General features: G+C 37.6%; 1 protein-coding gene across 1 annotated transcript; it reads right to left on the reverse strand.

Annotated features, from left to right (window-relative positions):
* Positions 1–35,892: 35,892 nt before the first annotated feature.
* Positions 35,893–36,603, reverse strand: LOC139123671 (piggyBac transposable element-derived protein 4-like). The gene has a single exon (XM_070689846.1). It carries the CDS (start codon positions 36,601–36,603, stop codon positions 35,893–35,895), a length of 711 nt encoding a protein of 236 aa, XP_070545947.1.
* Positions 36,604–72,089: the final 35,486 nt, after the last annotated feature.

The raw sequence follows: 72,089 nt of genomic DNA on the forward strand, positions 1-72,089 counted from the left end.
TTTGTACAAGACAAACTCTAATTGAGTGATTTATGCAAGAAAAGCTCCAATTGAGCGATTAAAACAAGACAAATTCCAATTAAGTGATTTATACAAGACTAACTCAAATTCAGCAATTTTTACAAGACAAACTTTAACTGAGCGATTTGTACAAGACAAACTCTAATTGAGTGTTTTGTGCAAGAAAAACTCCAATTGAGCGATTTGTACAAGACAAACTCCAATTGAGTAATTTATGCAAGACTAACGCAAATTCAGCAGCTTCTACAAGACAAACACCAGTTGAGTGATTTATTCAAGACTAACTCAAGTTCATCAATTTTTATGATAAAAACTCCAATTGAGTGATTTTTGCAAGAAACACTCCGATTGAGTTATTAGTACAACAGAAACTCCTTTTGGGTGATTTGTACAAAACAGAATCTAAATGTATGGTTTTGTATCAAAACAAAAGCTGATCGAGTGATTTGTACAAAACAAACTCTGAGTAATTTAAGCAAGACTAAATGAAATTCAGCAATTTTTACAAGACAAACTCTAATTGAGTGATTTGTTCAAGACTGACTCCAATTGAGTGATTCGTGCAGGAAAAACACCAATTGAGCGATTTGTACAAGACAAATTCTAATTGAATGATTTATGCAAGAAAAACTCCAATAGAGCGATTTGTACAAGACAAACTTTAATTGAGTGATTTATGCAAGAAAAAATCCAATTGAGCAATTTGTACAAGACAAACTCTAATTGAGTGATTCGTCAAGGAAAAACTCCAATTGAGCGATTTGTACGAGACAAACTCCAATTGAGTGATTTATGCAAGACTAATTCAAATTCAGCATTTTTTACAAGACAAACTCAAATTGAGTGATTTGTACAATAAACACTCCAAATATATTTTTACGAGAAAAACTGCAAAGAGTGATTTCTGCAAGAGACACTCCGATTGAGTTATTTGTACAACAGAAACTCCGTTTGAGTGATTTGTACAATACAGAATCTAATTGAGTAATTTATGCAAGACTAAATGAAATTCAGCAATTTTTACAAGACAAACTCGAATTGAGTGATTTGTACAAGACTAACTCCAATAAAACGATTTGTGCAGCAAAAACTCCAATTGAGCGATTTGTACAAGACAAACTCCAATTGAGTGATTTATGCAAGACTAACTTAAATTCAGCAATTTTTACAAGACAAAGTCTAATTAAGTGATTTGTACAAAACAGAATCTTATTGCCTGAATTGTATCAAAACAAAAGCTGATTGAGCGATTTGTACAAAACAAACTCTAATTGAGTGATTTATGCAAAAAGAACTCGAATTGAGCGATTTGTACAACATAAACCCTAATTGAGCGATTTGTGCATGAAAAACTCCAATGAAAAACTGCAAAGAGTGATTTCTGCAAGAGACACTCCGATTGAGTTATTTGTACAACGGAAACTCCGTTTGAGTGATTTGTACATACAGAATCTAATTGAGTAATTTATACAAGACTAAATGAATTCAGCAATTTTTACAAGACAAACTCTAATTGAGTGATTTGTTCAAGACTAACTCCAATTGAGTGATTCGTGCAAGAAAAACTCCAATTGAGCGATTTGTACAAGACAAACTCATATTGAGTGATTTGTGCTAGAAAAACTCCAATTGAGCGATTTGTACAAGACAAACTCATATTGAGTGATTTGTGCTAGAAAAACTCCAATTGAGTGATTTATGCAAGACTAACTCAAATTCAGCAATTTTTACAAGACAAAGTCTAATTGAGTGATTTTTACAAAATAGAATCTATTTGACTTGTTTGTATCAAAAAAAAAGCTGATTGAGCGATTTGAACAAAACAAACTCTAATTGAGTGATTTATGCAAGAAGAACTTGAATTGATCGATTTGTGCAAGAAAAACTCCAATTAGCGATTTGTATAAGACAAACTCCAATTGAGTGATTTATGCAAGAATAAGTTATATTCAGTTATATTATACAAGACTAAATGAAATTCAGCAATTTTTACAAGACAAACTCTAATTGAGTGATTTGTTCAAGACTAACTCCAATTGAGTGATTCGTGCAAGAAAAACTCCAATTGAGCGATTTGTGCAAGACAAACTCATATTGAGTGATTTGTGCAAGAAAACTCCAATTGAGCGATTTGTACAAGACAAACTCATATTGAGTGATTTGTGCTAGAAAAACTCCAATTGAGTGATTTATGCAAGACTAACTCAAATTCAGCAATTTTTACAAGACAAAGTCTAATTGAGTGATTTTTACAAAATAGAATCTATTTGACTTGTTTGTATCAAAAAAAAAGCTGATTGAGCGATTTGAACAAAACAAACTCTAATTGAGTGATTTATGCAAGAAGAACTTGAATTGATCGATTTGTGCAAGAAAAACTCCAATTAGCGATTTGTATAAGACAAACTCCAATTGAGTGATTTATGCAAAATAAGTTATATTCAGTTATATTATACAAGACTAAATGAAATTCAGCAATTTTACAAGACAAACTCTAATTGAGTGATTTGTTAAAGACTAACTCCAATTGAGTGATTCGTGCAAGACAAACTCCAATTGAGTGATTCGTGCAAGAAAAACACTAATTGAGCGAATCGTTCAAGACAAACTCCAATTGAGTGATTTATGCAAGACTAACTCAAATTCAGCAATTTCTACAAGACAAAGTCTAATTGAGTGATTTTTACAAAATAAAATCTATTTGACTTGTTTGAATCAAAACATAAGCTGATCGAGCGATTTGTACAAAACAGACTCTAATTGAGTGATTTATGCAAGAAGAAATTGAATTGATCGATTTGTGCAAGAAAAACTCCAATGAGCGATTTGTATAAGACAAACTCCAATTGAGTGATTTATGCAAGAATAAGTTAAATTCAGCAATTTTTAAAAGATAAACTCCTGTTGACTAACTCAAATTCATCAATTTTTACGAAAAAAACTCCCATTGAGTGATTTTTGCAAGAGAATTATGATTGAGTACAACAGAAACTCCTTTTGGGTGATTTGCACAAAACAGAATCTAATTGAGTGGTTTGTATCAAAACAAAAGCTGATTTACTCCAATTGAATGATTAGTGCAAGAGACACTCCAATTGAGTTATTTGTACAACAGAAGCTCCTTTTGAGTGATTTGTACAAAACAGAATCTAATCGAGTGGTTTGTATCGAATCAAAGCTAATCGAGCGATTTGTACAAAACAAAATGTAATTGAGTGATTTGTGCAAGAAAAACTCCAATTGAGCGATTTGTACAAGACAAACTCTAATTGTGTGATTTATGCAAGACTAACTGAAATTCAGAAATTTTTTCGAGGCAAACTCTTATTGAGTGATTTTTGCAAGAGACATCCGATTGAATTATTTGTCCACTGCTTTCGTGCGATTGATTCAAAACATTGTCTAATTAAGTGGTGTGTACAAGACAAACTCCAATTGAGTTATTTTGTTCAAGGCACACTCTAATTGAGCATTTTCTACAAATCTAAATCCAATAAGTTGAATTGAAACTAAATTTGACTGGTTTGTGTAAAAAACTCCAATTGAGTGATTTGTTCGAGAGTAACTCCAATTGAGTGATTTGTGCAGGAAAAACTCCAAATTGATAGATTTGTACAAAACTAAGACAAATTGAGTGATTTGTACAAGACTAACTCTAATTGAGTGATTTGTGCATAAAAACTCAATGAAATTCAGGAATTTTTACAAGAAAAAATCTAAAATAGGAGATTTTTGCAAGAGACACTCCGATTGAGTTATTTATACAACAGAAACTCCTTTTTTAGTGATTTGTACAAAGGAGAATCTAATAGAGCGGTTTGTATCACAACAAAAGCTAATTGACCGATTTGTATAAAACAAACTCCAATTGAGTAATTTATGCAAGAAAAACTCCAATTGAGCGATTTGTACAAGACTTACTCCGATTGAGTGATTTATGCAACAGAAACTCCTTTTGAGTGATTTGTACAAAACAGAATCTAATTGAGTGGTTTGTATGAAAACAAAAGCTGATCGAGCTATTTGTACAAACAAACTGTAATTGAGTGATTTGTGCAAGAAAAACTCAAATTCATCAATTTTTACGAAAAAAACTCCAATTGAGTGATTTTTGCAAGAGACACTCCGATTGAGTACAACAGATATTCCTTTGGGTGATTTGTACAAAACAGGATCTAATTAAGTGGTTTGTACTAAAACATAAGATGTTTGAGCGACTTGTACTAACTAAGTGATTTGTGCAAGAAAAACTTAAATTGTGCGATTTGTACAAGACAAACTCCAATTGAGTGATTTGTGCAGGAAAAACTCCAAATTGATAGATTCGTACAAGACTAACTCCCATTGAGTGATTTATGCTAGACTAACGCTAATTCATCAATTTATACGAAAGAAACTCCAATTGAGTGATTTTTTCAAGAGACACTCCGATTTAGTTATTTGAACAATAAAAACTCCTTTTGGGTTTTTGTACAAAACAGAATCTAATTGAGTGGCTTGTATTGAAACAAAAGCTGATCGAGCGATTGGTAAAACAAACTCCAATTGAGTGATTTGTGCAGGAAAAACTCCAAATTGATAAATTCGTACAAGACTAACTCCAATTGAGTGATTTATGCAAGACTAACTCAAATGCAGCAATTTCTACACGACAAACCCTAATTGAGTGATTTGTACAAGACTTACTGTAATGGATTTGTGCATAAAAACTCCAATTGAGCGACTTGCAGAAGATAAACTCAAATTGAGTGAAATTGAGTGACTAACTCAAATTCATCAATTTTTACGATAAAAACTCCAATTGAGTGATTTTTACAATTTCTCTCTGATTGAGTTATTTTTATAAAGAGAAACTCCTTTTGAGTTATTTGTGGTTTGTATCAAAACAAAAGCCGATAGAGCTATTTGTACAAAACAAACTTAATTGTGTGATTTGTGCAAGAAAAACTCCAATTGAGCGATTTGTACAAGACAAACTCTTTGTGATTTATGCTAGACCAACGCAAATTCATCTATTTCTACGAAAAAAACTCCAATTGAGTGATTTTTTCAAAAGACACTCCGATTGATTATTTGAACAATAAAAACTCCTTTTGGGTTTTTTGTACAAAACAGAATCTAATTGAGTGGTTTGTATCAAAACAAAAGCTGATCGAGCGATTGCTACAAGACAAAGTCTTATTGAGCGATTTGTGCGAGACAAAGTCTAATTGAGTGATTTATGCAAGAAAAACCTCCAATTAAGCAATTTGTTCAAGACAAACTCAAATTGAATGATTTATGCAAGACTAACTCATATTCAACAATTTTTACAAGACAAACCCTAATTGAGTGATTTGTACGAGACAAACGCAAAACTAACTCAAATACATCAATTTTTACAAAAAACTTATCGAGTGATTTTTGCAAGAGACACTCCGATTGAGTTATTTGTACAACAGAAACTCCTTTTGAGTGATTTTTACAAAACAGAATCTAATCGAGTGGTTTGTATAAAAACAAAAGCTGATCGAGCTATTTGTACAAAACAAACTCCAATTGAGCGATTTGTACAAGACAAACTCTAATTAAGTGATTTGTTCAAGACTTACTCCGATTGAGTGATTTCTACAAAACAGAAACTAATTGAGTGATTTGTATCCAAACAAAAGCTGATCGAGCTATTTGTACAAAACAAACTGTAATTGAGTGATTTGTGCAAGAAAAACTCCAATTGAGCGATTTGTACAAGACAAACTCTTCGTTATTTATGCAAGACTAACTGAAATTCAGCAATTTTTACGAGGCAAACTCTTATTGCGTGATTTTTGCAAGAGACACTCCGATTGAGTTATTTGTACAACAGAAACTCCTAATGGGTGATTTGTACATGACAGAACCCCGTGGCGAGAGAGTGCAAGCGCACCGTACCAGCGGTATTTGCACGAGTGTTTGCGGGGGATCCGGCGGTCGTGCTTTCACGAGCGCAACGAGTGAAAGGACAGCCGGATTCACGCAAACACGAGTGCAAATACCCCAGGTACGGCAAGCTTGCTCGCTTGCCATGGGGTTCTGTTATTATTACATATGTTTCCCCCTGTTTATTTTATCGAGAAAACAAAGGAACTAAAACACAAGCGAACACATTTTAAATAGTTTACGCGACACACATTGAAAGACAAGGATCACGCGCTGTTCTATTTATTTGCATGCAGGTATGGAATAATGTTTTGGTATTTGCACTGCACGCGCGCGCTTCGATGCAAGTAAACTGTGGTACATATGTAATAAAAAACAGAATCTAATTGAGCGATTTTTATCAAAAAAAAAGCTAATTGACTGATTTGTAAAAAACAAATTCTAATTGAGTGATTGATGCAAGAAAAACTCCAATTGAGCGATTTGTACAATACAAACTCTTATTGAGTGATTTATGCCAGACTAACTCATATTCAGCAATTTCTAGAAAACTCTTATTGACTAACTTTGTACAAGACTAACTCCAATTGAATGATTTGTGCAAGAAAACTCCAATTGAGCGATTTTTACAAAACAAACTCCTATTGAGTGATTTATGCAAGACTAACTCAAATTCAGCAACTGTTACAAGACTAAGTCAAATTCAGCAATTTTGCAAGATTAACTCCAGTTCAGTGATTTATGCTAGTCTAACACTAATTCATCAATTTTTACGAAAGAAACTCCAATTGAGTGATTTTTTCAAGAGACACTCCGATTGAGTTACTTGTACAACAGAAACTCCTTTTGAGTGATTTGTACAAAACAGAATCTAATCGAGTGGTTTGTATCAAAACAAAAGCTGATCGAGCGATTTGTACAAAACAAACTCTAATATAGTGACTTGTACAAGACAAACTCAAATTGAGTGATTTGTGCAAAAAAACTCCAATTCAGCAATTTGTTCAAGATTAACTCCAGGTCAGTGATTTAGACTAGACTAACGCTAATACATCAACTTTTAAAAAAGAAAACTCCAATTGAGTGATTTTTGCAAGAGACACTCCGATTGAGTTATTTGTACAACAGAAACTCCTTTTGAGTGATTTGTACAAAACAGAATCTAATCGAGTGGTTTGTATCGAAACAAAAGCTAATTGAGCGATTTGTACAAAACAAACTCTAATTGAGTGATTTGTGCAAGAAAAACTCCAATTGAGCGATTTGTTCAACACAAACTCCTATTGACAAACTTTAATTTTGTGATTTATGCAAGACTAACTGAAATTCAGCAATTTTTACGAGGCAAACTCTTATTGAGTGATTTTTGCAAGAGACACTCCGATTGAGTTATTTGTACAACAGAAACTCCTTTTGGGTGATTTGTACAAAACAGAATCTAATTGAGCGGTTTGTATCAAAACAAAAGCTATTTGATTGATTTGTAAAAAACAAATTCTAATTGAGTGATTTATGCCAGACTAACTCATATTCAACAATTTTTACAAGACAAACTCTAATTGAGTGACTTGTACAGACTAACTCAAATGAGTGATTTATGCAAGAAAAACTCCAATTGAGCGATTTGTTCAAGACAAAGTCTAATTGAGTGATTTGTGCAAAAAAAACTCCAATTCAGCAATTTGTTCAAATTAACTCCAAGTCAGTGATTTATGCTAGACTAACGCTAATACATCAACTTTTACAAAAGAAACTCCAATTGAGTGATTTTTTCAAGAGACACTCCGATTGAGTTACTTGTACAACAGAAACTCCTTTTGAGTGATTTGTACAAAACAGAATCTAATCGAGTGGTTTGTATCAAAACAAAAGCTGATCGAGCGATTTGTACAAAACAAACTCTAATTGAGCGATTTGTACAAGACAAACTCTTCGTGATTTATGCAAGACTAACTGAAATTCAGCAATTTTTACGAGGCAAACTCTTATTGAGTGATTTTTGCAAGAGACACTCCGATTGAGTTATTTGTACAACAGAAACTCCTTTTGGGTGATTTGTACAAAACAGAATCTAATTGAGCGGTTTGTATCAAAACAAAAGCTAATTGACTGATTTGTAAAAAACAAATTCTAATTGAGTGATTGATGCAAGAAAAACTCCAATTGAGCGATTTGTACAATACAAATTCTAATTGAGTGATTTATGCCAGACTAACTCATATTCAGCAATTTTTACAAGACAAACTCTAATTGAGTGACTTGTACAAGACTAACTCAAATTGAATGATTTGTGCAGGAAAAACTCCAATTGAGCGATTATTACAAGACAAACTCCAATTGAGTGATTTATGCAAGACTAACTGAAATTCAGCAAGTGTTACAAGACTAAGTCAAATTCAGCAATTTTTGCAAGATTAACTCCAGTTCAGTGATTTATGCTAGACTAACGCAAATTCATCAATTTTTACGAAAGAAACTCCAATTGAGTGATTTTTTCAAGAGACACTCCGATTGAGTTATTTGTACAATAAAAACTCCTTTTGGGTTTTTGTTCAAACCAGAATCCAATTGAATGGTTTGTATCAAAACAAAAGCTGATCGAGCGATTGGTACAAGACAAACTCTAATTGAGTGATTTATGCAAGAAAAACTCCAATTGAGCGATTTGTTCAAGACAAAGTCTAATTGAGTGATTTGTGCAAGAAAAACTCCAATTCAGCAATTTGTTCAAGATCAACTCCAATTGAGTGATTTTTGCAAGACTAACTCAAATTCAGCACTTTTTACATGACAAACCCTAATTGAGTGATTTGCACAAGACTTACTCCAACTAAGTGATTTTTGCAGGAAAAACTCCAATTTAGCTATTTGTAGAAGATGCACTCTAATTGAGCGATGTCTACAAATCTAACTCTGAACAATTAGTTGAATTGTACAACATAAACTACATTTGAGTTGATTTGTACAAGACAGAATCTACTTGTAAGGTTATTGTACAATACAACCCTTTATTAAGTGATTTATACTAGGGAAACTGTGATTTAGCGATTTATACAAGATAGCATTTAGGGTTAAGAATTACAGTTAGGGTTAGCTTTTTTGTTAGGGTTAAGGACAGTTGGGTAGATAGGAACTATGTAGATGTTGGTTAGTTAGGTATGTGGTGACCGATAGAATTTAACGACAGTAGGGTTCTGTCTTCGAATAATTTAATTGTCGTTCAATATTTAGGAATGACCTCTAAAATCAACGGCGTTATCAAGCTTCGTTTGAACTTTTGAATGTTTGACATCCCACGGAATTGATCCTTGAAGCACAATCACTTGGAAGTCCGTTGAGGGCGTATGGAAAAAGATACGAGAGAAAGAAGTGGTCGAGGGGACTGTGAAACAGATTAACAGATGAATCCCATTTGTTGTTCACATTGATTATAGATTAGATTAGATACTTTTTTCGATCTTTAGGACTCTATCTTGTCCAATATTTAGAAAATTTAGAAGATGCTCCTTGCGCTCGTCTCTTCGACTGATTTTCCAGTCTATGACGAGGATTATTGCCTAACTTACCTAGATAAAGTTACTGTCGCTTTTTATGGATATCTCAAACCTAAATGCCTAACCTGTCATGGAGAGTGGTGACGACTAAATGCCTAACTTACCCGAGATAGGTATGAGCATTGGCGTCATGATCATAAGCATGGCGAAGACTGGTTAGGGTTAGGGTTAGGGTTAGGGGTAGAAAATTTTAAATATTGTCACTTTTAGTTTTAAAATGACTGTTTTATTCCATTTTTCCTTTAAATGAAGCAAATATTTGACTTTGAGAATAAAAAAGCAGATGACTGTGTGCAAAATCGGCTTTCTTGTTATAATGTTGTGGTTGTATTTGAGTAATCCGTTTACTCTCTTGTTAAATTTATGTTGCATCCACAGATCGCCCAGTTGTCGCTGACATTCTCTTATGTATAAATCACCAGTGCCAAGAACTGCTATTCCCCCCAAACCCTCTAGTAATATTCTGTTTTTTATTATTAGGGTTTCGAGACGAAAGTCTCGAAACCCTCTTCTTATCGTTATGTTTATTTTTATAAGGGTTTCGACACCATGGGTGCGAAACCCTCTTGTAATCGTTGTGTTTTTTTCACCTTTCAGCAATTTTGAATGTAAGCCATTTGAAAAAATGTCGTGTGAGCTAGATGACCTTCAATATACGTATATGTCCATAACTAAGTACCCACAAGTGCTACACCCTTCATCTTTGGTATGATTGGACACCTTATGACAACACATCCTGTTCCTCATTAATTATGGACATGTTTAATTCTTGGCAAGCCAAATGAGCTTGAGGTCTGATTTTTGGTATATAGGGACAACCAAGCAATACAATTTTTTACACAAAATGTCGCGTGACCTCGATGAACTTTCACCTTAAATATGAGTATATGTCCATAACAAAGTAACCACAAGTGCTACACCCTTCATATTTGGTATGATGGGAGACCTTATGACACCTATTCGTGTACCTCATTATTATGCGCATATCTAATTCTGAGCCAGCCAATGGAGGTAGAGGTCTGATTTTTGGTATATAGGCAGAACTTAGCAATACACTTTTTTGACAAAATGTCTTGTGACCTCAATGAACTTTGACCTTAAATATGAGTATATGTCCATAGCTATGTAACCACAAGTGCTACCCCCTTCATATTTAGTATGATGGGAGCCCTTATGACACAACACCCTGTACCTCATCAATTATGTGCATATCTAATTCTGAGCCAGCCAATAGAGCTAGAGGTCTTATTTTTGGTATATAGGGATAACTTAGCATCACAATTTTTTTGACAAAATGTCATGTGATCTCGATAACCTTAGACTTTGAAAATAGGTATATGTCCATAACTACATAACCACAAGTGCTACACCCTTCATATTTGGTATGATGGGAGACCTTATGACACAACATCCTGTACCTCACTAATTGTGTCACTAATTGAGCCAGCCAGTAGCGCTAGAGGCCTGATTTTTGTTTTATAGGGACAACTTAGCCTAACAATTTTATTGACAATATGTCATGTGACCTCGATTAGCTTTGACCTTGAATATACGTATAAGTCCATAACTAAGTAACCACAAGTGCTACACCCTTCATATTTGGTAGGATGGGAGACCTTATGACACCACATCATGAACCTCATTAATTATGCGCATATCTAATTCTGAGCCAGCCAATAGAGCTAGAGGTCTGATTTTTGGTATATAGGGATAACTTAGCATAACAATTTTTTTGACAAAATATCATGTGATCTCGATAACTTTAGACTTTGAAAATAGGTATATGTCCTTAACTACATAACCACAAGTGCTACACCGTTCATATTTAATATGATGGGAGACCTTATGACAAAATATCGTTTAGCTCATTAATTATGTGCATATCTAATTCTGAGCCAGCCAATAGAGCTAGAGGTCTGATTTTTGCTATAAAGGCATAACCTAGCAATACTTTTTTGACAAAATGTCATGTGAGCTCGATGACCTTGAATGTACGTATATGTCCATAACTAAGTAACCACAAGTGCTACACCCTTCATCTTTGGTATGATAGGACACCTTATGACGACACATCCTGTTCCTCATTAATTATGGACATATTTAATTCTTGGCAAGCCAAATGAGCTTGAGGTCTGATTTTGGTAAATAGGGACAACCAAGCAATACAATTTTTTACTCAAAATGTCGCGTGACCTCGATGACCTTTCACCTTAAATATGAGTATATGTCCATAACTAAGTAACCACAAGTGCTACACCCTTCATATTTGGTATGATGGGAGACCTTATGACACCACCTCATGTACCTCATTAATTATGCGCATATCTAATTCTGAGCCAGCCAATAGAGCTAGAGGTCTGATTTTTGGTATATAATCATAACTTAGCAATACACTTTTTTTGACAAAATGTCTTGTGACCTCAATGATCTTTGACCTTAAATATGAGTATATGTCCAAGTGCTACACCGTTCATATTTAATATGATGGGAGACCTTATGACAAAATATCGTTTAGCTCATTAATTATGCACATATCTAATTCTGAGCCAGCCAATAGAGCTAGAGGTCTGATTTTTGGTATATAGGCATAACTTAGTAATACATTTTTTTGACAAAATGTCATGTAACCTCGATGACCTTGAATATACTTATAACTAAGTATCCACAAGTGCTATACCCTTCATATTTGGTATAATGGGAGCCCTTATGACACAACACCCTGTACCTCATCAATAATGTGCATATCTAATTCTGAGCCCGCCAATAGAGCTAGTGGTCTGATTTTTGGTATATAAGGATAACTTAGCATAACAATTTTTTTGACAAAATGTCATGTGAACTCGATAACCTTAGAATTTGAAAATAGGTATATATCCATAACTACATAACCACAAGTGCTACACCCTTCATATTTGGTATGATGGGAGACCTTATGACACCACATCGTGTACCTCATTAATTATGCGCATATCTAATTCTGAGCCAGCTAATAAACCTAGAGGTCTTATTTTTGGTATATAGGGATAACCTAGCAATACACTTTTTTTGACAAAATGTCATGTGACCTCGATGAAGTTTGACCTTAAATATGAGTATATGTCCATAACTAAGTAACCACAAGTGCTACACCGTTCATATTCAATATGATGGGAGACCTTATGACAAAATATCGTTTAGCTCATTAATTATGCACATATCTAATTCTGAGCCAGTCAATAGAGCTAGAGGTCTGATTTTTGGTATATAGGCATAACTTAGTAATACAATTTTTTTGACAAAATGTCATGTGACCTCGATGACCTTGAATATACGTATATGTCCATAACTAAGTAACCACAAGTGCTACACCCTTCATATTAGTATGATGGGAGACCTTATGAAACCACATCCTGTACCTCATCAATAATGTGCATATCTAATTCTGAGCCAGCCAGTAGGTCTAGAGGTCTGATTTTTGGTATATAGGGATAACTTAGCATAACAATTTTTTTGACTAAATGTCATGTGACCTTGATGACTTTTGACCTTGAAAATACGTATATGTCCATAACTATGAAACCACAAGTGCTAAACCCTTAATATTTCTTATGATGGGAACCTTATGACACCATATCGTGTATCAGTAACCATAAGTGCAACATCCTTCATGTTTTGTATGATGGGACAGCTAATGACGACACATCTTGTATCTCATTAAATATGCACATATTCAATTCTTGGCAAGCAAATAGAGCTAAAGGTCTGATTTTTTTATATAGGGAGAGCTGAGGGATACAATTTTTTTGACAAGATGTCACGTGACCTTGATGACCTTTGACCCTCAAATATACATATTTGTCCGTTACTCATTAACCCCAAGTGCAATACCCTTAATATTTGGTGGAATGGGACACCATAGGACCACACTTCCTGAACGTCATTAATTATGCACATATCTAATTCTGGGCAAACAAATAGAGCTAGAGGTCTGATTATTGGTATATAAGGATAACTATGGGTTACATTTTTTTTGACAAAATGTCACATGACCTAGATGACCTTTGACCTCGTTTTAACAAATACTACCATAGCCTTCCGTCTTTTTGCCTATCCATTCCTCTATGCCCCTGTTGCACCGAGATGTCTCGAAACCCGGTCATTGCTGCTTTGCAGCTATATTAATTATTGTTCTGCCACCTTTTCATGCTTGCCATTTGAACACCGTTATACCAAATGACTTCCAATTTGGCACAAAGGTAAAACTCAAAAACCATATTTTTGTATTTGTTACCTTGGCAACAGGTCACATGACCTGCCGTCAATCTAAAATTTAAACTTTTAAATCCCTCTCATTTGCATAAATATTCATTAATCAAAATTCTGCGAGGTCCTTTTGTAGACCATATAACCATGCTCCTTCATGCCAAAAATCAAGGTCACAGGTCTTGCCGATTTTGAGGAGAAGATTTTTAAAGTATAATTTTTTTGATATTTCTATGACCTTTGACCTTCCCTATACCTATGCAGCTATGCTATAGCAAAGGCTTTTTCTGGCCTATGTAAGAGTCCTAACGGGCTATTGTCTATTGAACATTGACCAGTGGGGACAACATTTCACACCAAAATTTTGGGAATGCAAACTCTTCTTTTTTGACAAGATGTCACATGACCAACTATATTTTACCTTATTTATTATGTACATATCTAATTCTAAGCCAGCCAATAGAGCTGGATTTCTGATTTTTGGTATATAGGGATGACTATTGGATACACTTTTTTTGACAAAATGTCACATGACCTCGATGACCTTTGACCTCGAATATACATATATGTCCATAAGTCAGTAACGACAAGGACTACACCCTTCATCTTTGGTATGATGGGACACCTTATGACGACACATCCTGTTCCTCATTAATTATGGACATATTTAATTCTTTGCAAGCCAAATGAGCTTGAGGTCTGATTTTTGGTATATAGGGATAAGTATGGAATACTTTGTTTTTGACAAAATGTCACATGACCTCGATGACCTTTGACCTCAAATGTACATTGTTGTTAATACTTCAGTAACAACAAGGGCTACACCCTTCATATTTGGTATGGTGGGAGACCTCATGACGCCACAAAATGTTCCTCATTAATTATGCACATATCTAATTCTGGGCAAGCAAAGAGAGCTAGAGGTCTGATTTTTGTTATATATGGAAAACTATTGGATACAATGTTTTTTAACAAAATGTTAGATGACCTTTGACCTCAAAAATAAGTTTTACCAATAGATCATTAACCAAAAGAGATGAATTGTTTATACTTGGTAGGATAGAGACAATATGATGCCATATTCTGAACCTTATCAATTATGCACCTAATTATTTGCTTTACAATACAGGTTAATATATCATTCTTTATAATGTTATATATTGTAACCATATGCTCATTTTCTCGAAACCCTTCATCGCTGCATTGCAGCTATATTTATTATTCTTTTTCTTCTTCCGTCCTCTACATGCAACTGCCATGCGAACACTGTTGTACCTAGAGACTTCAAATTTGGCACATAGGTAAAACTCCTCACAAGTAATTTTTTGATTCTTTACCATAACAATTGGTCAGGTGACCTTGCAGCCATATTGAAAATAAACTTTCAAATAAACGTTCATGTGCATAAAAATTAAACAATTGAAATTTTTTCAACAACTTTTGTAGACCTTGGGCCTAGGCTCCTTCATGCCAAATATCAAAGTCATAGGCACTGCCAATTTTGAGAAGGAGATTTTTAAAGTATTATTTTTCCGATTTTTCATTGACCTTTGACCTCCCCTATACCTATGCAGCTAAGCTATGGTAATGGCTTATTCTGGCATATGTTAAAGTCCGAGAATGCCAGCGTCTATTCGACAATGACAAGTAGGCGACCAATTGCACTGCACAGTGTTTGGGATACCACTTGAACTTTGACCTTGGCATATTGGGTTTCCCACTGCAGCTATAGGTCTGATTTTTGGTACATACCGCGAACTATGGGAGCAAAGTTTTTCAACAAAATGTCACATGACCAGCCACTTCCTATACCTTATTAATTATGCATATATATCTAGTTCGTAGCATATAAATAAGGCTGGAGGTCTGATTTTTGGTATATAGGGATAACTATGAGATACAATTTCTTTAAAAAAATATCACATGATCTGGATGACCTCTGACCCTAAATATACATATATATCCATAACTTAGTTACCACAAGTACCACTCCCTTCATATTTGGTAGGGTGGGACGACTTATGACGTCATATCCTGTACCTCATTAATTATGCACATATCTAATATACGGATAGTTTTCAATCGGATTCGAACCACAACATACGGCATCAGTCTGAGCAAGCCAATAAAGCTAGAGGTCTGATTTTTGGTATATGGGTATAACTATGGGATACAATTTCTTTTTAAAAATGTCATGTGACCTCAATGACCTTTGACCTCAAATATACATATTTGTTCATAACTCAGTAACCACAAGTACTACACCTTTCATATTTGGTATGATGGGAGACCTTATGACGACACATCCTGTACCTCAATAATTATGCACACATTTAATTCTGAGCAAGCCGATAGAGCTAGACATCTGAGTTTTTATACATAGGGATAACAATTGGATATAATGTTTTTTACAAAATATCACGTGTCATCGACGACGTTTGACCTCAAATATACATATTTGTTCACAACTAAGTAACTACAAGTGCTACACCCTTCATATTTGGTATGATGGGAGACCTTATGACGACACATCCCTTACCTCATTAACTATGCACATATCCAATTCCAGGGCAAGCCATTGGAGCTATAGGGTCTGATTTTTGGTATATAGGGATAACCATGGAATATAATATTTTTGACAAAATATCATGTGAACTTGATGACCTTGGACCTCAAATATACATATGTCTATAACTCAGTAACCACAAGGGCTACCTCCTTTATATTTCGTATGATGGGACACCTTATGACAACATATCCTGTACTTGAATAATTATGCACATATCTAATTTTTTGCAAGCCAATGGAGCTTGAGGTCTGATTTTTGGTAGATAGGGATAACTATGACATTCAATTCTTTTAACAAAATGGCAAATCACTTCGGTGACCGGTGACCAAAAATTGGCAGTGCCTATGACTTTGATATTTGGCATGAAGGAGCCTAGGCCCAAGGTCTACAAAAGTTGTTGAAAAAATTTCAATTGTTTAATTTTTATGCACATGAACGTTTATTTGAAAGTTTATTTTCAATATGACTGCAAGGTCACCTGACCAATTGTTATGGTAAAGAATCAAAAAATTACTTGTGAGGAGTTTTACCTATGTGCCAAATTTGAAGTCTCTAGGTACAACAGTGTTCGCATGGCAGTTGCATGTAGAGGACGGAAGAAGAAAAAGAATAATAAATATAGCTGCAATGCAGCGATGAAGGGTTTCGAGAAAAAGAGCATATGGTTACAATATATAACATTATAAAGAATGATATATTAACCTGTATTGTAAAGCAAATAATTAGGTGCATAATTGATAAGGTTCAGAATATGGCATCATATTGTCTCTATCCTACCAAGTATAAACAATTCATCTCTTTTGGTTAATGATCTATTGGTAAAAACTTATTTTTGAGGTCAAAGGTCATCTAACATTTTGTCAAAAAAAATTGTATCCAATAGTTTTCCATATATAACAAAAATCAGACCTCTAGCTCTCTTTGCTTGCCCAGAATTAGATATGTGCATAATTAATGAGGAACATTTTGTGGCGTCATGAGGTCTCCCACCATACCAAATATGAAGGGTGTAGCCCTTGTTTTTACTGAAGTATTAACAACAATGTACATTTGAGGTCAAAGGTCATCGAGGTCATGTGACATTTTGTCAAAAACAAAGTATTCCATACTTATCCCTATATACCAAAAATCAGACCTCAAGCTCATTTGGCTTGCAAAGAATAAAATATGTCCATAATTAATGAGGAACAGGATGTGTCGTCATAAGGTGTCCCATCATACCAAAGATGAAGGGTGTATTCCTTGTCGTTACTGACTTATGGACATATATGTATATTCGAGGTCAAAGGTCATCGAGGTCATGTGACATTTTCTCAAAAAAAGTGTATCCAATAGTCATCCCTATATACCAAAAATCAGAAATCCAGCTCTATTGGCTGGCTTAGAATTAGATATGTACATAATAAATAAGGTCAAATATAGTTGGTCATGTGACATCTTGTCAAAAAAGAAGAGTTTGCATTCCCAAAATTTTGGTGTGAAATGTTGTCCCCACTGGTCAATGTTCAATAGACAATAGCCCGTTAGGACTCTTACATAGGCCAGAATAAGCCTTTGCTATAGCATAGCTGCATAGGTATAGGGAAGGTCAAAGGTCATAGAAATATCAAAAAAATTATACTTTAAAAATCTCCTCAAAATCGGCAAGACCTGTGACCTTGATTTTTGGCATGAAGGAGCATGGCTATATGGTCTACAAAAGGACCTCGCAGAATTTTGATTGATGAATATTTATGCAAATGAGAGGGATTTAAAAGTTTAAATTTTAGATTGACGGCAGGTCATGTGACCTGTTGCCAAGGTAACAAATACAAAAATATGGTTTTTGAGTTTTACCTTTGTGCCAAATTGGAAGTCATTTGGTATAACGGTGTTCAAATGGCAAGCATGAAAAGGTGGCAGAACAATAATTAATATAGCTGCAAAGCAGCAATGACCGGGTTTCGAGACATCTCGGTGAACAGGGGCATAGAGGAATGGATAGGCAAAAAGACGGAAGGCTATGGTAGTATTTGTTAAAACGAGGTCAAAGGTCATCTAGGTCATGTGACATTTTGTCAAAAAAATTGTAACCCATAGTTATCCTTATATACCAATAATCAGACCTCTAGCTCTATTTGTTTGCCCAGAATTAGATATGTGCATAATTAATGACGTTCAGGAAGTGTGGTCCTATGGTGTCCCATTCCACCAAATATTAAGTAATTTCAACGGTCCTGATTGGTAAGAAGGGCTGTTAACACCTGTTGATTTGAACGCCTTCACATTTATTGACGTACACGCCCGTTGAAAATCTACACCAAGATGCCGCTACAACGGAACCACGTCGTCTTAGTGATCTCCCAACTTCTTAGTTTACTAGCTACCTTGCAGATCATATCTTTGGCTACATGTATTCATCTTATCATTTATTCGGAAGGAGAATTTGATATGCTAACACACTTCTATGAAACAGAGGTATTACTGTCGCTTGTCACGATTCTTTTATCTCTTTGCCGGCCACCACTGGAACAACCACCGACATTTACAGACTGCTCTTCACCAACATTGACGATACACAAGGCGTTGACGTTTGGAGCTCATTGTTACGACGGCCACGCTACTTTTGGTTTTTGACGGGGGAGACATTTCCTTCCTTTGAAGCCATTATAAGGGATCTGGAACCGCAGCTCCGCAATCGAGGTGATGTAAACGGACCTTCTGGCGACCATTTTCTCTAGACCCACAAAATCGATTTTTTGTTGATTTGGATTTGGCTACGACACTATCCAACTTTGGATTCATTGGCAGCTTGATTTGGAGTCAGCAGAGGGACTGTAAACCGAGAGATATACCATCTTTTGCCTTTAATTTGGCATTATTTTCGTCGCTTGGTACGATGGCCAACGATGCATAGTTGTCATCAGTTACGTGGTCACTGGGATTTTTTCCCCGATGCCATCGGCACAATTGATGGAACACTGCATGAAATCTACCGGCCAGAAGCTGAAGGCCAACATCTGTTTTACAGCGGCTACGCAAGATATCACTGCATGAGCACACAAGTCATTGTTGACAACCGGGGCAACATCATTCATATCCAGTCTGGATTTCTTGGCCATGCTAACGATGCTACACAATTCCAGCTTCTGCCTACTATAGGCCCACAGGGAGAATTGCCGATTCCACCAGATACTTATTTGTTGGCTGATCAGGGTTATCCGAACAGATATCCGCTGCTTACGAGGTATTCAGCACGTCACCTTGTCGGCCCATTTCGCCTGGAGAGGCAAGTTTTTAACCGAGAGTTCAATCTTGCCCGTGTTAATGTCGAACACAGTATTAGATACATAAAGACGTATCAAGTAACTAGCGAACTGTATCGCCATCCCCGCTGGTTTATGCCAGTTATTATCGAAGTGTGCACATTCTTGGCGCAGAGACACATTAACTTATACGTAAGTTAAGGTAGTCTGCATGTGCACGGCAATTAGTATTCAGTTCATGAAATTGTTATGGTATTATTGGACATTCACGTCTGTTATTTTATACATTTCGAGGCATCACAAGGAAATAGCACGTAGTGTGATAAGTTAAGAATCATTTCATTTTTTCTGTTTTGAAGAGAGACGAAAATTTATTTATTGTTATTACAATTGTTACTTCGATGACAAAGTCAATTTTGTTAGTTGTACACGCTGTCCAGTAAAAGAGGATAATAACGATGAATTTCGAAATAATAAAATATACGAGTTCGAACTTTGGAGATTAGGTCAATTATTTACACACATATATGGTGATTTGATTTAATTTAAAAGGGAATTCGGATTTACTTATCATTTCAGTGTAATTGTAAATTCACCACGCACAAAATCCAGACAACTCCGATAACAAATAGGTGGAAACATTACCATGCTTGACAAACGACTGGCTGCAAATGTTGCGGTTTTCAAGCAGTGGACGAATAGCGTTTTATATTTGGAACGCTTTTTCACGACCGAAGTCAGGAAATATGATTATACACCGACAACAGTATAATTCGTCCATTTGATTTGAACCGACTCTTTATTCTTTCTGTTTGGCTTTCAAATTATTTAATAAAAAATAACATTGTAAATAGCCGAATGCTTACTGTAATATAAAACGACAAAGACAAGGTCAAATGATTTGCTGATAGTGTTTTTCGGATTCTCGCAAGTGAGCTCAACAGCCTTCATAAATTTCTAGACCATCAACTTTGAATTTTCCCAGAGTTAGCAAGCAAAATATTCTGACATGTTGATCCTTAGATCACATTTTATCGATATAATGATGTAGTTCATACTTCATACGACCATGCATGGAGGTAGTACCAAGACCCGCAAGCATCTGTGAGGATTGGCACAGTAGACTACTCAAATATGCTCCCACGGGCTCACAATTATCGATTTTTAGAACGTTGTAAGCGGCCTATTTAAGGTCAATTGTCACCGATTGTCTGTCATTCATATTCACAACCGGCCAAAGCACCTGCCAAAATCAAAATGCAAGAGCGAGAGCTTTTTACGAAATCCAAAATTGGGAAATGGCAAACTAACATGCCCGGCGCCCTGCAATGCATTCAAAGCTAGAGATAAATTGAAACAATGACGTCGTACCGCATGAAGGTTTGTCCGGCTTTTTTGTTGTAACTTTTGCTCCACCCGCGACCAGGTGCAGACATCCTGAATATCTTGTTACTACAATGGTATTCAGGAAGTGCGAGGGACACTGCATAATGAGGCAGTGAACACTAGAGGACCTCACTGGCACATTAGCCAATCAGGAAGCTATAAAACGAATAATACATAGTAATGAGACCTAACACATGAGGTCCAACCAATCACTGGCCGACAATTGGACCTTAAATTAACAGATGAACCAATCGCAAGGGTGGGTAATAATAATAATAATAATATTGGGTTCTTATATAGCGCACATATCCACAAGTTCATGTGCTCAAGGCGCTTTACAATTATTATTACCCCTGGTCACTGGACCTAATATAAACCACTCAACTCCCTGGGGAGCAAACTACAGCTCACATGTGCAGCCAATGCAGGGCTGTTGTAGAGGCCATAAAATGCTGGGATCACACGTACACAGACCTGTACGCAGGGCTACAGAGCATTGGGCATGAAATGAGGAACCAACACACAGTCATATAATGTAACAAACAACTTCTGTATATTACTATATTGTGTCAAATATCGGGGTCTACATATAAAATAGTAAAACCGTACTTCAAAACTATAAATATTACTCCATGGTAACAATAACCGTACTGATCGACCCCCCGACGGCAGGAGTCGAACACACTTTCAGAACAAAAACTCTGTTCAAACCCTTTCTAAATGCTTAACAATTTCTATGGAAAACTTAACGTTGCCGCAGAGGTACCTCAGACTTGACCACGCGGCTCGGAAACACAAATAGTTCACACGCGACTTCATGTTCGATGATGAGCACAATTGTGTATTTTCTATTTTGCCTGGGAGTTCTTGTGTGTTATCACTGTATACCTAGGGAGTCCAAGACGGGAACTTTCCAGAGAGTGTTTTTACGTTGCATGCTGCACTGGCACTGGAAGGTTTGAGTGTCAGCGTGTGCTTTTTAAGTCAGATATTTCTCTATTTTGAGTTTTACTCAAGTCGGCAGATATGTAAAGAAACCGGTGAGTGGCAGAGATCGAACTTTATGCGGATCGGACTTTTTATTCAAACCCTACGCCATCCTCTACTTTAGTCGATCGAACGAACATTGCTCACACAAGTGAAAGCCGTGCCGTATATTTGCAATACACACTGCACGCTGAGATGATAGTATCACCACAAGTTGAAAGCTGATCTTTCTGCAGCAAATTGTGTGTTAACTGCGAATTTTATTCCGTTTATGAGTTCAGTCAGATGTCTGAGATTGTCATGAGAACATTATTTATGATTGTTCCACTGAACTTTTGTCGATGCGCGGAGTTACCAGAGGAAGACTTCAGATCAGTTTGGCATGTCCCGACCGGAAGTAAACAAAGATCTAAGATGTCTGCTCCCGTGGTAGCTGAACTGGACGCTGCTTAGCAGTGAATTGCGTGTGTTGTCGCCGACTTTCATGTGCAGACATTACACCGGACTTACAATTGTGCTCATCATCGAACATGAGTTCAAGTCGCGTGTGAACTATTTGTGTTTCCGAGTGGCCTGGATCTGGACCGCACTGAAGACTAAACGGTCTTTTTGGCCAAAATTCTGCTCTATTGGGGCAAAATCCTTTCCCTGCCTACCTTTACCTCCTAACCAATCCCAGAAAAGATGCGATTGACTTCTTCTAACGTCCAAATTCGCTCATTTTCTGAAACATAACGTACTCGACAAGTTGTTTACCCATGGAGATCCCCATTTTGAATCTCGCTGCAGAGACCCCAGTTATCTCCACAGACCATTGCAGGGCTGTGGTGGAGGCCGTATAACGCCAGGAACACACAGACCTGTACTCAGGGCTACATGCTCTGTTGCTGCTCTAGAGAGGTTAACGCCAGTCTCGGACTTGTTGGCCCTGCTAGAGAGGTAGAAGACGTAGTCATGGACATAGGCGTTACCATCGACCTAAATTGGATACATCAGCTACCTACAATTGCCATGACAAATTTCATGAACTGCTTCTTTTATTACAGAAGCATTTTGGTCTCCATCACATTCGTACTTCATTATTTGCTGTTTCCATCAAAGACTTGAGAAGGTTGCATGTCTATGCATTGGGATTGTCTTTGACAGATCCGAACAAACAACCGTACAGACTGGTCAGTATTATTGCTGACATTGCACTATACAGACTATACAAGCCTGTTCGTGCTGAACCTATGACTGATGATCATCGTCATTTCATACATCTTCCATTTACTAACAAAGGAATTGATGCCATTAATATCAGCAATATACTTCACAACAAAAATGTTACATCAACTATACCTGTATACTTTAAGAACCAGTCTGTACCTATTCCGTCATATTAATACACCAAGACAATCTCCAATAAAATATTCAATTACAATAAGGCATTGCGGCACTTAAAAATTGATGAATTCCTTCAAACACCAGCATCATGTGACTGCTCTACATCTCCCTTCAAATATACTCCAGTTGGCCATGTCATCACTGGTGATCTGAACTTGGTTGAACATCACCACCTTCGTTAAGATATTATCTTGTGGACCCAAGTTCAGAGAACCTCGCAGGATCAACTGGAGCCATAATTTTAAGATCATTATGGACTCTGTTGAAGAATATGCCAGGAAATGGGCTAAAAGGGAGAATGTAGACCTGGACAAACTGTCAGAATGGGTCAAATCTGTGAGGAAAATAGTGCGTTGCCGTATTGGTCGACTAAGATCACATGTTTGCAGAAGACCCTATTCTGTATTTAAAGATCCTGATGCTGTTAAGTGTTTGAATGATATCCATGACAAATATGTTGTCGTCCCTGCTGATAAAGCTGCCAATAACATTGTATTTGTCTGTAAGAAGTATTATTTTGAATGTCTTATAGACGAACTTGGTGTAACTAAGACCTCCACCAACTCCACTTACAGACAATCAATGTTAAACAAATCTGAAATTTTGGCAAACCATAAGTCATTCATGGATAATTTTAATATTACAACAAAGGATGACCATAATAAGTTGCCTAGCTTATACTGGATACCAAAGCTCCACAAAACACCTTACAAAGCTAGGTTTATCACAGGATCTTCAAAGTTCAACAACAGAGTTATCGAAGTTACTGACTGCTGTTCTTTGTACTGTTAAACGGGGACTTCAAGCATACTGTGATGTTGTCTTTTCTCGGAGTGGTATAAATCAAATGTGGATATTAAAAAATTCGAAGGAACTCTTGGAAAATTTGAAATCAACATCTGTTTCAAGAATAACATCTATTAAAACTTTCGATTTTTCCACATTGTATACCACAATACCACATGATAAATTGAAAGAACGCTTGAAAAACATCATCAACCAAGCATTTTTCTACAAAAACGGTTCACGCCGTTACAAATATGTGGTATTGGGGTATAATTCTACATATTTTGTTAAAAATGTTACTAACGCTAAAGTGTTTTATACCGAGAAAGACATTATCAGTATGCTTGATTTCCTCATTGACAACATATTTGTTGAATTTGGAGGACACATTTGCCAACAGTGTATAGGAATTCCCATGGGCACTAACTGTGCTCCCTTACTTGCCAACTTATTTCTGTTCTCATACGAGGCAGAATTTATCCAGAACCTTCTCAAGCAGAAAAAGGTCTCTGTAGCTCGTACTCTCAACCTTACATTTAAATACATAGACGATGTTATTTCATTGAATAACTCTGAATTCAGTAAATATCTCAATATGATTTATCCTCCAGAATTGGAGATTAAAGAAAGTACTATCTGGACATTTTACTTGAATTTGACTCTAATGGTCACCTTTCTACTAGGCTATATGACAAGAGAGATGATTTCAACTTTAGTATAATCAATTTTCCACAACTCATCAGTAATATTCCACTATCACCTGCTTATGGGGTATACATTTCCCAGCTTATTCGATATGCAAGAGCATGCAGTTCATACGGTGATTTTGTAGAGAGACATGGCCATCTCTCTTACAAACTGTTAAATCAAGGTTACACCAGAGCAAGACTTGTCTCTACATTCAAACGCTTTTTTGGCAGGTATCGCAAGCTGGTAGATAAATACAATATCTCTCTTCGACAAATGATCACTGATGGCATCGGTGACATGGGGCCTTAGTTAGTGACCACTACCTATCTGACTTACAGATTGATATATGGCGGGTGCCACATGTGGGGCAGGATGAGCTTACTATTTTCGAAACACCTGACATCACTTCTTGGTCTTTTGGCCAGAAGTCCATATATCTTTCTTTCATGAATTTGACTTTGTTTGTGTACCGTCTATTTACTGTCTGTTCTGTGCTGTTTTGTATCTATGTTTACAACTATTGTCTTACAAATTTTGACCTAGTGTTATTGGATTATGGATTGGTATGATAGCGATTATTTTGCATCCACAGATCGCCCAGTTGTCGCTGACATTCTCTTCTGTATAAATCACCAGTGCCAAGAACTGCTGTTCCCCCAAAACCCTCTAGTAATAGTTCTGTTTTTCATTATTACGGTTTCGAGCCTTTCGTCTCGAAACCCTCTTGTAATCGTTATGTTTATTATTATTATGGTTTCGACACCATGGGTGCGAAACCCTCTTGTAATCGTTCTGTTTTTTATACTTCTTCTTCTTCTTCTTGTTCTTCTTCTTCTTCTACTTTCGCGCTTCTGCAACTACCACGCGAACACCGCTGCACCTACAGACTTCAAATTTGCCAGTCAGGTAAAACTGCTCGCAAGAAATTTTTTGATCAAATGACCATAATCTGGGGTCACGTCACCTTTCAACATTTTCAAAATAAACTTAAAAATAGAGCTCATTTGCATAATAAGTGATAATTCAAAATTCTGCTCAATTCACTTTTTAGACCATATAGCCTTGCTCCTTCATGCCAAATATCAAGGTGACAGGTCTTGCCAATTTTGGGAAGAATATTTTTAAAGTATTATTTTTCTGATTTTTCATTGACCTTTGACTTCCCCTATACCTATGCAGCAAAGCTATGGCAATGTCTTATTGAGGCCTATGTTAAAGTCCAAGACAGCCAGAGTCTATTCGACAATGGCCAGTAGGGCACCAAATTAGTCTACACAATTTTGGGGATTCCACTTGACCTTTGACCTTGGCATATTCCTGCAACTCATTTATTATGCGCACATCTAATTCTGAGCCAGCTTTATTGCATATAGGGACAACTTAAGCAATACACTTTTTTCGACTAAATATCATGTAACTGCAATGACCTTTGACCTTAAATATACGTATATGTCCATAACTAAGTAACCACAAGTGCTACACCCTTCATATTTGGTATGATGGGAGACCTTATGACAACACATCATGGACCTCATCAATTATGTGCATATCTTATTCTGAGCCAGCCAATAGAGCTAGAGGTCTGATTTTTGCTATAAAGGCATAACTTAGCAATACACTTTTTTTGCCAAATGTCATGTGACCTCGATGACCTTGAATATACGTATATGTCCATAAGTAAGTAACCACAAGTGCTACACCCTTCATATTTGTTATGATGAGAGACCTTCTGACACCACATCCTGTACCTCATAAATTATGCGCATATCTAATTCTGAGCTAGCCTATAGAACTAGAGGTCTGATTTTTGCTATAAAGGCATAAGTTAGCAATACACTTTTTTTGACAAAATGTCATTTGACCTCGATGACCTTTGACCTTGAATATACGTATATGTCCATATTTAAGTAACCACAAGTGCTACACCCTTCATATTTGGTATGATGGGACACCTTATGACACCACATCGTGTACCTCATTAATTATGTGCATATCTAATTTTGAGCCAGCCAAGAGCTAGAGGTATGATTTTTGGTATATAGGCATAACTTAGCAATACACTTTTTTGACAAAATGTCATGTGACCTCGATGACCTCGAATATACGTATATGTCCATAACTAAGTAACCACAAGTGCTACACCTTTCATATTTGGTATAATGGGAGACCTTATGACACCAGATCGTGTACCTCATTAAATATGCGCATAATTAATGCTGAGCCAGGCAATAGAGCTAGAGGTCTGATTTTCGGTATATAGCGATAACCAAGCAATACAATTGTTTTGACAAAATGTTGCGTGACCTCAATGACCTTTCACCTTAAATATGAGTATATGTCCATAACTAAGTAACCACAAGTGCTACACCCTTCATATTTGGTATGATAGGAGACCTTATGACACCACATCATGGACCTCATCAATTATGTGCATATCTTATTCTGAGCCAGCCAATAGAGCTAGAGTTCTGATTTTTGGTATATAGGCATAACTTAGCAATACACTTTTTTGACTAAATCTCATGTGACTTCGATGACCTTGAATATACGTAAATGTCCATAACTAAGTAACCACAAGTGCTACAGCCTTCATATTTGGTATGATGGAGACCTTATGACACCACATCCTGTACCTCATTAATTATGCGTATATCTATTTCAGAGCCAGCTAATAGAGCTAGAGGTCTAATTTTTGGTATATAGGGATAACCAAACAATACAATTTTTTTGACAAAATGTCATGTGACCTCGATGACCTTGAATATACGTATATGTCCATAACTAAGTAACCACAAGTGCTACAGCCTTCGTATTGGTATGATGGGAGACCTTATGACACCACATCCTGTACCTCATCAATTATGTACATATCTAATTTTGAGCAAGCCAATAGAGCTAGTGGTCTGATTTTTGGTATATAGGGATAACTTGGCATAACAATTTTGACCTGATGTCACGTAACCTTGATGACCTTTGACATCAAATATACATATTTGTCCGTTACTCATTAACCACAAGTGCAATACCCTTAATATTTGGTGGAATGGGACACCATAGGACGACACTTCCTGAACCTCATTAATTATGCACATATCTAATTCTCTGCAAACAAATAGAGCTAGAGGTCTGATTATTGGTATATAAGGATAACTATGGGTTACAATTTTTTTGACAAAATATCACATGACCTCGATGACCTCTGACCTCGTTTTAACAAATACTACCATAGCCTTCCGTCTTTTTTGCCTATCCATTCCTCTGTGCCCCTGTGCACCGAGATGTCTCGAAACCCGGTCATTGCTGCTTTGCAGCTATATTAACTATTGTTCTGCCACCTTTTCATGCTTGCCATTTGAACACCGTAATCACAAATGACTTCCAATTTGGCACATAGGTAAAACTCAAAAACCATATTTTGTATTTCGTTACCATGGCAACAGGTCACATGACCTGCCGTCAATCTAAAATTTAAACTTTTAAATCAATCTCATTTGCATAAATATTCATCTATCAAAATTCCGCGAGGTCATTTTGTAGACCATATAGCCATGCTCCTTCATGCCCAAAATCAAGGTCACAGGTCCTGCCGATTTTGAGGAGAAGATTTTTAAAGTATTATTTTTTCTCATTTTTCTATGACCTTTGACCTTCCCTATACCTATGCAGCTATGCTATAGCAAAGGCTTATTCTGGCCTATGTAAGAGTCCTAAGGGGCTATTGTCTATTGAACGTTGACCAGTTGGGACATCATTTCACACCAAAATTTTGGGGACGCAAACTCTTCTTTTTTGACAAGATGTCACATGACAAACTATATTTTGCCTTATTTATTATGCACAGATCTAATTCTAAGCAAGCCAATAGAGCTGGAGGTCTGATTTTTGGTATATAGGGATGACTATTGGATACACTTTTTTTGACAAAATGTCACATGACCTCGATGACCTATGACCTCGAATATACATATATGTCCATAACTCAGTAACGACAAGGGCTACACCCTTCATCTTTGGTATGATGGGACACCTTATGACGACACATCCTGTTCCTCATTAATTATGCACATATCTAATTCTAAGCAAGCCAATAGAGCTGGAGGTCTGATATTTGGTATATAGGGATGACTATTGGATACAATTTTTTTGACAAAATGTCACATGACGTCGATGACCTTTGACCTCAAATATACATTGTTGTTAATACTTCAGTAACCACAAGTGCTACATCCTTCATATTTGGTATGGTGGGAGACCTTATGACGCCACAAACTGTTCGTCATTAATTATTCCATATCTAATTCTGGGCAAGCAAAGAGACCTAGAGGTTTGATTTTTGTTATATATGGATAACTATTGGATACAATTTTTTTTACGAAATGTCACGTGACCTAGAAGACCTTTGACCTCAAAAATAAGTTTTTACCAATAGATCAGTAACCAAAAGAGATGCATTGTTTATACTTGGTAGGATAGAGACAATATGATGCCATATTCTGAACCTTATCAATTATGCACCTAATTATTTGCTTTACAATACAGGTAATATATCATTCTTTATAATGTTATATATTGTAACCATATGCTCATTTTCTTGAAACCCTTCATCGCTGCATTGGGATACCTTATGACGACACATCCTGTACATCAATAATTATGCACATATCTAATTCTGAGGAAGAGGATAGAGCTAGACGTCTGATTTTTTATACATAGGGTTAACATTTGCATACAATGTTTTTTACAAAATATCATGTGACATCGACGACCTTGGACCTCAAATATACATATATGTCCACAACTCAGTAACCACAAGTGCTACACCCTTCATATTTGGTATGATGGGAAACCTTATGACGACACATCCTTTACCTCATTAACTATGCACATATCTAATTGCAGGGCAAGCAAATGGAGCTTTAGGTCTTATTTTTGGTGTATAGGGATAACCATGGAATATAATTTTTTTGACAAAATATCACGTGACATCGACGACCCTTGACCTCAAATATACATATATGTCAACAACTCAGTAACCACAAGTGCTACATCCTTCATATTTCGTATGATGGGACACCTTATGATGACATAACCTGTACTTCATTAATTATGCATATATGTAATTTTTTGCAAGCCAATGGAGCTTGAGGTCTGATTTTTGGTAAATAGGGATAACTATGACATTCAATTTTTTTAACAAAATGGCAAATCACCTCGATGGCCTTATATTTCACAAATAATACCATAGCCCTCCCTCTTATTGCATATATATTTCACTATTGCCTCTGTTGACCAAAATGTCTCGAAACCCGGTCATTGCTGCTTTGCAGCAATATTTATTATTATTATTATTATTTATTGCTAATGTAGCCTTTCTTAGTTTTAACATTGTTCGCATTTCACATGACTTTTGGAAAGAAAATTTGTACATTTTTGTCTTTATTTATTTTCCTGACGGGAGATTGGTAGTATATCAGCGGCATACTTCAAAACGTGTAATTTGTAGCCCTTGAATGAGTGCATCTGTCGTCCAATCGCCGCCATCTGACATTCAAATAACATACTTGGGGTATGGAAGTTTGTAAATGTTTTACCGGACAATAAGCTATCCTGGTCCCACCGCTGACATCTTTATTCATGCTCATATCGACGGTAAATTGTCTATTCTTTATCGGATACACCTGTCACTGATTTCCCCCGTCCGACTTTCTTGTCAAAGACAATTTTAGTGGTCAGCATTGGCAAACCTTACCGAGCATATTGGTCGCCTAATTCCGGATACTCGACAACATAGGCCTACATCCGTTCTGTCATGACTTTGTTTGACCACTCAGGAGCAGTAGGAGACTTTATAAAGCTTCTATCAGCTCGGCCGTAAACTGTCTCGGGGAGAATATTAAAATCCCCGTAGAACCGTGCCACTCTAACACAGCACTACGCATTTCCCCAATTACATTTATGCTGACTCATTGAATGGTAAATTTTGTTTAAAAAAGGAAATCAATCTAAATTCATGTTTGCCAGGTATAGATTGTTCCATCTGCGGTAAATGTAGACGCAGAACAAAATTTGTACATTTTTGTCTTTATTTATTTTCCTGACGGGAGATTGGTAGTACTGCAGCGGCATACTTGATGGCTTCTGCCTGTATATGACCAATGAAATTGTCGTACTTTAGATACAGAAGATAGTCAGCTGTTTATTGGGCACTTTTCACAAGCTGCCCCCTTAGAGTCAGTCAATTTCATGAACCTTAGGTACGCTAAATTGTCAATCCTTTTTGCCGGTAAAACTTTCACTAACTGCCGGCTGACGGTCATTCCGAACAACATTATTTTGTATGGAAAATGACCACCCTTTTCCGGGCACACTTGTGGTCTACTGCGCGCCGACAGCGATTCCAATCAAGGCGCTTCTTTACGGGAAATTTTCAATCTCTTTCACGGCATACCTGTCTCCGGTAGCCGATTCAGTGCAATTACAATCGTCGCACTTTAAGTACGTGTAATTTGTGGCAATTGAATGATTGCACCTGTCGTTCAATCGCCGCCATCTGACATTCAAATAACCGTACTTGGGGTACTATGTGTGTGTTTTTACTGTGTCTGTGTGTCGTCTGCTCCATTCACACTGTGTTGCTCGGTCGCGCACAGGATTGTAACATCTAAGTCGGTTGCTGTGACCAACTATTTTGGGTTGGAAACGGTAGCCCACTGGTTTTTTGTGAGGCCTAGCAGCTAGGCGATGTTGCAGTGAGTGTGTGGAGGTTCGAATCCCGTTTCGGTTAAAGTAAAAATTATATTTCTTTAACCTGAGTGGACAGTTTCTGCTAGTGGATATTTACTTGACCCGAGTCTGTGTGATAGCTCAGTAAAAGCTTCGTGCTTTTCCGATTACTATATGTGTGTTTGTACTATGTCTGTGTGTCGTCTGCTCCATTCACATTGTGTTGCTCGGTCGCGCACAGGATTGTAACATCTAGGTCGGTTGGTATGACCAATTCTTTTGGGTTGGAAACGGTAACCGACTAGTTTTTTGTGAGGCCTAGCAGCTAGGCGATGTTGCCATGAGTGTGTGGGGGTTCGTATCGCCTATGGGTTATAATAAAAATATATTTTGTCAATGTTTCACAGCACAATAAGCTATCCTAGTCCCGACGCTGACATCTTTACTCACGCTCATATGAACGGTAAATTTTCGATTCTTTATCGGATACACCTGTCACCGATTCCCGCCGTCCGACTGTCTAGTCAACGCCAATATTAGTGGTCAGCATTGGCAAACCTTACCGAGTATATTGGTCACCTAATTCCTGATACTCGACAACATAGGCCTACATCCGTTCTGTCATTGAATTGAATTGAATTGAATTGAATTTATTTCACCAGATGAAAACATATATATACATGTCCAGTAAGTAAACTTATAAAAAATCTGGTGAGGTCACGGAAATAGTTCGATCAGAACTAGTCTAGTCCGTGACCCAGACAACTTAGTATATCACATACATTTATCACACATACTGATACATTCAGTATAAAAGCCGTACAATAGTGTATTTAATATATCTTCACATCACCACAATATCTTATAAACAGCAATCAAACCCATAATACAAGTAGTTGACACACAAATTCATTTTGGTTGTTCAAACTTGGATTGTTGAAATTTATATAAGTACAGTCTTTTGTCAAGTTTTTGCTCTTTTCTCTCAAATGAATCTTTCTCTGTATAATTCCTCATCTGATTGGTTTGAAACTTGATTTGTATATTCCTAGTGTGATATTAGCACTTAACATTGTCCTTGACACTATTTTTTTAAGTTACTTACAAATTACATACAAAAAACATACTGAAACTACCATGTTGTCCCTACCATACACACATTTCTAATACTACACACTACTTTATGATAAATGCAATTCAAGATCACTTTTCACACTCCAATGCTATAGCATTATATGTCTTATCACACATTTCCAATACAAAAAAGGCAACTAAGACAGTATTCATCACATTTAATGACAGTTACCCTCACAAAAATCAACAGCTTCTGACCTTAAATTTCTTACAAAAATTCATTCGAATTTATTTGTCACTTTCTTTGACTTTAATGTAACACACCTGTTCAAAAATCCCCCTTACGCTCAGCATCATTCTAGGAGAATTGCTAAAAATCAGCCACTGCCTTCTTAACACAGCAGTATTTACCAAGAAACATATAGCACTTATGATAAAAATATTTCTCAGGTTAACTTCAACAGCAAACACTGTCCTTCAGTTGATTTTCAACATTCCATAATCGCTATAATAATACAAAACTTTCTCTTCTTACCTGCAATATTTGATGACTGTACACATTTTAGATTTTAAATCTCTCAATTCACAAAAAAGGCCCACATACACATGCTTCTGCATACCACATCAATATACAGTCAACAGTAAACACATGACTTACTCAAGGTACTACATTTGTGATTAATCATAAAACAGTCCAATAGCTAACACTGCACCTAATCAGTTCTATACACAAGACCGCCAAACATAATACAAATACAAACTACCATACATTGAAAATCAAATTGCTCATCACCACAATCAAGAAAGCAACCTCAAATTCATCTCAATTTAACCTTCAAAAATACAGAACAGATTAAAACAGCAACCTCAAATTCACCTGACTTTACCCTTTAAAATCACAGCACAGCTCTGACAACACATCAGAAAACAATGAAATACCAAACAGTTTGATAAAGAAATGCAACAACACACCAATACACAATTGATTACATGATAAGAAAGCATCAAAAATCTCTTGTCAACCACTGATACAACACAAAGCTTGCAACAGAAAACTAACAACAGACAAAAAGCACAACCTCATGACACAAATATACAATATAAAAGCACATCTACAACGATATCTATTTTCAAAACTAGTAAACACAAGATGAACACCACCCGGAATACAGTGGCACAATATCTTGCATAATACACAATATTTTACCTGAATAACTCCCTGTGAAAACAACAGACACTCATATCAGTCAATGTTAGAAAACAATTTGCACTTTTTGAAATCAAGGTCAGAAATACAAAGTTGTAGGAAAAAATTTTTGAGAGTGCACGTCAGTTCGTATAGCAGCCATATAGATTTCTAAACTCCCTACCTTTCCGATGATTACAAACATTCCATATTCACTTTCAGACAGAACGTTATCTACTTACCCGAAATATGATAAACATAATTTTCAACATAACTTCATCAGCCGACACAATTACAATCACTCGAACCGCCCAAAAAACAACCCCACCGAATAAACGTGGCTCTTCGACACATTTAATACATCAACAAGGTCAACAATTCAAAGAATCACACATCACACGGTGAACTTGCAAATTTATTTCAGTCCACAATACCACAACGTTTATACCCAGCGTTTCATAACACTGACCTATCGATTACATACAGACTAGCTAACTGTGCAAATGCGACATTATCTCCCCACATCGACCTCGTTCTTGGCCATATTATATTATTAACACTGAGGCGACGGGTTCCCACAAGGCCGATCTCATGTTTCCATGTTTGTCGGTCGTCAGCTGTCAGTTTGAGCAGTTATGGTCTGAACTACCCTGAGCTGACATGTGATCTTTACTGTGTTGATGTATTCAAGGTTCGTACAGCCTAGGGAGCCTTATGTAAATGTCGAATACTATTTGCATAATAAAAAAAAAATTATTACGCATTGGGGAGATTACAGACCGGGAAATCATCTGTTAGCTACTCAGATGCTTTTTTCATCGCACACCGACTCGCTCTCTGCCAAAACAGGAACTGCTCTGGCTGAGACCTTGTCTTGCGATCGTCCGATGCAATCATCGTTGTAACTCGATCTTTACCCCAAACGCAAACGTGTTAGACTCAATCATTCACTTCACACAACCACACACAAAAGTACATCGTACTCATCGATAGTTTGCGAGTGAATGTTTTTTTATTTCCATGTCAACTGTGTAATAAAGGGTTGTAATACCGACAAATGTTCAGTCCGTGCATAGTCAAGTTCTGCGGTCCTCTGCAAACGGCATTCACACATTGTGCTCTCGCCAGCACGCTTGTCTGTACCGTGGGTGACACAGTGGTAACTGGCAGGTGAGGCAACAGTTGATTGTCTCATGAACACGATTGGGACGAGTTCCATGGCCTACTATCCGTCCTGCACGTCGACACATCACGCAACTACGTCTTCCGTCCGGATTGCGACCCATTCGATGACCAACTCTTTCAACATTGGTAGGAATGAGACGTGGTGCCGTCAGACTTGTTCTCTTGGGGGACGTTGCCGAGATGAGAAATTACCGATCAGCTGTTTTGCTACTTGGGCGCGAAACATGAGCTGACGTCTGTATCTCGATCCACTTTGACCGTATCCATGAACTGATGCCATGTTGTGGAAAGCGTTCATGAGTGCCTTGTTCAGCTCGTGGTAAAACACAGCTCTGTGCCACCGTGGCGATGATCGACCTGGCGTGTAGTAAGCCAGCTGTTGATCGGTCAAGTCAACACCTCTGAAGTACTGATTGTACATTACAGCAACGTTCGGGCATAGTACTTCAATTCGTTCAAAAGCACCGGTTCTTTTATCTTTACATCGGCGCCTCACTAGCGCTTGATTCGGTCTCCGTGCAGAGACTGCCGTCCTCATAAATTTCACCATTTTTGTGTCTTTCCAGGCACATACTGTCATTGCGCCGTCTTGAAATACCGAGAAACTACCACGTGGCCATCGCTCTTCGTCGTCAGCATCAGGCGTACGACTTGTGGATCATAGTTTTCGGCATTCTTTACTTCATCGGGTAAGCCTAAGGTGTACATTCTGCAGGTTCCCGTGGCAGCAATATTATGCACGTAGAGATGGTCAAACAACGGGCAGAAGTGTAATATGAGTCCATAATGACATGATGTCCTAACTCATAGTAAGGTCGAATCAGCCGGGAAACAACTTTCCCAGGTCTGTTTCCCCTGAAAACTCGGGGGTCGTCTGCAGCATCGGGATCAAGCGGGTGATGACAGTTATCAGCGACAGGTTGATGGACTTCGTCGTTGAAAACGTAACCCGTGGCGGACTCACTGAGAGTGTAAACTCTCATTCCATATTTGTGCGGTTTTGCTGGATTGTAGAGAACATTCTTTGTGCGGGCCCCGGTAGGGGATGACTCCTTCGTCGATTGCCAGTTCGCACATCGGGCTCTGGTGCATTCGGCTGTTTGCATTCACTCGATCAATGACATTTCGTACTTTCAACATCCTATCCCGTTTCTCACTTATTTTTTGGGCTGTATACATGGCTGTGTTACGAGCACAGTATGGCTGTGTGCTGTAGTATAAATATCGCATCAGTAGCTTGAAGCGATCACGGGAAAAAGTTCTCTTGACAAAATTATGACCGAAGCAAACATGGTCCGACCAATACAGCTGGATTTCAGGCTGCCAGCAAATTCCGAACAGCACCATCACTCCAATGAATGCTCTCATTTCGACAACTGTCGTCGGTGTCCAGGCCGATCTTTGACGTTCCCTCGCATTTGCCCTTCTCCTCTGTCTAGCGTAACGATTAGTGCATCGGGTAATGAATCTTATCAGATCCTCGTCGAATATTTGCAAAAACCATTCGACTTCTGAGCATCTGGCAGCGGGTTGATAAGCCCGGCTCTGGACCATGAACTCCGGTAAAAGATCGAAATTACCAGTTCGTAGGTCTGTGTATAGTCTGTTCACGGTACCACCGGCAATACTCGTTTCGTAGTATTCCTGTCTACGCTCTATTTCTTGTTGCATCGTGGTTTCTCACTGCCTGTAATATACAAGCGAGAGAAAGAGATGAGCTTTACAAACCAATGTTTGACGTCAGCGGCAACAGATGTGCCGTCTAAAATTTCTAATGTTTGCGTACAGTATAAACACTTTGAGGTCACACGAACGGACGCATGTTTCCCAGGCAGAGAAACAGTAAACACCGCCGATGACAAATAACATTCACTCGCACTTGATTTTTCATATGTAGTTCATGATTCTATTCAGATAATAAATTCATGAAATGCTTTTTTTCTTTGATATGTAAATAACGAACACCCAAGGTTTGCTACACATTGAGGTATTTTCTCACTTTGCCCAATATTTCATGGATCGTTCTCGAGAGAACCGATCGTCTGGTTATTGATAAAAACCAGATGTTCGCGCGATCCGACGGCTGAGCGAGGTCGTGCAAACCTTAGTAGAAAGGAAGCAGTCGCCGCAGTGTTAATGCACAGATTGCCCAGCAGCCACATGCCTATACCATTGACTACCTCCATGACTACACTACGCCGCCATATTGGAGATCGCAAACCCATCACCAAAATCTCTCTAGCCTCCTTTAAACCGATAGATTCCGCGCCAACAGAAAAGTCGAGTCTTAACAGGACCTCACACAACAAAGACACACGGTTTACAGTTAAGGTGTAACTTGCTAAATGTTTATATGTGGGATTAATTGGCATTACAAAGTACACGTGTAAGCATACGTACCTGAAGTCGAACATCAACTATAAGATGTAGACTCAGTTTCGGATATATGAGAAATGTCTTCACGCGATTTATTTCACCATACGATGTGAATTTTATACATATTTAGTGACAGTCAGGGGTAACACTTGTTTGATATGTTCAATTCTTTACTGTAACATGCTGTAAATGCCACTGACAGTAAACAATCGGGTTCAATTACCTGAAACAATATGCAAAGCCGATGCATTTTGATTCCAAATCAAGCTTTGGAATCACACTGCATTTTCGATTTCATTTCCATTCCGTCCTCTTCGTGGCGTCATCCCCTAGTTATTTTGAGCAATAGATTCCGGTTTATAAATTGACGCGAACAAAACTATGTGGGAACACTGCGCATACCTATTTCTGTTATTTCAAAAAGCGAGATGTGTCAAAACCCGGTCATCGCTGCTTGCAGCTATATTCATTATTCTTTTTCTTCTTCCGTCCTCTACATGCAACTGCCATGCGAACACTGTTGTACCTAGAGACTTCAAATTTGGCACATAGGTAAAACTCCTCACCAGTAATTTTTTGATTCTTTACCATAACAATTGGTCAGGTGACCTTGCAGCCATATTGAAAATAAACTTTCAAATAAACGTTCATGTGCATAAAAATTAAACAATTAAAATTCTTTCAACAACTTTTGTAGACCATAGGCCTAGGCTCCTTCATGCCAAATATCAAGGTCATAGGCACTGCCAATTTTGAGAAGAATATTTTTAAAGTATTATTTTTCTGATTTTTTATTGACCTTTGACCTCCCCTATACCTATGCAGCTAAGGTATGCCAATGGCTTATTCTGGCCTATGTTAAAGTCCACGAATGCCAGCGTCTATTCGACAATGACAAGTAGGGGACCAATTGCACTCCACAGTTTTTGGGATACCACTTGACCTTTGACCTTGGCATATTCCTGCAGCTCATTTATTAGGCACATATCTAATTCAGGGTTTCCCACTGAAGCTATGGGTCTGATTTTTGGTACATATCGCGAACTATGGGAGCAAAGTTTTCAACAAAATATCACTTTACCAGCCACTTCCTTTACCTTATTAATTATTCATATACCTAATTCTGGGCATAAAAATAGAGCTGGAGGTCTGATTTTTTTGTATATAGGGATAACTATGAGATACAATTTCTTTAAAAAAATATCAAATGACCTGGATGACCTCTGACCCCAAATATACATATATATCCATAACTTAGTAACCACAAGTGCCACTCCCTTCATATTTGGTATGATGGGACGACTTATGACGACACATCCTGTACCTCATTAATTATGCACATATCTAATTCTGAGCCAGACAATAAAGCTAGAGGTCTGATTTTTGGTATATAGGTATAACTATGGGATACAATTTCTTTTAAAAAATGTCACATTACCTCAATGACCTTTGACCTCAAATATACATATTTGTTCATAACTCAATAACCACAAGTACTACACCTTTCATATTGGGTATGATGGGAGACCTTATATCGATAGATCCTGTACCTCAATAATTATGCACACATCTAATTCTGAGAAAGCCGATAGAGCTAGACGTCTGATTTTTTATACATAGGGATAACAATTGGATACAATGTTTTTTACAAAATGTCACGTGTCATCGACGACCTTTGACCTCAAATATACATATATGTTCACAACTCAGTAACCACAAGTGCTACATCCTCCATATTTGGTATGATGGGAGACCTTATGACGACACATCCCTTAGCTCATTGACTATGCACATATCCAATTCCAGGGCAAGCCAATGGAGCTATAGGGTCTGATTTTTGGTATATAGGGATAACCATGGAAAATATTTTTGACAAAATATCACGTGACCTTGATGACCTTGGACCTCAAATATACATATATGTCTATAATTCGGATAGTTTTCAATCGCATAACCACAATGGCTACATCCTTCATATTTCGTATGATGGGACACCTTATGACGACATATCCTGTACTTGATTAATTATGCACATATCTAATTTTTTGCAAGCCAATGGAGCTTGAGGTCTGATTTTCGGTAGATAGTTATAACTATGACATTCAATTCTTTTAACAAAATGGCAAATCACCTCGATGACCTTCGACTTCGATTTCACAAATACTACCATAGCCCTTCCTCTTATTGCATATATATTTCTCTATTGACTGTTGACCATAATGTCTCGAAACCCGGTCATTGCTGCTTTGAAGCAATATTTATTATTATTATTATTATTTATTGCTAATGTTGCCTTTCTTAGTTTTTCTTGTCCCACATTTAACTTCCTTCGCATTTCAAATGACTTTTGGAAAGAAAATTTGTACATTTTTGTCTTTATTTACTTTTCTAACGGGAGATTGGTAGTACTGCAGCGGCATACCTGACGGCTTCTGCCTATATATGACCATTGAAATTGTCGTACTTTAGGTAGGGAAGATAGTCAGCTGTTTATTGGGCACTTGTCACACGCTGCCCCATAGAGTCAGTCAATTTCACGAACCTTAGGTACGGCAGATTGTCAATCCTTTTTGCGGGTAAAACTTTCACTAACTGTCCGCTGACGGTCAAATTTCGATCTACATTCTTTGGTATGGAAAATGACAACCCTTTTCTGGGCACACTTGTGGTCTGCTGCGCGTTGACATCGATTCCAATCATGGCGCTTCTTATGCGGGAAATTTTCAATATCTTTCACGGCATACCTGTCTCCGGCAGCAGATTCAGTGCAATTACAATCGTCGCACTTTAAGTACGTGTAATTTGTGGCATTTGAATGAGTGCATCTGTCGTCCAGTCGCCACCATCTGACATTCAAATAACCGTACTTGGGGTACCGAAGTTTGTCAGTGTTTTGCCGCACAATAAGCTACACTGGTCCCGACGCTGACATCTTTATTCACTCTCATCTGTACGGAAAATTGTCTATTCTTTATCGGATACAGCTGTCACTGATTCCGCCGTCCGACTTTGTAGTCCTCGCCACTTTAGTGGTCAGCATTGCCAAACCTTACCGAGCATAATGTCCCCTTATTCCTGATACTCGACAACATAGGCCTACATCCGTTGTGACATGACTTTGTTAGACCACTCAGGAGCAGTACGAGACTTTATAAAGCTTTTATCAGCTCGACCGTAAACTGCCTTGGGGAGAATATTAAAATCCCCGTATAACCGTGCCAATCCAACACATCACTACGCATTTATCCCATTACATTTATGCTGACTCATTGAAATGTAAATTTCGTTTAGAAAAAAATCAATCTAAATTCATGTTTGCCAGGTATAGATTATTCCATCTGCGGTAAATGTACACGCAGAACAAAATTTGTACATTTTTGTCTTCAGTTACTTTTCTAACGGGCGATTGGTAGTACTGCCGCGGCCTACTTGACGGTTTTGCCTGTATATGACCATTGAAATTGTCGTACTTTAGGTACGGAAGATAGTCAGTTGTTTATTGAGCACTTGTCACACGCTGCCCCCATAGAGTCAGTCAATTTCACGGCAGCAGATTGTCAATCCTTTTTGCGGGTAAAACTTTCACTAACTGTCCGCTGACAGCCATTCCGCTCTACATTCTTTGGTATGAAAAATGACCACCCTTTTCCGGGCACACTTGTGGTCTGCTGCAGGTTGACAGCGATTCCAATCAAGGCGCTTCTTATACGGGAAATTATCAATCTCTTTCACGGCATACCTGTCTCAGGCAGCCGTTTCAATGCAATTGCAATCGTTGCATTTTAAGTACGTGTAATGTGTTGCCCTTGATTTAGTGCAACTGTCGTCCAATCGCCGCCATCTGACATTCAAATAACCGTACTTGGGGTACCGAAGTTTGTCAGTGTTTGCCGCACAATATTAGTATCTTCCGTACCTAAAGTACGATGGTCATATACAGGCAGAAGCCATCAAGTATGCCGCTGCAGTATTAAAATGTATTGGGGAAATGCGTAGTGATGTGTTAGAGTGGCACGGTTCTACGGGGATTTTAATATGCTCCCCGAGACAGTTTACGGCCGAGCTGATAGAAGCTTTTTAAACTCTTGTACTGCTCCTGAGTGGTCAAACAAAGTCATGACAGAACGGATGTAGGCCTATGATGTCGAGTATCAGGAATTAGGCGACCAATATGCTCGGTAAGGTTTGCCAATGCTGACCACTAAAATTGTCTTCACAAGAAAGTCGGACGGCGGAAATCAGTGACAGGTGTGTCCAATAAAGAATACACAATTTTCCGTTGATATGAGCGTGAATAAAGATGTCAGCAGTGGGACCAGAATAGCTATTGTGCGGTAAAACATTGACAAACTTCCATACCCCAAGTATGTTATTTTAATATCAGATGGCGGCGATTGGACGACACGTGCAATCATTCAATTGCCACAAATTACATGTACTTAAAGTGCGACGATTTTAATTGCATTGATAGGCTGCCGGAGACAGGTATGCCGTGAAAGAGATTGATAATTTCCCTTATAAGAAGTGCCATGATTGGAATCGCTGTCAGCGCGTAGCAGACCACAAGTGTGCCCGGAAAAGGGTGGTCATTTTTCATACCAAAGAATGTAGATCGGAATGACCGTCAGCAAGGAGTTAGTGAAAATTTTACCCGGAAAAAGGATTGACAATTTACCGTATCAAAGGTTCGTGAAAATGGCTGACTCTATGGGGGCAGCTTGTGAAAAGTGCCAAATAAACAGCTGACTATCTTCCGTATCTAAAGTACGACAATTTCAATTGTCATATACAGGCAGAAGCCATCAAGTATGCCGCTGCAGTACTACCAATCTCCCGTCAGGAAAGTAAATAAAGACAAAAATGTACAAATTTTGTTTTGCGTCTACATTTACCGCAGATGGAACAATCTATACCTGGCAAACATGAATTCAGATTGATTTCCCTTTTTAAACAAAATTTACCATTCAATGAGTCAGCATAAATGTAATTTGGGAAATGCGTAGTTATGTGTTAGAGTGGCACGGTTCTCCGGGGATTTTAATATTCTCCCCGAGACAGTTTACGGCCGAGCTGATAGAAGCTTTATAAAGTCTCATACTGCTCCTGAGTGCTCAAACAAAGTCATGATAGAACGGATGTAGGCCTATGTTATCGAGTATCAGGAATTAAGCGACCAATTTGCTCGGTTAGGTTTGACAATGCTGACCACTAAAATTGGCTTTGACTAGAGGCAATAGAGACATATATATGCAATAACAGGGAGGGCTATGGTAGTATTTGTGAAATCGAAGTCAAAGGTCATCGAAGTGATTTGCCATTTTGTTAAAATACGGATAGCTTTCAATCGGATTCGAACCCACAACATACGGCATCAGTCGCCTAGCTGAGAGGCCACAGACAGAACCACTCGGCTAAATCTCCACTCCCAAAAGAATTGAATGTCATAGTTATCCCTATCTACCAAAAATCAGACCTCAAGCTCCATTGGCTTGCAAAAAATCAGATATGTGCATAATTAATGAAGTACAGGATATGTCGTCATAAGGTCTCCCATAATACCAAATATGAAGGGTGTAGCACTTGTGGTTACTGAGTTATGAACAAATATGCATATTTGAGGTCAAAGGTAATTGAGGTCATATGACATTTTTAAAAAGAAATTGTATCCCATAGTTATACCTATGTACCAAAAATCAGACATCCAGCTTTATTGGCTGGTTCAGAATAAGATATGTGCATAATTAATGTGGTACAGGATATGTCGTCATAAGTCGTCCCATCATACCAAATATGAAGGATGTGGCACTTGTTGTTATTAAGTTATGGATATATATGTATATATGGGGTAGAGGGCATCCAGGCCATGTGATATTTTGTCAAAGAAATTGTATCCTATAGTTATCCCTACATACCAAAAATCAGACCTCCAGCTCTATTTTTATGCCCAGAATTAGGTATATGCATAATAAATGAGTTGCAGGAATATGCCAAGGTCAAAGGTCAATTGATATCCCAAAAACTGTGGAGTGCATTGGTCCCCATTGTCGAATATACGCTGGTATTCTCGGACTTTAACATAGGCCAGAATAAGCCATTGCCATACCTTAGCTGCAAAGGTATAGGGGAGGTCAAAGGTCAGTGAAAAATCAGGGAGCATTCGTTTTTAACAGGGAGGGGGGTCGGTGAAAATCACGGGGGGTTGACTTTTACAAAACCGCTTTTTAAGGGGGATCAAATTTTACAATGAATGATTGAATGGGGGGGTCAAATTTTACAAAGGTTTGTATTGTGTTATGGAAAACAAAATTGACTTTTGAATTTCATCGAAATGTTGCTTGTGTAATCGATGTTTCGAGACAGCAGAATGATAACCGACCAAAGCTCAGCCAAGTCTATTTCTCTAGCAAGGCCTCTCTAGAGCAGCAACAGAGCATGTAGCCCTGAGTACAGGTCTGTGTATTCCTGGCGTTATACGGCCTCCACCACAGCCCTGCAACGGTCTGTGGAGATAACTGGGGTCTCTGCAGCGAGATTCAAAATGGGGATCTCCATGGGTAAACAACTTGCCGAGTACGTTATGTTTCAGAAAATGAGGGAATTTGGACGTTAGATGAAGTCAATCGCATCGTTTCTGGGATTGGTTAGGAGGTAAAGGTAGGCAGGGAAAGGATTTTGCCCCAATAGAGCAGAATTTCGGCCAAAAAGACCGTTTAGTCTTCAGTGCGGTCCAGATCCAAGCCGCAGAGACCTCAGTTCTCTTCATAGACCATTGTAGGGCTGTGGTAGAGGCCATATGATGCTGGGATCACACGTGCACAGACCTGGCGCAGACGCAGGGCTACAGAGCATCGGGCATGAAATGAGGAACCAACACACAGTCATATAATGTAACAAACAACTTCTGTATATTACTATATTGTGTCAAATATCGGGGTCTACATATAAAATAGTAAAACCGTACTTCAAAACTATAAATATTACTCCATGGTAACAATAACCCTACTGATCGACCCCCCGACGGCAGGAGTCGAACACACTTTCAGAACAAAAACTCTGTTCAAACCCTTTCTAAATGCTTAACAATTTCCATGGAAAAGTTAACGTTGCTGCAGAGGTACCTCAGACTTGACCACGCGGCTCGGAAACACAAATAGTTCTCACGCGACTTTAACTCATGTTCGATGATGAGCACAATTGTAAGTCCGGTGTAATGTCTGCACATGAAAGTCGGCGACAACACACGCAATTCACTGCTAAGCTACCACGGGAGCAGCCGTCTTAGATCTTTGTTTACTTCCGGTCGTGACATGCCAAACTGATCTGAAGTCTTCCTCTGGTAACTCCGCGCATCGACAAAAGTTCAGTGGAACAATCATAAATAATGTTCTCATGACAATCTCAGACATCTGACTGAACTCATAAACGGAATAAAGTTCGCAGTTAACACACAATTTGCTGCAGAAAGATCAGCTTTCAACTTGTGGTGATACTATCATCTCAGCGTGCAGTGCGTATTGCAAATATACGGCACGGCTTTCACTTGTGTGAGCAATGTTCGTTCGATCGACTAAAGTAGAGGATGGCGTAGGGTTTAAATAAACAGTCCGATCCGCATAAAGTTCGATCTCTGCCACTCATCGGTTTCTTTACATATCTGCTGACTTGAGCAAAACTCAAAATAGAGAAATATCTGACTTAAAAAGCACACGCTGACACTCAAACCTTCCAGTGCCAGTGCAGCATGCAACGTAAAACACTCTCTGGAAAGTTCCCGTCTTGGACTCCCTAGGTATACAGTGATAACACACAAGAACTCCCAGGCAAAATAGAAAATACACAAGTCTTCCGTACATAATCTATGAGAAGCTATGAATAATTTCTTTTAAATACAAAACTAGCTAAATCTGTGTATTTATAGACTCTTGATTATTGATATTAATGTACTTGATCTGACTAGGGTGATTACAAGTGGATGTTTGTGCAAGAAATTTGATTTTGGAATGTCACCGAAATGTTGATACACTATCTTGTCTATGAGGAAACTATGAATATTTTTTTCCAATATAAAACTAGGTAAATCTGTGTATTTATTTACTCTTGATTATTGATATTAGTGTACTTGATTAGACTAGAGTGATTACAAGTTCATGTGTGTGCAAAAAATTTGATTTTGGCATTTCACCAAAAATGTTGATTCTCTAGTATGTGAGGAAACTTTTTCAGCCCGGGGCCACAGGGTGCGAAGGGTTAATGAATCAAATCTGATGAAATTTTTTTTCATGGAAGGGGAGTCACATTTTAAAAATTGGGGGGGCTCAAATTTTAGAAATTTGATTTGGAGGGGGATCGCTTTTCACGTTTCATTTGTCACTCAGATTCCACCGGCCCCCCTCCCCATAAAAAACGATTGCTCCCATATACTTTAAAAACCTTTTTTTTTCAAAATTGGCAGTGCCTATGATCTTGATATCTGGCATGAAGTAGCCTAGGCCTATGGTCTGCAAAAGTTGTTGAAAGAATTTCAATTAATTTCTATGCAAATGAAAGTTTATTTGAAAGGTTATTTTCAATATGGCTGCAAGGTCACCTGGCCAATTGTCATGGTAAAGAATCAAAAAATTACTTGTGAGGAGTTTTACCTATGTGCAAAGTTTGAAGTGTCTAGGTACAACAGTGTTCGCATGGCAGTTGCATGAAGAGGACGGAAGAAGAAAAAGAATAATAAATATAGCTGCAAAGCAGCGATGAAGGGTTTCAAGAAAATGAGCAAATGGTTACAATATATAATATAATGAAGAATGATATATAAAACTGCATTGTAAAGCAAATAATTAGGTGCATAATTGATAAGGTTCAGAATATGGCATCATATTGTCTCTATCCTACCAAGTATAAACAATACATCTCTTTTGGTTACTGATATATTGATAAAAACTTATTTTTCAGGTCAAACATCATCTAAGTCACGTGACATTTTGTCAAAAAAAATGTATTGCTAGGTTATCCCTATAAACCGAAAATCAGACCTCTAGCTCTATTGGCTGTCTCAAAATTAGATATGCGCATAATTGATAAGGTACAGGATGTGGTGTCTTAGGGTTTCCCATCATACCAAATATGAAGGGTGTAGCACTTGTGGTTACTTAGTTATGGACATACAAGTATATTCAAGGTCAAAGGTCATCGAGGTCACATGACATTTTGTCAAAAAAAGTGTAGTGCTAAGTTGTCCCTATATACCAAAAATCAGACCTCTAGCTCTATTAGTTGGCTCAGAATTAGATATGCGCATAATTAATGAGGTACAGGATGTGGTGTCATTAGGTCTCCCATCATAACAAATATGAAGGGTGTCGCTCTTGTGGTAACAAAGTTATCGACATATACGTATTTTCAAGGTCAAAGGTAATCGAGGTCACATGACATTTTGTCAAAACATTGTGATTCTAAGTTATCCCTATATATGAAAATTCAGACCTCTACTTCTATTGGCTGGCTCAGAATTAGATATGCACATAATTAATGAGGTACAGGATGTTGTGTCATAGAGTCTCCCGTCATACCAAATATCAAGGGTGTAGCACTTATGGTTAGTTAGTTATGGACAGATGCTCATATTTAAGGTCAAAGGTCGTCGAGGTCACACGACATTTTGTCAAAAAATTCTATTGCGAGGTTATCCCTCTGTACCACAAATCACATCTCTAGCTCTAATAGCTGGCTCAGAATTAAATACGCACATAATTAATGAGGTACAGGATATTATGTCATAAGATCTCCCATCATACCAAATATGAAGCGTGTAGCACTTGTGGTTACTTAGTAATAGACATAAACGTATATTCAAGGTCATCAAGGTCACATGACACTTTGTCAGTCCTTTATGCATTTGACCACATCTTATACTATACGACCATGCTGACCACGACCACACAGCACATACCGTGCACCATGTTAGTACTTTATGCATCTGACCACACCTTATACTATACGACCATGCTGACCACGACCACACAGCACATGCCTTGCACTATGTCAGTACTTTATATATTTGACCACACCATAAACTATACGACCATGCCGACCACAACCATACAGTACATGCCTTGCTGTAAGTACGACAGCGTATGCCTAGCTTATTTCAGCACTTCTTCATTTGACCACAGCTTATTCTATACGACCATGCTGACCACGATCACAGAATCCATGCCTTGCTGTATGACTGCACGTCATGCATTTGACCACACCTTATACTATACGACCATGCTGACCACGACCACACAGCACATGCCTTGCACTATGTCAGTACTTTATATATTTGACTACACCTTATACTATACGACCATGCCGACCACAACCATACAGTACATGCCTTGCTGTAAGTAAGACAGCGTATGCCTAGCTTTATGTCAGCACTTCTTCATTTGACCACAGCTTATTCTATACGACCATGCTGACGACGACCACAGAGTCCATGCCTTGCTGTATGTCAGCACTTTATACATTTGACCACACCTTATACTATACGACCATGCTGACCACGAGCACACAGCATATGCCTTGCACTATGTCAGTACTTTTAATGCATTTGACCACACCTTATACTATACGACCATGCTGACCACGACCACCCAGCACATGCCTTGCACTACGTCAGTACTTTATGCATTTGACCACACTTTATACTATACGACCATACTGACCACGACCACACAGCGCATGCCTTGCACTATGTCAATACTTGATGCATTTGACCACACCTTGTACTATAGGACCATGCTGACCACGACCACACAGCACATGCCCTGCACTTTGTCAGTCCCTTATGCATTTGACCACATATTATAATATACGACCATGCTGACCACGACCACAAAGCACATGCCTTGCACTATGTCAGTACTTTATATATTTGACCACACCTTATACTAAACGACCATGCCGACCACAACCATACAGTACATGCCTTGCTGTAAGTAAGACAGCGTATGCATAGCTTTATGTCAGCACTTCTTCATTTGACCACAGCTTATTCTATACGACCATGCTGACGACGACCACAGAGTCCATGCCTTGCTGTATGTCAGCACTTTATACATTTGACCACATCTTATACTATACGACCATGCTGACCAGGACCACACAGCACATGCCTTGCACTACGTCAGTACTTTATGCATTTGACCACACTTTATACTATACGACCATACTGACCACGACCACACAGCGCATGCCTTGCACTATGTCAGTACTCTATGCATTTGACCACACCTTATACTATACGACCATGCTGACCACGACCACACACCACATGCCTTGCACTATGTCAGTACTTTATGCATTTGACCACACCTTATACTATACGACCATGCTGACCACGACCACACAGCACATGCCTTGCACTATGTCAGTACTTTATGCATTTGACCACACCTTATACTATACCACCATGCTGACCACGACCACACAGCACATGCCTTGCACTATGTCAGTACTTTATGCATTTGACCACACCTTATACTAAACGACCATGCTGACCACTACCACACAGCACATGCCTTGGACTACGTTAGTCCTTCATGCATTTTACCACACCTTATACTAAACGACCATGCTGACTACGACCACACAGCACATGCCTTGCACTATGTCAGTATTTTATGCATTTGACCACACCTTATACTATACGACCATGCCGACCACAACCATACAGTACATGCCTTGCTGTAAGTAAGACAGCGTATGCCTATCTTTATGTCAGCACTTCTTCATTTGACCACAGCTTATTCTATACGACCATGCTGACCACGATCACAGAGTCCATGCCTTGCTGTATGTCAGCACTTTATACATTTGACCACAGCTTATACTATACGACCATGCCGACCACGACCACACAGCACATGCAGTGCTGTATATCAGCACTTCTTGAATTTGACCACATCTAATATTTTACGACCATGGGGACCAAGACCACAGAGTCCATGCCTTGCTGTATGTCAGCACCTTATGCATTTGACCACACCTTATACTTTTGGACCATGCCGACCACGACCAAGTAAAGAGTGTGTATGAACATCATCAGGTCGGCATTAGTCCACTTGGTTCTCATGTACTACGTCTCTGTGTCTTGATCGCCATGTGAATTGTACGTGGATCGTTTTGAGATACTGAGTGAGCTGTCATTGGTACGTGTGAATCATCACCATCATTACTGTATTCCCCTACACTAGGGGTGTACTTATCGTTAGGCAATTTTTCATGCATTCTGCAGACAATCGTGTGAGCATAACCAAGGGTATTAGAGTTTATTCCTATCCAGGCGGAAGGTGTTTCAAAGCACACTGTACATGCAGCCCGCCAAATCTCTTGCGAGTATTCATAATGGTACGAGAGTTCACATCTAGCTTGGCGGCGTGTGTTTAAAGCTTTCGTGACCGTAACCTCGAAGGAGCAATCACAATAGTACGAGGCGTGCACCTTGCCACACCTCGTACGAGCTTTCATAGATGTACGAGAATTAACATGTAATTTACCTCGTACGAGCATTCATAAATGTACGAGAATTCACATGTACTTTAGCGGTGTGTGTTTACCCAGTTCATGACCGTTAGCATGAGACCATTACCGTTTTGTCTGTGAGACATCGCATGCGGCACCCCGCAGTGTTTGTCATAAACAAACTGCAAGATGATCTGAGCGATACTGCGTCGGCTAATCACTTGGCGATATAGGGATATTCCCAGCGGTTTCCTTATGTATATAGGGACTTCGGTGTTCCAAGTTGCACCAGCAATAATGACGTAGTTTCTCCCTTGCCATTTAAAACCTCTGGCATATTTTTGTTACTTTGTTTTTACGAGTAATCCTGACTCGGACACCAATCTTGCTTACCAAGCTAGTTCACTGATGATATTTAGACTTTGATTGGTATTTACCAAAGCACTTGTATAACTCAACTCAAACTTAATAGCTGATTTGGCTGTATGAGCGCTCCATGTGGCTGATGAGGTGCACAATGTGAAAAAAATATTCACCAATAAGTACACCGTGGCCAGTTTATTGTCGATCAAGCCTACTTGATTTATTTATTTATTTATTTATTTATTTATAATATTCATCCACAGCGGATACAGACAAATTCTCCTTGTATAAAGACATAACAGACCCAGGGCCTGCAAAGGGTTGTAAATGACAGAAAACGATTGACACATTGTGTTAAAAATAGAGACACAAGGTACCACTTCCATTCCTGAAATCCTTCATGCAATAATGAATTTATTGAGGCATTAAACTGCCATAGTATCACGTAAACTTCCGTATCTCATGCAGACAGTGTGTCTAGGGAAATTGAAATACACAAGACTTGTACATGGACCAGTGTGGTATCTCAATCTTGAACACGGGTGCTAATTTTTCCTTTGTGCAAACAGAATTTCTGACTGCATGAACTTGGCTTAATCAACAGTAAAGTGGCAAAGGGTGTACCATACTACATGTAATGCAATAAATTAATTTGTGACTGAGTTTCGGCCACTGGACGGCTTTCCCCGTAGAATTTAGTCGTCATAAAAATCTGAGTATTCTGGTTTCGCACAGAATAAAAGCAATATTACAATAATTTTCTTTGTACAACGAACCACTCTCAATAAAGTAGTCAATCATTGTTTTTACAGCAAGTTCATATGTATTGTATTTATGTATTCTTACTTTGAAACAGGAAGCCAAAGCGGTGAAGTTGGCAGACGTTTAGTATGGCTGGTTTGGATCTTGTGTTTTGTTATACCTGCTTACTGCTTTATGTAATTATCAGGACAACGTAAACTTGCTTTGTCCGTCAAATTCAAAGTATATGATCATCTCAAAGAATTAATCCAACGTGAAACCATTTTGGAAAAGAGGCAGACGACAGAGAGCTACAGACGATGGCCAAGCTTACAGGAAGTTATACCTGAAAAAGTAGTCAAGCAACAATGGAAACTTACATGGTACCACGTCTTATGTTTTGAGACCCTCTGAGCCAATATGCAGACATTTTTTGAAACGGGCTTAAGTGTCCTACATGCATAGATTTATTTGGAGGGGATACGTCGATACCATTAAAACAATCTAGCATATTGAAAAATGGAATCGCTTAACATAACCGGCCAAGTATGCCGTATAATTTAAATGGCTGTGTGTTACTAATTAGTAAGGTATATACTTGTGATAGGGGCCACCATGTAGCAGCTCATCACCATGGAATAACCACTAAATTTCGTATCGATGGCGACATCCCATTTTCTCTCGGCCATAAGTGTGGAATGACCAAGCATCTTCTCGCTTTCATAAAATCACTAGCTGAATCCAGTGTCGCTTTCACCATAGACCTTAAAAACGGAAGGACAGGCAACTGCCGGAAAAGACAAAGAAACTACGTATTTACCCGTACGATCTGGGTTATAATCCTCTGCGCAGTTATGTAAACGCAAAACACGTCACGTGATGACACAGTGACGTCTTTGCAGCACTGGAGCTACACAGACATGAGAAGACGCTATACCTGTGCTGCTGTCGAGTCTTAAGTCGCGTTCTGTTCCGGGGTCTAGTTCACTTTGTTTTCAAGGATTGTATTACCCATTGATTTTTACAGACAATTTTGCTACCATTTTCGACAGATGAGTCACTATTAGGAAGGTATTGTTGTTGTTGTTATTTGTTTTTCCCGTCAATTCACGATCGAGACGGCAAAGTTAATTTTGCAATCTAATCATTGTACACCCCTGATAACTCTTCCGTTTATTTCTGATTCATGTGTAATGCTGTAAACTTTCTTTTGCTTCATTATGTACTTCTTGCACTTCGGCACTGTAGTATTTTTAAAAACTCGTGCATCTTCAGCCGGATCGGCCATTGTTGTTTACGAAGCGACTTCCTGTTTCAACTGAAAACTTCCTACCCTGTCATATTTCTCTGCTGTAATGATAATGCATGTCAATGATAGTAAACGTTTCAACCTTAGGTATTTCGTCAACTGACTAGTATTTTGCGGGGCAAATCATGTTTACATTGTAAAACTTGTACCAAATTCACGTGCAGGCATCTCCAGCTCGATCGGCCATTGCTGTTGATGGACGATCTTTTTGTGCGTTTCAACTAAGTAATTTTTTACCCTCTTAATAATGCATGACAGTGCTAATGTACGTTTCTACGTGTCTTATTTCGTGGATTGAACTAGTATTTTTAGGAGAAGTCATACGTACATTTGTAAAAATAGGACTAAATTTACGCGTCTCCGACTCAATCGGCCATTGTTGTTTACAACATGACATTCTGTGCGTTTCCTCTGAGTAATTTTTCTTACCGTCTCATGTTTCTCTGTTGTAATAATAATGCATGACAGTGCTAATGTACGTTTCTACGTGTCCTATTTCGTGGATTGAACTAGTGTTTTTAGGAGGAAGTCATACGTACATTTGTAAAACTAGGACTAAATTCACGCGTCTCCGACTCAATCGGCCATTGTTGTTTACAACGTTTTTAAAGTCTATGCTTTCACCGAAATAAAAAGGATCATAAAATCACACGTGATTGACGACGTCGGGCGCAGGTTATCTAAATTTTATGAAGATGGCGAATGTCAAGGAAAGACTTTTGAGTGGGAATTAAGGAAAATTGTAAATAGTGAAAAAATTATGTTTCCTGGCAGAAACAATATCGTGGACTGTTATGTCAGTGATTTTATGAGAAATGAGGATCAATATGCGACAGCATCATGTCTAAGATTGAAGGGTCACTGTTGAGCTGTAACCACACGTTCAAGTAGGCCACCAACATCGGCTATGCAAGACAACCAACGGGAAATGGTTAAATGTGTATGATGCCCTTTTCTGTGTGACAAATATTCACGGAGAAATTTTAAAATTTCAATTGACAAAAGGTGAATCGTTCGGCGCAATTGAACAGCTCTTCAAAAATTTAAATAATCTTTTTGTAAAATTAGGGAAAAAGATTGAAATGTTAAGTATTGACATCTGTTGCAAATGGAGAGACAAAATAAAAAGCGCTTTTGCTGATTTTCCGAATGTTCATGTAAAGCTGGACATGTTTCATGCCGTTAGACATGTGACATCGGCCATTGACAGAAAAAACAAACAGTTGTATAAACAATTCTGTCAAGAGTTTCGTACTGTTTTTCCTGAAGCAGGTGACATGGGTATGAAGCGAACCAGACCTACAATAGCAAAAAACTGTAATGATGGCCAACTCAAACAGATTTATTAATCGTTGGGCTAACATTAAGAACGAGGGAAAAAAATTATGACACAGGAAGTTATGAAGTAGATAAACAATCTGAAAATACACATCCACAAAGGTTGTTTGTCTGGTATTCCACCAGGATTTGGAACAATTGCAAGAAGTAAATTTGGCATCCATTGGCATACTCACTGATATTTTCTGTGTTACATCGGCACAATATGCGAGTGAAAGAAAGGTGTGCAAAAATCTAAGCGAGGTGGTTTTACAACGACTAGATCAATCTATCGTAAACAAAACTGACCAATCCAACGAAGTTAGGGAGAGTTTCGGGTTTATGTCCGCAGATATCACTGCCGATGATATCGACCGAACTAAGAGACAAAACTCGACAATTTGAAAATCGACGATATTGAAACCATTCAAAAATCTGTAAATTCTGTCATCATTCAACTGCAAAATTCTGAATTGCACACGAAATCAGACCACAGCTACACGAAAAGCGGAAGTAAATCATTTGACGAATTGGAGGCGTTGGAAATCTTGCATGATGCTTTATCGATGCGGAAAACGTTAGCTCAACTGTCAGCAGTAAACAAATATAAGGTGATGAATTATACATACATACCCTTTTTGACAGAACATCCCCTCTTGGTGAACATTATGTCTATTCGCCTTCAACGACATTGAAATTCACGCACAAAGAATCAAACAATTAGCTTCATCCTGGGGGTTAAAAATTGTGTCTGTCGAAGGGGATGGTAATTGCCTATTTTCGGGGTTTTTTTATTAATTTGAGTTTGTCTAAGCATAAATCACTCAATTGAAGTTTGTCTTTCACAAATCGCTCAATTTGAGTTTTTAGAAACACATATCACTCAATTAGAGTAAGTCTTGTACAAATTGATCAATTGGAGTTTTTCTTGCATTAATCACACAATTTGAGTTTGTCTTGACAAATCGCTGAATTGGAGTTTTTATAAACACAAATCACTCAATTAGAGTAAGGTTTGTACAAATCGCTCAATTGGAGGTTTTCTTGCACAAATCACTCAATTTGAGTCTGTCTTGAACAAATCGCTGAATTGGAGTTTTTCTTAAACAAATCTGACGGGGGGTGTCACTCGAAATTTCTGAGTTTCAGCTCGTAAATAATGAAGGCTCCCTTATATACAACGCATCACAAACTTGATGACAAAGAAAAAAAAATTGCATTGCTACTCCATTTGAAAAAAAATTGATGCAGCTCTGACAGTAGAAAAAAAAAATTGCTGTCACTGTGACAGGAAAAAAAAATTGCTCCCATACCCATTTCCTCCATACCCCCCCCCCAAAAAATCAAATGGTTCTCCCCTTATAGGCCTTGTCGTCGTCAGCTGCTACTGGAAATGGCCATTCTAAAATGTACTCTGTAGCAGCAAAGAATGGTGTATCTCAGAGCAAGATTGGCCGTCAAGATCTCCATGAAAAACTGACCGTCAAAATGTAACTGAGCAAACAGTATCGGTAATAAATAGGGAATCCCGAAACTGCAATACTGTGCTTTCGACTGTCACTTCGTGTGGTTTATTTTTTTACACGCGGATGCTTAGGGACTGGTCAGTTTCTTCAGCCTGGGGTAGGGGCGGTGGATTCATGGGGGGGTCACCCTGTTTTTGACTTTGGTGATAGGGGGGTCACCATGTTTTTTGAAATGCCCAATCGGGGGGTTAGTGTGTTTTTGAATTTTGACACAGGCTCATCAGTGCCTAAAATGCTAGTGTCAGCCACAAATTTCATCATTAAGGCTATTGTCTGGGCTATTTTACAACACTAACCGTGTAGTACCTTGTTTTCAGATTTTGTCATCTTTTTGTGCAGTAGATGGTAAAATGCAGTGCAGGGGGAAAACCGGATATTCGGTTGGCATGGCGACAATTTCAGGGTTAAAAATATGAGGAAATTTGTGGCAAAGATATCTATTGAACGAAAAGTCATACAACAACCGAATTTTTTCTGTAGCATTCAGATGTATATGTATTACAATATGAACCTAAATCTAGGACTGTATAAGATGTCAATATAAATTAAATCATAGTCATCTCGGTAAGATTGAAAAATTAATAAATTTCACAACTTTCCGTCAAGTTTCTACTATGACATGATTGGATGACCTTGTTTTTTGAGGTTTATTTTGTAAAGTATTTAATTTCACATATGTTGGCTGATTTTCATTGCATTCCAACCATTCTTTCAAGAGTTATTACTGCCACAAGAAACGAATGCAGTACAAAACACAATTGTTAGGAGTATTGGATTGAAATGTTTACAACATAAAGGTGATACTCATACTTCATGCAAAGTTTACGACCTCAAAATAGGGTATTCGACAAGTTTAAATTGTCAGTTAGAATTCTATTTACAAAAGCCTGGCTGTAATTGCTTTCTAAGTGAAAAATGAACTGTTAATTATCAAAAAACATTGATTTTATAATCAGCATGATAATGAAATTCATGTGAGATTCTTTACTTGTTATGTATATGGACACCATAACGTCTAATATGGTTTGTTTTCTGGTTTAATTGCTATACCTGAATGAAAATCTTCATATGCCTTACAGTAATATCCACACAAAATATAAAACAGAATCATTTGTTGCAAATTTCTTCCTATTACTCATTGATCTGGCTTTTTTAGACTGCAATTAGTTTCAAACTCACAATTTCCACAACGCCATATTTTTACCTCTGAAAAAGCTGCTTCAATAAGCAAGCAAATGGTCACTACTTCATACATGATGCCAAAACTCAACAAAGTTTTTTGGCAACCAAAAATAGCGATTTACCTGTTTTGAATATATAATTAGACTAAATAAAATTTGACCAGGAATCAGTGAGAAAAAAACGCGATTTTTCTCGATTTTAGTTAATATTTTTTGAAGAATGATATAGCTTATTTGAAAGTATACATGTCGAGGGTGACAATGAAGGAAAAAAATAAAATTTGATTTTTTGAGCATTTTGACTGACATTAGCCCAGACGATGGCCTTAAGTTGTATTTTTCGGCGCGCCCTTTGGGCGCGTACCTTTAATAATCAGTCATGTTTTTCAGCACGCCCAACTTTAACATATCAAGCATACATACATCAGAGATATCTGTATGTTCAATATTTTTCTGCGTGCTCTTCAAGCTCATTACATTAATATATCAGACATTTTGCAGCATGCTCTTCAGGTGCATGACTTTAATATACAAGGCATATATATATCAGAGATATCAGGATATTTCATATTTTTCGGCGCGCCCTTAGGGCGCCATACTTTAATAAATCAGATATATCTTGATGTTTGCTAAGTGAAAGTGTACCATTATGAAATCTGTATTTCATATGAAAAGCATGACAAATTCCTGATACTTTTCTGTTCTCTCTATGAGAATTCAGTATGAGAAAGCAACATGTAAAGCTGAGGGCTTGCGTGTATTCTAGTCGTGGTATATTGCCAATATACCACAGTTCTTTTCTCGTCTCAACCAATGAGATTGTTTTTGCGCAGTCGATATACTGGTATGATATAATGGTTTTTAGAGGTTCTTTGTGTTATATGTCAGTAGTTCTTGTTCGACTATAAGATATATGTTAAAAAACCTTCAAACAAACTTGTCAATGTAGTGCTTCACTTTTCTAAAGTGTACCATAATTGTTGACAATAGAATTCTAATACTAACGTAAATTAATCTGTTGAACATTAAAAATGCAGATAATATGCATAGAATGAGTTGATAAGTTAAATTTAGTGCATGCAAATATACTTTCGGGGACACTTATATAAACCCCAAATGACACAACATGTGTGTAGTCGCATGTGTAACTACCTGTATTATCCAGCGATACCACGTACCTAATGTTGACCTGTAATGTAGGGCCATATGCATATTTTTCATTTTGCATACACATTGAAACTGATTAACATGTATCCTTATCATCTTTTATAGGTCTCATATGGCATCTTGAGGAAGTGTGTAAATGTGAAGGGGAGAAATTTTGTAGGGATACAGACTTTTACTACCATAAATAGATATTGCGTATACAACTGTTTAGTTTTGAAAATTACAAATAAAATTATTTACATAAATTCAATGAAAGTTGTTGGACACGCATGTGTCCAACACATTTGTGAACAAACTACCTGTAGGGTTATTACTGTGTCAAAGAAAATAATTAACAAAATAATAAGAGAAAAAAAGTTTCAACACAATGAAAATTATTTATTTTACAGGGTTAATAAATTCATTATTAGTTCATAAGATTGGGGCATGTGGGACGGGATGGGCTTAATATTTTCGAAACAACTGACATTACTTCGGGGATTTTTTGGTCAAAGGTCCATATTTATTTCTTTCTTTAATGAATTAGACTTTGTTGTGTGTACAAGTGCGGTACTGTCTGTTCTGTGCTATTTTGTGTCTATATTTATAACAATTAACTGAGTGTGACAAATTTTGACCTAGTGTTATCGGATTATGGATGGGTATGATTGTAATTATTAAGCCTTTGCATATCAGAGTACTCACAGGGAAACCACCAAAAAGGTGCAACTGTATACGCAATATCTATTTATGGTTCCCCCATGTCGTCACTCAGTCAGTCTACATGTTTGCTGGTCTTTCTGTCCGTCGGTCCAACTGTAGACCAAACTTGAGAATCTAATAAGAATGATTTTACTATGAAAATTGTTATGACATTTCCGGACATGCACATTTTTATGAATATTTGCACTTTCATTTATCAAAACATACCTTTTCCACAGTATGCTCGTCCAAAAGCATTGAAATTTGTAAAATTTGTGGTGCAATGTACCTCTAAATCCTGTATTTTAGATATTTTACCCTCAGAGTTTTTAGAGATATGTATATGAACGTGCAACTTTTACCACATATCTTTTAAACTGTTCATTTTGAATGGGCACTGTTGCGGATATATGTAAAATGGCAATTGCTCGACCTTTGATAAAAAATCCTACTCCATGATCTGTACTTAAGAATTATCGACCTGTTTCGAATTTATGCTTTTTATCCAAATATACCAAGAACCATGGGGAACCCCACACTGTAAACTAACAATGCATTGTTGCAGATCAGTTCAAAAGCTATTTGACAGAAAAGCAAATATATGCAAAGGTGTCATGCAACATATTGCATGTATCACAGCCCAGAGACTGCCTCCTCTGTGTTAACAATGATGTTATGATGGCTTTAGACTCTCGTAAGGATGTAATTATAATGATGCTTGACTTGTCAGCAGCCTTTGATACTTTTGACTATGAGATTTTGCTTCATAGATCAGAATATTATTTTGCTGTATCTGATCATATTTGACATGTCATTATGTGTGTCTATTAATTCCACCACTTCAGAAGCTGTTATTTTACAGTGTGGGGTTCCCAAAGTTTCTGTACAAGGGCACATACTTTTTACGTTGTACACTTCCCCTCTTGATGATATCATTTCTATCCATGGTTTAAAAAACATGTACATGTAATATTCGAATGATTTTCAAGTCTATATAATCTTGTAATAATCTTGAAAATGTTACATTAGACCATGAACAGTGTGTAATTGATATCCGTCAATGGATGACGTCAAACATACTAATTCTGAACAAAAACCAAGATGGTTCAGTTTTCGTCACGGTTTCGTAAAGATGGAACAAAGTTGAAATCCCTCTGAGTCGGCACATTTGTTATAATTCAATCAACGTAAGTAAGAAACCTGGGATCACTATGATGCTTAATTCCGATGGTTTGCATAAAATTGGAAAAATTTGTACCTTATTCATGCAAAAACTGCAGCGTAAGTACGTGGTTTTGTAACATCGAGACTGGATTGTTAAGGCCTTACGGAATTCCAAATTACCAGATAGAAAAATTCAGTCTGTCCAAAAATGCCGCTGCTCGCCTAAATACCAGCACAAACAAACTTTAACATATTTCACCTGTTCTTGCTAAACTTCGTTGGTTACAGGTAAAGGAATGGATTAAGTTTAAAATAATCATTCTTACTTTCAAAATTCTAAGCAGCAATATATTGTCCAGATTACTTGAGGTCCTTGATCGACGAAAAGACACCACTTCATTATATCTGGACATTTTACTTGAATTTGACTCCAATGGTCACCTTTCTACTAGGCTATATGACAAGAGAGATGATTTCAACTTTAGTATAATTAATTTTCCACACCTCATCAGTAATATTCCACTCTCACCTGCTTATGGGGTATACATTTCCCAGCTTATACGATATGCAAGAGCATGCAGTTCATATGGTGATTTTGTAGAGAGACATGGCCATCTCTCTTTCAAACTGTTAAATCAAGGTTACACCAGAGCAAGACTTGTCTCTACATTCAAACGCTTTTTGGCAGGTATCGCAAGCTGGTAGATAAATACAATATCTCTCTTCGACAAATGATCACTGATGGCATCGGTGACATTGGGCCTTAGTTAGTGACCACTACCTATCTGACTTACAGATTGATATATGGCGGGTGCCACATGTGGGGCAGGATGCGCTTACTATTTTCGAAACACCTGACATCACTTCTTGGTCTTTTGGCCAGAGGTCCATATATCTTTCTTTCATGAATTGACTTTGTTTGTACCGTCTATTTACTGTCTGTTCTGTGCTGTTTTGTGTCTATGTTTACAACTATTGTCTTTCAAATTTTGACCTAGTGTTATTGGATTATGGATTGGTATGATTGCGATTATTATACATACTCTTCTTTCACTGAATAATCTTTCAACTAGGTGTAATACAAGGTACACTACTTCAAATCCTGCTTTTCCAGTTGCTGCCTCCATGTTGTGGAATGAACTCATTTTTGATATTACAGTACGAGATTGTTCGTTTGTGATATTGTCTCTTTTAATCGCCACTTAAAACTTGTCTGCTTAGAGACTATTATGCTACCACTTAATGATCTGTAAATTTTAATTTTTGATCAGAGTACCGAGACGTAATGTAGAGCGCTTTTAAGATAGTAATAATAATGATAATAATAATGATGATAATAATAATAATAATAATAATAATAATAATAATAATAATAATAATAATAATAATAATAATAATAATAATAATAATAAGAAGCGTACCCTTCTTTCTCATGATGGGCGCCGCCATGTTTTTTTTTTGAGTACTCGTAAATAAACAAATACGAAACAAATTACTATGATATAACGTGCCTTTTATAAAATATACCTCTTTTATTAGCCAGTAAATGTTATTATACACCTTGTCGCTGATACAAAGTATCGTTGATATAGATAAACGGAGAAAACTGTCGTGCATATGAACGGGGGCATACGCAAAGAATGCTGGGATTGAATTATAGAAGAGCGCCCCCTGTGTCAATAATTAGATTCAAAAATTGCAAGTTTTTAGACGGAACGCTATAGTTTTCAGCTTGCAAGTGGAAGGTGGGCAGTGCGGTTACCATTGCAATGATAATTATTGCATAATACGTCCTTGTTTAACGCAATAGGCTGTTATCATTGTAAAAATTGCCAATTTTTGTCCAAAATTTTTACACGCTACAGAAAATCTATACCTGCCCTGCTGCAGGGTTTGACGTCGTGTAAGTACGTGAACTGCTTTCATCAGAGGGAAACTGGGCATAGTTGTCATATAACGTTTATGAAGTAACAATTACAGTTTATCATGAATCAATACAAATAACATTGCCAATCTTAACCCCTGGCGCGACACCAAGGGCTGAGCCCTATATAATATTAATAATATATAATAATAATAATAATAATAATAGTAACTTACAGATTCATCATAAGAAAAGTCAGTTCTGTATTATGCGCACATAAAGATGAAGAAATTTCAACAATGTTCAAATGTATGTATTATAGAATATTTATTGAAGTGTATACTTTCAGTGAAAGAAATTGGGAATAAATTGATGTATTTTCATGTGACACCATTTTGTACATTACCAGTGAGTATGTAGAATATTAAAAGAATAAACTACTCTGTACAAAGATACTTAGAAGTGTGTGGCTTTATTTATGTGTATTTGCATTCATAAAATACTTTGAAGTGTATATTTCAAGATGAAAATTAGTTGAAAAAAATAATTGATAAACATTTTAAGATATTGACAATGCTTTTATGTGATAAAATGAGTCCATAGATCCAAATGACTGGTACATGGGTGTAAAATAAAATGGCTGGTACAGGACTGTAATAATGTATGGTACAGGACCTATAATTTCAGGGGTGCTTCAGTCGTTACAGAGCTGTGCACATCACTGTACCACTGATAATTGTGCACATTGTGTAGCTAAAAGACATATTACAATAGGTGGCAAGGCACATTTCTGTTTCAGTAGTGTTGTGCGCATTCATGTAACGGAGTCCATTGTACACAGATGTAAATTTTAGGCCTGTAACAGGACTAGGTAAAAATTTTCCAAGCTACAGGACTGTGTACCGCCTAGCTGTTGCAGTGTTGTGCTCCTCTAGAATGTACTAGGATGCTGACACAGCCCTGTTACAAGGGGTGTGCACATTCTAGTACAGGGGTGTGGCAGGTTCTCTGTGTAATCACACAATTAGAGTTTGTCTTGAACAAATCGCTGAATTGGAGTTTTTCTAGCATAAATCACATAGAGTTTGTCTTGTACGAATCGCTGAATTGGAGTTAGTCTCGAATCAATCACTCACTTAGGGTTTTTTCGGGGTTTTTTTATTAATTTGAGTTTGTCTAAGCATAAATCACTCAATTGAAGTTTGTCTTTCACAAATCGCTCAATTTGAGTTTTTAGAAACACATATCACTCAATTAGAGTAAGTCTTGTACAAATTGATCAATTGGAGTTTTTCTTGCATTAATCACACAATTTGAGTTTGTCTTGAACAAATCGCTGAATTGGAGTTTTTATAAACACAAATCACTCAATTAGAGTAAGGTTTGTACAAATCGCTCAATTGGAGGTTTTCTTGCACAAATCACTCAATTTGAGTCTGTCTTGAACAAATCGCTGAATTGGAGTTTTTCTTGCACAAATCACTCAATTAGAGCTTGTTTTGTACAAATTGCTCTAGTGGAATTTTTATAAACACAAATCACTCAATTAGAGTAAGTCTTGTACAAATTAATCAATTGGAGTTTTTCTTGCATTAATCACACAATTGGAGTTTGTCTTGAACAAATCGTCGAATTGGAGTTTTTATAGACACAAATCCTCAATTAGAGTAAGTTTTGTACAAATCGCTCAATTGGAGTTTTTTTTGCACAAATCACTCAATTAGAGTTTGTTTTGTACAAATTGCTGAATTGGAGTTTTTCTTGCATAAATCACTATTTTAGAGCAATTGGAGCAATTTGGAGTTTTTCATGCATAAATTACTCAATTGGAGTTTGTTTTGTACAAATTGCTAAATTTGCGTTAGTCTTGCATTAATCGCTCAATTGGAGAGTGTCTTGAACAAATCATTCAATTGGATTATTTTCGTAAAAATTGATGAATTTGAGTTAATAATGCATAAATCACTATATTAGAGTTTGTCTTGTACAAATCGCTCATTGGACTTTTTCCTGCACAAATCATATAATTGGAGGTAGTTTTGTAGAAATTACTCAATTAGAGTTCGTCTTGTAAAATTTGCAGAATTTGAGTTAATCTTGCATAAATCACTCAATTGGAGTTTATCTTTTACAAATCGCTCAATTGGAGTTTTTATGCACTAATCAGCCAATCAGAGTTAGTCTTGTGCAAATCACTCAATTAGAGTAAGTCTTGTACAAATCGCTGAATTGGAGTTTTTCTTGCACAAACACTCAATTTGAGTTTGTCTTGAACAAATCGCGCTAGTGGAATTTTTATAAACAGAAATCACTCAATTAGAGTAAGTCTTGTACAAATTGATCAATTGGAGTTTTTCTTGCATTAATCACACAATTGGAGATTGTCTTGAACAAATCGCTGAATTGGAGTTTTTATAAACAAAATCACTCAATTAGAGTAAGTTTTGTACAAATGCTCAATTGGAGGTTTTCTTGCACAAATCACTCAATTGGAGTTTGTGTGGAACAAATCGCTGAATTGGAGTTTGTCTTGCACAAATTTCTCAATTGGTTTTTTTTCGTAAAACTTGATGAATAAGAGTTAGTCTTGCATAAATCACACAATTAGAGTTTGTCTTGTAAAATTTGCTGAATTGGAGTTAGTCTTGCATAAATCACTCAATTGGAGTTTGACTTTCACAAATTGATCAATTGGAGTTTTTCTTGCATTAATCACACAATTGGAGTTTGTCTTGAACAAATCGTCGAATTGGAGTTTTTATAAACACAAATCACTCAATTAGAGTAAGTTTTGTACAAATCGCTCAATTGGAGATTTTCTTGCACAATCACTCAATTGGAGTTTGTCTTGAACAAATCGCTGAATTGGAGGTTTTTTTGCACGAATCACTCAATTAGAGTTTGTTTTGTATAAATTGCTCAATTGGAGTTTTTCTTGCATAAATCACTGTATTAGAGCAATTGGAGCAATTGGAGTTTTTCATGCATAAATTAATCAATTGGAGTTTGTTTTGTAAAAATTGCTGAATTTGTATTAGTCTTGCATTAATCGCTCAATTGGAGAGTGTTTTGAACTAATCACTCAATTGGATTTTTCGTGAAAATTGATGAATTTGAGTTAGTCTTGCACAAATTACTCAATTGGAGATTGTCTTGAACAAATCGCTGGATTGGAGTTTCTGTTGTACAAATAACTCAATCGGACTGCCTCTTGCAAAACTCACTCAATTTGATTATTTTCGTAAAAATTGATGAATTTGAGTTAATAATGCATAAATCACTATATTAGAGTTTGTCTTGTACAAATCGCTCAATTGGACTTTTTCCTGCACAAATCATTCAATGGAGTTAGTTTTGTAGAAATTACTCAATTAGGGTTGTTCTTGTAAAATTTGCAGAATTTGAGTTAATCTTGCATAAATCAAATTTAAAATCAAAATAAATTTTAGTTTATCTTTTACAAATCGCTCAATTGGAGTTGTTATGCACTAATCAGCCAATTAGAGTTAGTCTTGTGTAAATCACTCAATTAGGGTTTCTCTTGTAAAATTTGCTGAATTGGAGTTTTTCTTGAAATTCAGCAATTTTTACAAGAAAAACTCTGTTATTTTTGCAAGAGACACTCCGATTGCGTTATCTGAAGAACAGAAACTCCTATTGAGTGATTTGTAAAAAACAGAATCTAATTGAGTGGTTTGTGCAAGAAAAATTCCAATTCAGCGATTTGTTCAAGACAAACTCTAATTGCGTGATGCAAAAAAAACTTCAATTGAGCATTTTGTACAAAACAAACTGTAATTGGGTGATTTGTGCAAGAAAAACTCTAATTGTGGTATTTGTACAATGCAAACTCTAATTGAGCGATTTGTACAATATAAGCCTTTATTCAGTAGGAACTGATTGAGCGACTTGTACAAGACAGCGGTTAGGGTAAGGGTTAGGGTTAGCCTTTTTGTTAGGGTTAGGACAGTTGGGTAGATGTTGGTTAGTTAGGTAGGTGGTGACCGATAGAATTTAACGACAGTAATATATTTTACTAGAATAATTTAATTTGAATAATTTAATTGTCGTTAAATATTTAGAAATGACCTCTAAAATCCACGGCGTTGTAAAGCTTTGTTTGAACTTTTGATTGTTTGACATCCCACTCTCAATTCCTTGAAGCACGATCACTTGGAAGTCCGTTGAGGGCGTATGGGAAAAGATCCGCGAAAGAAGCGATCGAGGGGACTGTGAAAGAGATTAACAGTTGAATCCCTTTTGTTGTTCACATTGATTATAGATTAGATACTTTTCTCGACCTCTAGGTCTCTATCTTAGAATAATTAAATCCTTGTCCAATATTTAGAAAATTTAGAAGACGCTCCCTGCGCTCCTCTCTTCGACTGATCTTCCAGTCTATGGTGAGGATTAATGCCTAACTTACCTAGATAAAGTTACTGTCGCTTTTTATGGATATGTCGAAGCTTAATGCCTAACTTGCATAGATATTAGCTGTCATGGAGAGTGGTGACGACTAAATGCCTAACTTACCCGCGATAGGTTTGATCATTGCTTCATGGCAGCAGGCAGAAAGAAATAACAAAACCTATCGGCCAGGGACACACGTAGTGAAATGGTCCAGGCACTGTAGTGTACGGAGATGTGCGGTGTGTGATGCATTGTGTAAGGCAGGAAAGAAAAAGAAAGACAGTAAAAACAGGGGCAGACCAAGTCAATACCAAGGCAGTGACATTTCTGGTATCACTGGCAAGGAGACAGGAAAGACGGGGAAACTACAGAGTGAAACTCATGGCAGTACAAATCTAACAGCAAGTGTAAAACAGATGGCAGGAAAAAAGATGAGAAGATTCATTCCCTTGCAGAGACAGAGGTTCAATGATCTCATTGAAGAAATGGAGTGTTCCATTTTGCAAAGACAATAGATGGACGGACCAATACAACTTTTGTGTGATGGACCACATGTGTTTTGTGCTGAATGTTTGTGTCAGTGGTTTCAAGTTTCTTCATCCTGTCCTGTGTTCCGTCTCTCTATTATGTGTGAATCTATTGTAAGTCCCCCCATTGCTTTTTCAAACATGCTATCAAATGCCACAGTCACATGTGATTATGGCAGTATCGTTATTTTGCGGGTCGACGGGTCAAATTGCGGGTCAAAGTGCGGGTCGATTTGCTGGTCGCCCGAAAACGATAGAAATGAGACTTATCTTCGTGTACAATTGTTTCTTGAAATAAAATGAACCATGAAAAACACCTAGTTCCTTTAAGGTCATATTTCCTTTCGTGGATACCACGAAAAATACAACATCTTTGCCGATAATTACACTTCCGGGTTTCACCTATTGATCGAGAATGCAGGTCTGAGTGCGCCACCAACGACCTCATGCATGAGAGGAGCAAGACTTTTATTTTATTACTCAGGTCGCATGTCGTGACCGGATTTCCATACAGTACATTACCAACAATTTCTCTTGATTTGCATGTGCCAAGCCTGTTTTCTCTTCAACACATTTGTAACATTTTAAACTGCAAATTACCAGTTTATTATTATTTGATAAAAGTGTACAGATGACATGCAACATTTCTGTTTGAATTACATCTCAATTACAGAGGTGCTGAAAATACTCAGATTTTCGATGCAAAATAATCACTTACTGAGGTGGCCTACACCTGTTCATAGTCCAAAGTGAAAATGTTCTTTAATGACAAGAATGATATCACTTTTCAGGAAAGACAGGTGCAACTGGTTTCCCTATTTTTATTGAGATATTAGATAAGGCATTTGAAAATGTCAGAAATTATACAAAAATTTAATGCAGGGCAGCAACCGCACTTTGAACCTCGAGTACCCAAAGCAACCTGAAAACCGTAAGAAAATAATGGCTGACTGTGACCCACAACTTGTAAAGTGCTCAGAAAGATGTAGCCCGCAGCGACCCGCAACCTAAATATTGGCCAGAAAGGAGTGACCCGCACTTGCCCGCAGCAACCCACACTGGCCCGCAACCTAAAAACTGTTAAGAAAGGAGTGGCCCGCACTAGCCCGCACTGGCCCGCAGTGACCCGCAGCCCGCACGACCCGCACAATAGTTACACTCTGATTATGGGAATGTCGGTTGTAAGTCAGTTGTGCCACTGCAAGTTCCGAACACAACACGGAACGGTGTGTTTACCAGTCCATTTCTGGAGACCACTGCTACTCGTCAGCGAGCCCATTTCCCTTCAGAAGCCACCCTACTCCAGTCCCCATTCCTGATACAATCAACACCGAGACATAAAATGATGAAACATCAAGGGATAGGCAGAACAATATATGTGCAGTGAAGGCCGCAGAAATTGTGTTGTGTGTATCAGCGGTGCATATGCTGCTACAGTATGAAGAAATGGCAACAACACTTGTCAAGAAAAAAATAGAAGCAAACAGAAGTGATGAAAGTTTGATAAAGGTAAAACCAAGGGCCAGGTGAGTTTTTACTCTTGCTGATCTATACCCACATATCAATATACAGTTAGATTTTGGAGTAAATTCTTCTGATAAACTATCATGGAATATGATAATTTGTAAATTTGTATTTGTAATAACATTTATTTGGTTTTGTAGTACATGTGTGACCTGGTAGTGGTTCAACAAATTAATTTCATCAAGCAATTATGAGCTAGTCCAATTTCATGAATTTATCACCCACATTTACTTTTGAAAGATAAATTTGGTTTTTCAATTTTTGGTGTGATTTTTTCAGCCATTGTGTTTAACATATACACCAAAGCCACGAAAAACAACCTCAGAAGCTAGCACTAGGACAAGACGTCAGAGGGTTGTGCAGTTAAGTCAGAGGAGAGACATTGTCTGTGGTGGTGATGCGATCCTGCAGCTGAGTGAGAGGAGGTGAGACACCAACAAAAGGACAAGAAGGAAAATCCTCCAGATCTTGGGACTCACTCCTGACATACCTCCAGGTGCTGGCCTTCTCTTGAAAGTTGCTATGGGAACAACATGGGCTGCCAAGAGGAAATTACGGCGTTACTTCAAGGCATGTGCATGTCAACATTGGAAGTGAGGTATGTTATGCAGGTCATTTTCCCCCACACTCATCAAGGTCACTGCCCTTCTTGACCTCACAACCATGAATTTAATTATTAGTCATGTTTGGAATTTTCTGGAAATTTAATTAGTTGTGTAAGAGAGAGAATTTTAGAACAGTAATTAGCATGTCAATAAAAGTTCTAGATTGTTCTTATATGCTCTTATATAAGCACATGAGTATTAATAATGGTACAGACTTTTGGGATTGTGTGCAAACTCTATTATGATCATGTAGAGAAAGACTGGATAAGTAATCTTGTTATCACATATTACTGAATATATGTGTTACTGTTGTCTTCAGGTGTAGCAAAGTTATCTGGCATGGTACAATACCTACCAGTGAAATTTGGATAAAGTTAGGTGGGGACAAGGGTCAGGGAACCATGAGAATGGTTTACCAAGTTGCTAACATCAGTAATCCAAATGTAGCAGATAATACAGTGATTTGGAGTACATTTACAGCACCTGATTCCTATTACAATTTAGAAATAGCTTTAGCTGTTAACAGAGGTCAGGTAGACAAACTGGATGGCACAAAGTGGAAGTAAGTCTAAACATGCATACTGTGTTTTACTAAACAATGAACAGATTGTACCAGATTGTACCGTATTTTGGTACAATATTTGGAACTTAAGATACATACATATTGGTTATCCAAGTTTAATACATGAATTATACTGCTGATCCAAAAATCTGAAAAATAATGTGCAAATCTGACCAAACTCATGCAACATAAATATGATACCTACATTAAATAGTACAAAGGCAAAGTTGTTTTCTTGCATGTACAAAATGTATTGATGTGTAGAACATGGGCATTATTTTAGAATGATGTGGCGTCATAAGGTGTCCCATCATACCAAATATGAAAGGTTTAGCACTTGTGGTTACTGAGTTATGGACAAATATGTATATTTGAGGTCAAAGGTTATTGAGGTCACGTGACGTTTTGTCAACAAAATTATTTTGCTAAGTTGTCCCTATATACCAAAAATCAGACCTCTAGCTCTATTGGCTCGCTCAAAATTAGATATGCATATAATTAATGAGGTATAATATGAGGCGTCATAAGGTGTCCCATCATACCAAATCCGCCTGAACGGAGCGTACCTAATTAGCATACATTAATGGGGATTACGTTTGAATTCAGACAGCGCCCTCTAGTCGGAGATTGACCGTTAGTAATTTTTCACGGAGATTTTCATCACTGAATTTTACCGTCATCGTTGGTCAATCGTATCTACTTTATGGTGATATTGAATGATACTGTTGGAAAGTATTCGCATGTAATTTTTTTAGAATTTCTATGCTGTGAAACTGTCATTTTAACGATATGATTGGTTTTTTGGGATCGTCTGAAGGCCCAAGTTTAGCGATGCCGCAAATACATGCAATGATATTTACGCCCAAAAGAAGACCTGCAATCAAATTTCGTGGTTTTAGAAATGTTCAGACGTAATTTCAGTTTGGCTCAAGGTCTGGATACAAACTTACAGACATTTAAACTTGACCCGTGAATCGGCGTTTCCATCATGGCGGCCTTCACTTCGGATGTACTGAGTACGTGTGTGTGTATGTGTTGTGCTTGTGTAAGCGTTCTAAATACGGATAGTTTTCAATCGGATTCGAACCCACAACATACGGCATCAGTCGCCTAGCTGAGAGGCCTGAGACAGAACCAGTCGGCTAAATCTCCACTCCCAAAAAGAGTGGTTCAACAAAGTGCTGCACTCAGTGTGACAGTTTTCGGACAGGATGGTGAATTTCGCCCAAAGCCGTTTCATAAATGACAAGCTTAACAAAATCTTATTATCATACCTTCGAAACTTTATTGTGTTTATCCTCAAACTGTTAACACGACGGAAGTGGTATTTAGAGGGTAAAAGTTGTCAAATTTTTGACCCGATGTTGAGTGCGTAGTAATCGAACTGCTATCGCAGTAATCGGACGTCGTATTTGGATTATTATTGTAGGGGCTAAATATTGATATTTTGAAACTTCAAACCCCAATTTTCAATTTAAGTGTGTTTAGAAAACTGTACATAAATATTTCATGATAAATTAGTTACGTGAATCCATGGACGACGCAACTTTATTTCGACGTGTATGGCGCTTACATATCGGACATGGACTGTCTCTGTGTGTTGCTTTCGACGCCTTGTATCGTACGGTGTGGCTAATTTCGCCAAGTTTGTAGCCCGAAATAGCTTGTACCGAAAAAAAAATATCCAAAACGGGGCGGCAGCATCACCTGACTTAATATGCAGTACTATGACTTGTAAAACGCGATTAATACAGAGCGAAGTGAGTACAACGAACTGTCGTGTAGGGCGTCTTATTTCTGTACGCGTGATGGGAAACCCGTGAACAACAGCGTAAAACAGCTATACTTGCATTGTCCGTTTGCCGTACTCGGCAGCGTGGACGCCCGTGCCTCAATTCAATGCGCACACCGGTCTCTACACGGCGTCACTTAATCATGCCGCAAATACATGCAATATATCGTACGGCCCTGAAATTTGGACCACTTACTATCGATACTATAAGGAACATTTTCTGAAAGTTTCAGTTTGGCTCAAGCTCTACAAAACCCTTAAAAGTTAGGTTTTTTGGCAAAAGTTGGATTCCAATACGTCGTTCGATCGTCCGCCTTGGCACGGTAATTGTGCCATCGTAAAAAAATTTTGCACTCTCTGGTCAAATACTTTGAAAAATCTTAATAAATGGTTTATTGTCAATGAAAATCGGCATAGTTAAAGAAGGATAAGTTTCTTTTGAGTTCATGGCCTTGTTTTTGAGATCGTACGCCGGTCTCTCTCCCACACACACTTCCGCACTCAGCGAGGTAGCGAAAACGAGGCTCTCGAACACGATAAAATATGCAAATTTGGTACCCTCCGTTCAGACAGAAATATGAAAGGTTTAGCACTTGTGGTTACTGAGTTATCGACAATAATGTATATTTGAGGTCAAAGGTCACCAAGGTCACATGTTATTTTGTCAAAATGTCTGAGATATCTGCTTGAAGCGATGGACTCACTGATGGACTCACGGACGGATATGACCCAATCTATAAGCCCCTTGGACTTTATCCGTGGGGACAAAAAACTGTGTCACTGCATCCTTTAGGCAATATGAATACGATGAGAAACTAAATTTTTATTTTTCTTGGCCTTATACATGGGAGTTTATGGAGAACTGCCTTATATATGGGAGTCTATGGAGGTGTAAACTAAACAGTCCTCTAACACGGCCAAATTTGATCGCATTGCATATTGTGAAACAAATCGACGTGCATCTGTATGGGGTTGGGTACTGTTCTTGTGCAAAAATTTGAAAGAAATTGACCAGGGCATGTCTGAGATATCAGCGTGAACGGACGGACGGACATGACCAAACCTATAACTCCCGCAGGTCTTCATCCATGGGCACTATGCCACTAAAACAACGCAACAGTTATTACAGCTACAACGGCGGTAGGTTCATATCCAGAGCCCCGTACGGTCTGCCGCCGTCGCTTGAAAACAATTTCATAAACCCGGCCATATGGGCAACTGTGTATGGGCAGCTGGATGCTTGACTTCCCGGAGAAGGCGAGCTGTCACGTTCAAGCTCAGGATTATTTGTCGATCAAATTTCAGTAAATTTACCTTACCTAGATGAAATCTTGTCTATAGGCTGAAATTTCGCCGAAGTTTGACAAAATTACATCGATTTTTCAGGTTCATATCCGACATTTTTGAGTTTTGAGTGCAGACAGAAATAAGTTTTGAGGCAACATGGCTGCGACCCCACGTTGACCCCAAGTGAAAATGTGTTCGCGATCAAATCTTCCTATATTTTTTTCAGAATTTTCGACAAAACCATTGCTTCTTACATCTTT

The sequence above is a fragment of the Ptychodera flava genome, chromosome 2 (assembly GCF_041260155.1).
Source record: "Ptychodera flava strain L36383 chromosome 2, AS_Pfla_20210202, whole genome shotgun sequence".
NCBI lineage: Eukaryota > Metazoa > Hemichordata > Enteropneusta > Ptychoderidae > Ptychodera > Ptychodera flava.

What these genes read in the sequence shown, in the direction of transcription:
- LOC139123671 (XM_070689846.1), bottom strand. Translation starts at nt 36,603, where the DNA reads ATGCAACAAGAAATAGAGCGTAGACAGGAATACTACGAAACGAGTATT.